This window comes from Pogoniulus pusillus, chromosome 6 (genome assembly GCF_015220805.1).
Source record: "Pogoniulus pusillus isolate bPogPus1 chromosome 6, bPogPus1.pri, whole genome shotgun sequence".
NCBI classification, from domain to species: Eukaryota; Metazoa; Chordata; class Aves; order Piciformes; family Lybiidae; genus Pogoniulus; species Pogoniulus pusillus.
The window spans coordinates 20,893,363-20,965,129 of record NC_087269.1 but is presented as its reverse complement, the minus strand read 5'-3'; the positions used below and the strand labels follow the sequence as shown (position 1 = coordinate 20,965,129).

The 71,767-nt window shown below is 43.0% G+C and overlaps 2 protein-coding genes across 4 annotated transcripts; both read right to left on the bottom strand.

Annotated features, from left to right (window-relative positions):
• Positions 1-7,132: 7,132 nt before the first annotated feature.
• On the bottom strand, positions 7,133-15,081 carry LOC135176501 (cytochrome P450 2H1-like). 2 transcript variants are annotated; one of them, XM_064145638.1, is made up of 9 exons: positions 14,905-15,081; positions 13,426-13,588; positions 12,461-12,610; positions 10,588-10,748; positions 10,071-10,247; positions 9,575-9,716; positions 9,104-9,291; positions 8,432-8,573; positions 7,133-7,951 (listed from the first exon to the last, which is right to left on the bottom strand). In XM_064145638.1, the coding sequence occupies exons 1-9, from the start codon at positions 15,079-15,081 to the stop codon at positions 7,770-7,772; spliced, it is 1,482 nt and encodes a 493-aa protein (XP_064001708.1). In that variant the 3' UTR covers positions 7,133-7,769. The 2 variants fall into 2 exon arrangements, with proteins under 2 accessions (XP_064001708.1, XP_064001709.1); XM_064145639.1 differs by lacking the exon at positions 10,071-10,247.
• A 21,399-nt stretch (positions 15,082-36,480) lies between these two features.
• ALOX5 (arachidonate 5-lipoxygenase) lies at positions 36,481-71,482 on the bottom strand. Of its 2 annotated transcripts, none has more exons than XM_064145636.1 (14): positions 71,295-71,482; positions 63,988-64,186; positions 62,099-62,180; positions 59,930-60,052; positions 56,497-56,603; positions 52,836-53,008; positions 51,987-52,133; positions 51,688-51,891; positions 50,799-50,885; positions 46,474-46,652; positions 43,798-43,919; positions 41,553-41,653; positions 39,358-39,528; positions 36,481-38,202 (listed from the first exon to the last, which is right to left on the bottom strand). In XM_064145636.1, exons 1-14 carry the CDS (start codon positions 71,442-71,444, stop codon positions 38,023-38,025), a joined length of 2,025 nt encoding a protein of 674 aa, XP_064001706.1. In that variant the 5' UTR covers positions 71,445-71,482; the 3' UTR covers positions 36,481-38,022. The 2 variants fall into 2 exon arrangements, with proteins under 2 accessions (XP_064001706.1, XP_064001707.1); XM_064145637.1 differs by lacking the exon at positions 36,481-38,202 and adding an exon at positions 38,418-38,462.
• Between the last annotated feature and the right edge of the window lie 285 nt (positions 71,483-71,767).

Here is a 71,767-nt window from a genome sequence, read left to right as displayed (position 1 = left end):
TGGGCAGTTAAGTCCCCCAGCTTTTCAGCCATTTGTATCTCTATTGCTTTTACCTATAGTTAGCTCACTGATCGCTTTTCTGCCTGTGAAAGCAAGTTAGACATTCTAATACTGTTACCAAAGCAAAATCCTCTACCCAACAGGAACAGTTACTAATAGATGAATTACAATTTCTGTGTTGGTGGAAATCATACAATGTACATTAACAGCCTGTTTAAAAACTGATGGATTGTCATCTTCTCAGAATTCTTGTTGTGTTTGCAGTTCTGCTGGTAAAGAGGATCTAGCCAGCCAAATCTAAATTCTTCATACCTGGAAATTGGCATTTGAATAACAGCCTAAATAGTGGCCTCCCTGGTGATCTCTGATGCTGGGAAATGGTATCCAAAGGTGACAGACAAGGTAAAAGTCCTGTTTCTCCAGTATTCTGTTCTATACAAGAGCCAGACATGATCAGGCATTGTGGAGGAGAATCACACATTTTTGGCTGTTGGAGGGTGCTGCTCAGAGGTCCTCTCTTCCCTGGAATAGTGAGGATTCATTATAGTGTATAGCACTTGCATGTGGTTTGGAGCTAAGACACTGATCCCTTGTAAGTCCCCTCTGTAGCCCCTACCTATCTCTAAGTACAGACAAGTTACTGGTTCCTATGAAGTTGGAAATCGTTTTGCATAAATGGACATCATCTAGACCAGACCAGCCACTGAAATGCTTACTGGGGCAATTTTTCTAGGTGATGTGGGTTAGGACTCTTCCCTCACACACTATTTGGAATTTACCAGACCAGCTCAGATGGCTTAGAAGTAAGATGAAGCTGTATTTACAGCATGGCTAAATTTGCAAGCATATATATACAATATTTGCAAGTATTTACAATTGCATACAAACTAAAACACCCACGGAAATCCAAGCTCAAAGGAAACTGCCCAGAAGTAGGCTCAAAGCTACCCCCTCTCTTTCTCCCTCTCTGTCTCAGATAGGCAAACAAAACCAAAAGCCAGCAAAGCTTATGTGCTAGTTGTTAGCCAAGATCAAAGAAGAGGTATTAAATCCAATCAAAGGAGAAACAAAGAGGGCAACATCCCAAGACAAGTGAGACAAGATTGTTTACATTTTAGCTTTTTATCCCTCTCAGCAAACCAATGAATGATACAGACCTAATTATCATTTTATTTTCACAACCAACGATCTAATTTCTCTTATTAAAATATTCCAATTAGCCTCAAACCAGCACACTAGGATTCAATCAAGACCACTGACCTTGCAGTCTAGTGATCCTGTTGATTCCCAGTTCTTTCTGGGAAGATGGTGCTAGAGGCACAGAGCAGATGTTCGCAGAGTGATTGTTCTTCCTTGCAGGCATATAGCTGGCTGTGCACTCTGGCTAGGTGTAGAGGCCAAGAAGAATGAGCAAAAGAGTTGTATCCCAAAGAATTATATTAGAGAGCTGGCTATCTGCTGCCTAGAGAATTGTGATCATCTCCACGTGATAAAAATAATATCAAGCCCCATGTGCCAGTGACTTGTCCTAGTGCATAGCAACAAGTCAAGTAAGTTCTGCTCATGGCAGATAACCTGCAGATCAAGTGCTGAACAGAGAAAGGAATGTGACCTGGGAATTGCCCATGCTGTCAATGCAATTGCAAGTTCATTGCCTTATTGGATGTGGACCACATGGTGGGAACCTCCAAGGAAAACAAGACTCCATGGATCCAAGATGAATATGAAAACAGATACATTACACTGAGGGTGGTAAGATGCTGGAACAGGTTGCCCAGGGAGGTTGTGGGTGCTCATTTCCTGGAGGTGTTCAAAGCCAGGTTGGATGAGGCCTTGAGTGACCTGTTCTAGTGGGAGGTGTTCCTGTCTATGGCGGTGGGTTGGAACTAGGTAATCTTTGAGGTCCCTTCCAAACTAAACCATTCTATGATTCTACATGGCAGCCCTACTCTGTCTTAAGATGACTACCAGGTACCCTCCCTTTTCTTTGAAAGGTACTGTTTGCATTCCATTTATGGTGCTAAAACTCATGTAAGATGGATTCGGTGTCACTGAGGTCCTAAGAATAGCCTTGTGTAAATTCCTGAAGTGGGTCAGAAGAACAGCACAGCTCTCCTCTCTATGTTTACATTCTCTAGCACTTCCAACTGTCTTCAACCCATTAAGGTACCTTTTCAACTTGAGACCATGGGGAGACACATAATAGTGAAGTTGTTTCAGGGCTGCTGGTTTTTCATAAAAGAGGAGACAATTAGGTGCCTCACACCTCTTAAGCACGGTATAATGTGCCAAGCTGATCCTGCAGCAGTAAGAGTTTTCCTTCCATAATGCATGCCTGGGGCGCAGTATCTTGCTAAAGGCAGCTGTGGATGTGACAGCAGATCCTGGCTGTAAATAACGCCACTCCGGGGAACACATACACTATTGTAATCTCTACTCTGCATTTACTAAGTCTCCAAAGCCATCTGAAGGTGGAGAATAGTCAGTGCCATGAAAAAAATTGCATGATGATGTCTAAAACACCATCCATGCAGCAGTAGCTGCATGGTATGCTCCTGCTTTGGCAGGGGGGGTTGGACTCGATGATCTCTTCGGGTCCCTTCCAACCCCTGATATCTTGTGAGCCTGTGAGTTGTCGAGAGTTACTGCTCCTCACTCCTGAAGGCCACGGCATTCAAAAGGACTGAATAGCAGTGGGTAGGTAAGTATGATGACACGAAAGTAAAGTCGTTGTATCTTGTTCCCTCTGTACTTGCCTCACATAGAGTATGCACAGGCTGCATACATCTACCTGGGCCGTGCCACTCTTCATAGTCAGAGGCCTCGTGTCTGGTTTGTATGTTTGTAGTGAGTCAAAGAGCAGGCTTAAGCATAGGTTTAAAGTATACTCCAGTGACACTGCTATCTGAGTCTGGTTTTGAGAGCTGCTTGCACAGGCATGTCTTGTTTTAATCGCAGGTGTATTTGATAGGTGTTTTGATGAAGAGATCCACTCACCTGTAAGCAGCCCTGTATGCTTTTGGAAGGTCTAAGGATCTGCGAGATTAGGACATAGACATTTTCAAAGGAAAATAACCCGGCATTTCTCTGCTCGCTCCTTCCTTGACAGGATTGCAGGGAGGCCACGAGGGGGAGATGTGTCAGCAGAGAAAACTTCCACAAGGCATAGCAGCGAAGGCAACGGGAAGCAAAAGTTGCTTCTCTAGGTATAGAAAACACAATGCTATTTTAAAATGACAACGATGAAAATCTTCAGGAGCCGTGTGGATGGAAATCCTTCTAGACATGCATTGCCATCAGGCTCTTAGTGTTTTCAGATGAGAGAGCTGAGAACAAATTCTTTCACAAATTCTTGAGTACCCCACCTCCAGGAAGGAGAAATGGGAAGAGGATCTTGTGTCACAAATGACTGTTGGAAGGAAAATTTTGAAACTGCCTACCTGGCTGGCTAGAGGATTGGATGACAGTGACACCCCAGTTACACCAAGAGCTGTGTTCCCAGTTCAGGGAAGAAGTGTTCAGTTCCAGAGAAAGACTTTTTTTTCTCCTGCCCCTTTGAGACAGTTCTGCCCAGCTGCTCTAACAGCTTCTTCTGAAGTCATTCGTTCAACTTTCAGAACAGTAGTTTGTGGAGTTGCCTGCAGTCTTCAGAACAGGTTTGTAAATCAATAGTGGAAACTGTGGTAGGTGCAACGGCTGAAAAGCAACTCTCAGAATGGAGCATACTTTTAAACCTGGAACTCTGTGGTCAATAGGAATGTTAAAAGATATCCAGTGAATGAAACACTAGAACAGGTTTTCCAGAGAAGTGGTAGAAGCCTCATCCCTGGAAACACTCAAAATCATGCTGGATGGGGCTATGAGCAACCTGATCTAGTTAAAGAAGCCCCTTGTTGCTGCAGGGGGCTTGGACTAGATGACCTTTAAAAGTCCCTTTCAGTCCAATGCATTCTACAGTTCTGTGATAATCACAAGTGTCTATAATGCTGTTTTTGCAGCATCCCACCAGAGCACAAGCATATAAAAAACAGTAATAGGCAGAAGAAAAGCATGCTATGAAAATATGACAGGGTTTATTAAAGCAAAATTTGTTAATAATTAATCCTTATTCCTGTTTTCTGATAATGCAGTAGAACAAGGCTGACTTTTAAAATGGTCACAAAAACTTCTTAAAACAGTTAACTCAAGTTTGTTAGCAGCAAGCAGTTTTTCTTCTAAGCATTATGTTAGAGTCAGGAGAAGCAAGAGTATCTACTGGCTGTTTGCACTATTGTTTTTACTGCAAGCTTCATAGAGCAAGACCTCCAGGATGCAGCTTCAGCCGTTCCTGGTCTCACATCCCTGTTCCACATTGCAATGGATCCCCTGGGAGACACAGTCATTTTCTTGCTGGCTTGCATTGTCTGCCTTCTTTTCTGTCTGCAACAGGGAAACTGCCTCCTTGACCATTTTAGTTGCTCCTCATAGGAAGCAGCTTCAGCTGCAGATGAAGAATAACTTGCTTGAGGCAAGTAAATGTAACTCTGGGTGCATTTGGTAAATCGTTTCAGCTCAGTAAGTATGATTCTATGTTCACAGTATGTTTGGGCTTAGTATGTACAGTGGTTTTGTGTGAACCAAATGTTGTGAAAGAAATTCTGATTGATTGGCAAAAGCATAGAGGTCAGTGGAAAAGTACTTATGCCACTCTACCCAAAGTTCTCCAAATGAACAGGGACTTCTCTGTCAGCTTTTGCTCAGCAGAGGTGTTCTCTGGGGAGAATGTAACTGAGAAGTTAGAAGTGGGTAGAAAAATGTTTCATTTAGTATGGGAGCAAAGACTGGCAGAATCTGTAGAGACCTTTGTCTTACTGTTACTAAATGATCTTAGCCTCCTGTTCTTGTAGATAACAGTTATTGCACCTTGTAAAGTCTTGCTTATGACCTGCTGAGCTGATGGGTGGGGTAGCATACTTGCACAGCTTTCCACTCGAGTAACTGGATCTGTCACCCAGCGTGACAAGTATGTCCTATGACACCCAGGACTACTTTTCATTGCCCACCACTGTTGTTACCCTCCCACTCTCTCCTTCATTTCCAGAGTTGAACTAGGAACAAGGGAAATTCAGGCAGGCTGCCAAAAAGAAACCAGGTCTGTCTCTGATTATAGCAAGTTAAAGAATTTTTCCTAAAGGTACTGTATAGGGAATAGTTAAAGAGAGCAATGCAATATAGTCAGAACTCCATATAAAGTAATAGAACTAAGTTAGTAGAAATTGTCCTCATTTTGGAATATAGTGAAAATGAGAATCAATGTGATAAAAGTGAATGGCTGTTCAGATTTAAAAGGGCTGCTTCATAACATACTTAAAAGCATTTAAGCTGGGAATTATGGCAGGGAAGCATCTCTGTCTTACCTGAATATAAAGGCTAAATTTAATCCAGAATTGCAAAAGCTGATGGAAGGAAATTCCTTACAACTAATGGTCCCTGGACTGTGCAACCTAAAGCCTTGCTGAAGCTCAGCTGCCCATCCTGGTTACTCATGCTTCTAAACTGCAGCATGTACACTCATTTTATTCTGTCTCTAGAGGTTATCATGTTCTGTTGCCTATGAAGAGAGTTCGGATTAACCTGTATGGCTCTCAGAGCTTGTTGTTTTGTTGCAGTGTATGAACACAAGACAGGAGGGTCTAAAGGTCATAGTTTTCAGGGAATTAATCCCCTTGTGCAGGGTTTTGTCATTTTTCCTTTATTTTTCAAGTAGTATTTCAGACAGCTGCAATGAAATACATCAGGAAGCTGGGGCAGGGAGACAGCTGGAACAGAAATCAGATGCAACAAGCTAGGCAGTAAAATACATCATCTGCCCTTTGCCACCAATTCTGTGATCGGCTTGATCTGACAACTGTTAATCGGTAACCCAACAGAGAGCTTTGTCTTCAGGATAATGCAGCACTGGTGAACCTTGTTTATTCTATATGATACAGAGCCACTTTCAACTCTTAGGTCTCTTGCCAGTCACAAATAGTTTAACATGCTACTGTATAAGTTATAAAGGGAGCAATGACATCCCAAGTGGTCAAAATATGTCTTTGAGATTGTAACTGTGAGAATGACTTAGAACATTGACAGCTGTGGATAAAGCCACTGTTTTAATATATTTGTTCTTTAAATACAACTTTTTGTACCACAGGTGTCACAGAGTGATCCTTCTAGGACACAGCTTTAGACCTCTTCTAAACTCAAAGCTCAGTGCATTTCGTAGTGAGGTCTTTGGAGCTAAAGGGCTTTTCTTGCTGATTTGCACTGATTGCCACCTTGACTTTTCAGCATGGAGGAATACATCTGGAACAGGAAAGTGATTCTAAAGCCATTTGATTTAGTCATGGCACAGCTGAAAAGGAAGTGTGGTGTGCTTTCTTTTTATCTGGTGAGAAAATGTGTAGTAGTGATCTGCTTTGGCACATAGTAATATGTACCATATGTCTTTCTTCATATTTCCATGGCTCTGTGGCATTTGTGGCTTTTGCCTTTGCAAAGCCATGCTACACTTCACAGCATATCTAGATTATTAATACTTGGAAAGGAAAGAAGTTGTGTCTGTTTCACATAAACAGTTACTGATGTGCTAATAGAGTTGTTGCCTTTTTCCATGTAGCACAGATTGAGCCTTCTGTCTTTGCTGTAATCACTACAAATTATCCATTCCAGAGAATGTGATCAAGTTGGGGAATGCCAGTCCTGCATCTGTATGTGTATGCTCGACAACTCATGTAAGCTTTTTTTTCTCTTTAATGAACTTTATGTGCATCATAAAATAATAGGAAAATGTGAGCTGCTGTTCATCTAGTGAATGGCACTGGGGAAATTCCAGTATTATTTAATTTGTCCTCTTCTGCCACAATGGACACATCTGGAACTACAGTTGGGGTTCTGTAGGTCTTGTAGGGTCAATACAGTCTTCTCCTGAGAGTGGTACTTTCGTAAGTCATTGGCTAGCTGAGTGTTCAGGCTGTAATACATTTCATATAGATGGCTGAAACAAATTGTCAGACATGTACAAGCCTTGGGAGACATCTGGGAGTATAAGCTTTCTGTAGGCAGGCTTTTCACTGAAAAATGTTCTTCTAGGATATTAGAAAAACAGCAATTCAGTGGACTACTACTTTATTTTACAATATAAATTTTAATTTCACAAACCTTCATTACAGTCACGCAGGACATCTGCCCATTCATCACTAAAATCCATTCCCACCATAGGACACAATAAGTATTGGGGCAAAAATACAGTAGATGATCACCTAACAACAAAAAAAACCTCCAACAAACCCACTGGTTTATGCTTACCTTTACAAACAGATCACAAACAAACTGAAAATACAGAGGAGAGAGGTGCCTCAAGCAGAGTCTGTGTAAACCCTGGGGTACAATTGCCTGTTCCTGATGAGATGGGGTGATAGGGTACGCCAGCAAGAGGGCTCTAAGAGCACTAGTCTGCAATCACTGACATATGAGTATGTCAAGAGCCAGATAGGAATTTGATCTAAGTGAGGTAGGTGCAGAGAGCCTGTATAATTTTGTACAGGGAACTGTCTCCTTCTCTGTGCAATTTGCCTATTCTGTCTCTGTTGAGAGCTGGCTGTGGAGATTATGAAGGTACCATCAATTGTCTTTCCATGAAGTATCTAGCAAATGATCTGAGTGTTTCAGTCTCAACAGATTGTGAAATGGCTGCCATTTGACCAGAACGTTCATGAGGTTGGCAGGTGGCAACTGTCTTCACTTGTCTAACGTGGAAGAAAAGAGACATCATAAGATCGGGGCATATTTGCAAGACTGGTGATTACAGGGGAAAGGTCAACGTCCTTGCAATCTACAGCAGATTTCAAAGTGAAGTTCTGCAGGATGGCTGTCAAAAATATGAATAACTCCATCCGGGCCAGACCTTCTCCTGCACAGACACGTTTTCCTGCAAGCAAAAATGAAAAGGTGAGGTGGCTGTAGTGTTTTACTGATTTTAACCTCTGTCCCACCAAAGTTCAGATGTCCCAGAATGGACAGGCAGCCCTGCCGCATTTCGGGGAAGGAAATGAGTGAAACTAGGGGCTAAGTGTCTGTAACAATGGGAGTGCTCAGTGGGCAAAGGCAGTTTGAAGGCTTCTACTTCTTATATTTTGCTTTTGTGGCTATTTGAGGGTAAATTTGGGCAGAGAGAAGTTGCACGACTGAGTCGCACTTCATGCATCTTTTCAAAAGCATTTGTGGAACTTCTGTGATTATTACAAGAGGAAGTCAAGTGAAACTCTACTGCAGGGGTTACAGGTGCCCAGAGGTAATTAGCACCTCACCAGACATGACTTGTACAGACTGTGGTGATGGAGCCACTAAAATCTTCAGAGAGGTCCTAGAACAAGATAGGCCTAGGATCTGAGAGAGAAAGAGGTCTTACCTGCAGAAAATGGCATGAAATAGTCACTCTTTTTAAAGGTACCATCTGCGTTCAAGAAATGTCCTGGATCAAATTTTTCTGGATTTGGAAATTCCTTGCTGTCATGTAGGACAGGATGCAGCATAGGGAATATCATAGTGTCCTGAATTAACAAAGAGAGGAGAAGAAAGTTAAAATGGAGGCTTGCTGCACCAAAAATGACATTAAGAAGTTCTCAGAGCTGAATAGGAGGGTAGTCAAAGTTTAATCAGTTTAAAATGAGCAGTTCATGAATAAAAATGTGTACCTTTGATATGGCAAAGATCCTTTAAAATGAATTTTCATTAGTCTGATTAGAGAATTTTTTCATATTGCTTCCAAATAAAGTAGAACTTTGCTTACATTTACATTAAAAAAAAAAAAAAAGCAAGCTCCCTTTCCCTCTTCCCATAGAGGATGAAGTATAGTTGCTTTTTGTGGGTTTTTGTTTTGTTTTGGTCAAATAAAAGGGGGATTGGACTCAATAACTTCTGGAATCCCCTTCTAAGCAGAATTATTCCAATTCTATATCACATTCCAGTGTTTTTGAAAATAAATAAAGTTTAAAACAAACTAACAAACAAAAATAAGGGGAATAGCACTCAGCATTGTTTTCAAGAGATTGTGATCTTTCTCAGACACAGTGGAACAGACCTTGGGGATGAAATAGCCTCTGAACTTGGTGTCTTTGGTCACAGCATGTGGGACATTAATTGGAAGGAAATCAATGAATCTTTGGATTTCATGGACCACAGCATCTGTGTAGGGCATCCGACTCCGGTCTGCCATAGAGGGACTTCGATCTCGGCCAATTACAGAGTCAATCTCTTTTTGAACTTTCTCTATTAGGAAACAAACAAATAAGTGTTGAATGGACAGATCCCCCATCTGTTCACCTGAACCTCTCCCCATTTGCTTTTAATGCATCAGGTATATATGAATGTACTTAGCACTAACATCTTCCTGTGAGTTGTATTGGTCCCTAAGACCAATACACATTTCCACACTGCAAATAGGTTTCCTTAGTTAGCAGACCAGTGCTACATGTGGTAGTAACAGGAATTGTCCAAACTGATCCTATGACCTATTAAAAAGTTTTCAGTTGTTTATTTCCTCTTGTATTACCTACTATCTCTGGGTATTTCTGGAGGATCACAATTCCAAATCTCAGGGTGATGCTGGTAGTCCCTGTTCCCGCAAAGAACAAGTCAATTGTGGTTCTGCTCAAGGTCTCAATGGTGAATTCTGAATGAGCTTTTCCTTTCTCCTGGAAGACAGGATGTTTTCAATGACAAAGTTAAGGAGATTCAGAATCCCAGCATTTATGTTACTTTTACTAAATAATACTGTGAAGCTTCTTTAACGTAGTAGGAGTGTTAAATTATGTCAACCAGACTGGTCTTCAGCTTTCCTAACTTGGGCTAGAGCTGTTAATTCTGTGTTTAAAAATCTTCAGTAAGAAAATGGGGAGATAAGAATGAAATTGATGTGCCAAGAAATGAAAGTTGCCCTCTGTATTTGCAAAAACACCCACAACTGTGCCCTGCCACAACTGAAAAGAAGCTGGGATTCAAGCAGTGATTTTTCTTATAGTCCAACAAATCTCTTGTTCTCACATTACCTGTTCCATTTTGTTAAGGAAAGCATCAATAAAATCTCGAGGACAAGTGGGATCCAGGGTTTTCTGGTGTTGTGCTACGATGTCTAAAACAAAGTCATTAATTGTTTCAATATTTTCTATCAGTCTCTGATGAGGCCCAGGTAAGTGGTCCATGAGAGTTGGGAAGAAATTGTATATCTGCAAAAATAAATTTGTGGAAAAGCACATTCAGATTGTTGTGGATGCTGATTTGTGTTATTATTCAACTAGATTTTAATGCCTTTACATTTTTACTGCATTCAGGGATAGACTTCCTTTGAACAACTTCTACAGTGATGTCTTTCCGCTATACATTGGCAGTTCCATAAGGTTAAGAAAAAACAATGGGAATTGTTTATCTATCTGCCTTTGGGGATTTCATAAAATGTCTCCAAAGTTCATAAAAATCCACTCGAGTTAAAAATCAATAACATTAATAAATGCTCATTAATAAAATAGTTTATTAACAAAATTATTAATTAAATAATATTCTACATACCTGTGGGTGTACAGAGAGCTGGAGCTTGTTGTTTTCATCTAGCAAATCAATTAAAGTTAGAAATTTCTTGTCCTCGTAGTCAAACCGATCCCCAAAGATGACAGAGCAGATGATATTGGAAACAGCATGGACTAGGTAGTTGCCAGGGTTGAAGGGTCGCTCTGCAACAACAAAAAGGATATTTTTCTTGCAATATTTCAGGCGTCATCCCCTCTTCTGACGATACAAGCTTTACAGCTCTTGAGATATGGAGTTTTGCACTCTGTTGAAAGGATGGTGAACAGCCTACCCAATTTATTCTTACCTATCTAAAGAGAGCTAATTTTCTGTGTATGAATGCTTTAAGTATCTCTTTTGTCCTGTTCTCAGCAGAACACTGCTCTGAGCACCTTTGTTCCTCTCCAGCTCACACATGCCTGTTTGCCTTATAGACTGTTAGAAATGGCCTAAAGATTCCCACTGAAACCCAGTTCAACCATAAAGACTTTGCCTGAGCCATGCCACTTGGTTATTACACCTGTTTATGAGCTGTATTAGCACAACCTCAGCTGGCTAACCCTCTCCTAAAGGTTTGAATGACTGTAAGCAAACCTCCTTTAGCATGAGGGGAAAAAAGCAAAAATTGACCTAGAAAGAAAGAAAAGGTATTATTCCAGACAGCGACAGGATGCATCTCAGGGTTTCAATATAAGAAATAACAACACAGAAAGGTATAAATTCCTAGAAGAAAAACAAGGAGTCACAAAGTGGTAACTTGTCAGCATTGAGGACTAGCTTGTTTTAAGGAGTAATGGCACAATCCCTTCTCTGTCCAACTGATGGCTCCCTGGCCATTGAAGACTCAGCAGATGTCTCCTCAGAGGCAGCGAGTATAGTAATGCTGAGCTTAGTAGACTACAACTCCTAACTATTTATTCTATGCATTAATTGTACTTTTTGATTATATGTAGATTGCTTACAAAGCCTTTTAATACACCATAAAAGATGCCATAAAAAGGTGAGCTGGAGAGGGAGACTTGCAGTAGGGCATAGGAACTACAACACTATCATGCTAGTGAACGGAGGAGAGCAACGCAGGTAAGAGAGAGAGTTTTCCTCTGATTGGTTGGAAGAATGGTTATCTAGGAAGCCAGACTGAATTTTCTAGTGACTCATGGAAAACAGTGATGCTTCAGCACTATTTTAGATCCATCTTCTATTTCCTCCTAGCAGAATAAGCCCACGCTTAAGGCTGGAACATGGAAAGGAAGTTATACTGTGCCACTTTTAAGGGAAGCGCTTAGAAGTAACATTCTCATATACTACTAGAAAGATGCTTTTATAGGTTGCAACTATGGGGGTTACCGTATGCCCTGACTTCCAAAGCTGTTTATAATCCTTGGTCCCATCGTATGGTCCCACCAGCACTGGGAGGCATTATTTGGTGTTCAGGTGGACTGGAGATAAACCCAAATATCTGTAAATTATTTCTCTGTTCACCCACTTTTCCAGGGCCCATTTATTTCAAGCTGCAGGAGATGAAGCACAGAAGTACGTGGCAGTGCTTAGCCCTGTCTCTATGGTTGAATTCCACCAAAGTCTTAGCTTTGGCATCAGGACATTCCCTTTGCCACTTACTGTCTTGTTCCTCAAGCAGAACTGGTTAAAGGATGATTTCCAACACCAGGCTCCTGTACTTATCACTCCTTGCAGCCACAGTGCCTTTAACCGACCACTCTCAGAAGTGATAACTTTGACTGTTGGGTTAGGGAGCAGAAATAGGAAGCACATTCTCACTTCTTGGGCTGTAGATTTGGTGAAACAGCCCTATAGCTCTCACTGTCTTGTTGCAAATACACAGCGTGTCCTAGCAGGCATGAGACCCATATCCTACCATTTGTGTTCCTGATCCTCTCCACCAAAAAATGGGCTTCCTCCTGGATTCGCTCCTCAATGCTCTTCTTCCCCATCCCAAAATCTCGCAGGGTTGTGAGTGTAAACCGTCGGAGCTGCCTCCAGGTCTCCCCATTGCTGGTCACAATACCTGACACAGGAAGGACAAACAGACTTCTGTGAGGAAAAGGATTTTTTATTTTACCCCGAATGGGAGCTACACATGAAGTAAGTACTCACTGTGAAAAGACACAGACACTCCTCTCTGTGGAGCTGTAAACTGCTAAATGCCCAAACCCATAACTTCTCTGTAGTTCTGAAGGTGACAAATCTGATCCACTTGCCACAGCACTTTAAGTAAAACTAAGTTTATTTGCAGAAAGGCTATGTTAGGATGAAAATAAGAGGCCAACACTGGTACTGGATTGATCTTGGCCACAGGCTCACACAGTGTATTGTTATTAAAAACACTGATAAAAATGTGTGATAGTATCCTGGAATTGGTAGTGTTTACCAGATAAATGCCATCCTGGGAACTGCCCTGGTGGCCTGCTCAGGGACTAATCTTGAATGTGGCTTGTAACGGGCCAGCCTGTCTGTTGTGCTGTAGACTTACCTTTTGCTAGTTCCATAGCTGTAAGTATATTGTCAATGTTTTCATAAAAGGAGGAATGAATTTAAGATCTTAGGGGCATATTTAATGAAGAAAATTTTAGCCAGAATTTGAAGCATGATGAAAATAGAAAGACACTCATTGAAGCCAGCCTAGGACCTTAAACAGTTCTCTAGGAGTCCAATTTACTCAAAAGTTCAAGTAATCAGTTGAGCTTTTAGTCTTTTATTGCTACTTTGTATGCATGAAAGTAGTAAATGAAATCCACCATTCCCTCCACCCTTGCCCTCTCAGCTATGCTCCTGGAGCACTGAAAGCATCAGCTTCATAAGTTAACATTAGAAGGCATGTACCTGTGCCACGGAAGAGTTTTTTAACCAGTGGTAGAATGCCTCTTCCACTGAAGGTGTCTGCCTGATCAATCAGAGCTTCTTTCACAACATCATAGCCGTACAGCACCACAATCTTTTGTGGGCCTAAATTAATTGTGAAGACAGGACCATACTTCTTGCTGAGCTGTAGGAGAGAGGACCATGAAGAATGACATGTCTGGATATTACTCGTGTGAAAAGCAATTTGTAGCAGAGATGTCTGAGAGGTGATGTGCCATTGTCCCACCGTTGCTGAGACACTGCATTGATTAGCCAGTGCAGAGATCTTTTAAACATGAATTACAGCTAGGGGATGAAGGAATTGTACAAGAAATAGGGGATGTGAACAGAAATGTTGAGGTTTCAAGTCCAAATCCCAGAAAACAAAATAGTTCTTTGTAGAGCTGGCAAGAGTACCAGGAACAGTGGAAAAGAAGTTACACTGGCTCAAAAAGCAATTATATACAGTATGGAAGCAATGGCCCAAAGTGTTTTTAAGTATAAACATATCACAACCTATCTAAAATCTCCTGGGCTACATATCTCTGGAAATGGATCAAATATATCAGAGGAGAGTCACTGAACCCTTGCACACTAATCATACACTCTTTCCTAGGCATCAGCTTTTAGCTACAGTTACAACAAGGTTCTTGAGCTACTTGCTCTGACCTGGAACACTTCTTCTCGTGTTCACTTTTAAAGATCAAACCATAGTCATTTATTTATTCATTCATACTGGGAAATGAAGTCACCTAGCGCTCTGGAACAAGGCAGAATAGCAGAATGCCTGAGTGTGCTCATCATCCTCAGTTCACAAGCATCAAGGCAAAAAGGGGCTCATGTGGGTATGTGTGTGTTTGCGCCTGAACAGGCAAACCAGACAAACTCATTCCACCTATTGCCTCCCAGGCCTTGTAACACATAGGATTCTTTTGGCAAGATGAGTGACAACAGTCAGGGAAAGGAATGGACAGCACAGTTCACCTCCAAACCGCTTTGCTTCTATCCCATTGCTTGTTACTTCTGTTTGCAGGATATTCTAAGGAGCAGAAGCAGCAAAATGAAGCAGGATCCTCCTCAGAAAGGGCCAAGTTGCGTTGCCAGCATAGACACAGCAGGAGGATAGTGAGTACTGCAATAACATTAGTGTCTTGATGGCAAATACACTGCAAATTGCAGTACTACCATGAGGTCAACACAGCATTCGTCATTGGTGTTATTATTGTAAATATCTAGACTTAACTTGCAATATATAGACTTAGGTATAGACCTAGATGTATAGATTATTGAAATGCATAGACTTCAGAAGCATGTATTTTTGAGAAACCTTTTTGTTTGTGATTGAATCTGACATTTGGTCAATGTAATTTCAGCTTGTGGATTAAGCTGAGAAAGTCTAGACTAGACTTAGTTTTATATGCAATGAAGACATCATAGGAAAGAAGAGAGACAGTCCTTTACCTCCGTCAAGCTTGCAGTCAAGTTCCATGGGTTCAGCTGGAGCATGTTTCCAATAATGGGGAGTGCAATGGGACCTGGGGGTTGCTTCCCTTTCTGTGACATGCTCCTCCATGTGGCAAGGAGAAGGCACGAGACACAGACTAGCAAGAAAACAGTGGTGGCTCCCAGGAGCTCCATGGTGGGCTCAGGAAGGGAAGTGCCGGAAGAGCCTGAGGCTGGACCTATAAGTCCCTGCTTATTTATATGCTGTTATACCAAGCACATGGATGAAATTAGCCAATAGCACCTTCCTATTCCTGGTGACCTATGAGATTACTTACTAATCTGCTCCAGATAAGAACAAGCAAACTAGAGATGTTTGCATGCTGATCTGTACTTTCATGGCTTGTGTTCTTTTGGATAATCATTCACGTAGGACAAAAGGAGTCATGTTGTAATGCTGCTAAACAAACTCACAACAGAACTAATTAGAGCCTAGCTGCTGTGTATATGCTTAAACGCTTCTTATTTGCCCTCTCCTGTAGACTGACATCTGCCAGCCCCTCTAGTATCTGAAGGGAGTTGGTATGGTTGCAAAAGGGCATCATACACCATTTTTTTCCCAGGCATTTTATCTCCATTCCTGGAATGACATTATGTAATTGTACCCGAGTCACACAGACAGATTTTCAAAGAATAGCCTCAGTTTACCCTGATCTGATATTTTAACCAGACAAACCATAGTGACTGCAGCATTTGCATGGTCACAAGCTCTCCCCAAATCACAAATACCTTCAGCAACCTGCAGTCTCCTTTCCAATGTTTCTTGCAACTGGTTGACTATTCATAGAAATCATGAAGATCTATGAAAGGTAAAGACAACCTGAACAGAGCTTGACAGAATACTTTGTTTAATTAATATTATTTAATGCAATGTAAAAATTTAAATATTACACTTCCCACTCCCCTTCCCCACAGATATCCAGAACCCTACTGGGTGAGAATTATGTGCATTCTCTGGCAGAGGAGTAAAACAGTGATTCAGTCACTTGAGACTGAAGAGCTGACCCAAGGACTCTCTTGCTAAGTCCTGTCTGTACATCATACATAGTGTCTGTAAAGTGCCAGTGATCCTACGGTCCCTTTGCTCTAATATGCCTCTCCTGCCATTCCTTCACTCCCCATTCAGTCTCAATTACAAGGCATGATACTAGGCTGTCTATTTCCTTTTTGTGTGTCTTTGTGTAAAGAGATAGTGGTCCTCTCTTGGACCATGTTTTGACACAGTAACTATGGCAAGATTTCTAGGGCAAATCAGGAAAGCCTGGAAGAGGTGTCCCTGTACAACGGGCCATGAAAGGGACTGCACATCCAGCAGGCACCCAAGTTTGCTGTTGGCCAGTGGATGAGGTCTCCTTAAAACTGACTAGGCATGAGTAAGAGCCTGAATAGCAGGTACACCTTTCCTAAACTAGACACATAATTACTAAATAGCATACCTCAGGTTTTGGGAAACCTGTAGTGCCGTAAACCAGTGAAGCAGGTACAAGATGAGAGGAAAAAAGTTGGTGGGTGCAAAATTATACTTACTGTCTGATGCTGCTCAACTGTCAGGAGCATGAAATACACTTTGGCCACTTAAATTTGGCTTTTGTGAGCTACATAGTGGTCCCAAAGCGATGTCCATTCAGACCTAGTGAAGCCCCAGAAGAGAAACAAATGAACAAAGGAAGAGATCATGTGTGTAGAGAATAGAAGGTGATAAACAACTACAGCTTAAGGAATTGAATGGGAATATTACCAGAATAGAAAACCAATTCATTGTATCACTGAGGGAAATATCTGTATAACAAGAAAGAAACATGAAATTACTCTTAAGTTCACTCTGACTGAGAATCCACATAAAAGGACATTATTTTTGTGTTTACCTCTGATTAGCAAAGGTCAGGTATCTCCTATCTACAAAACCAGTGCTCAAAGACAATGCAGTGGATAATGTTGGCAAAAAATTGGAGTGAGTTAAACAGAGTTGTTCTGTAGCAAAATCTCCTTGGATAGCTCTGGGTTTTATTTTTGTTTGGTTGGTTTGATTTTCTTTCTTTTTTGTATGTGTGGTTTTATTTCGGTTTGGGTTTATTTGTTTGTTTTGCCTTTTTTTCCATGACCCTCATTTGAGAAGCGGAGAAGAGGAGGAAGAGGAGAACGAGTGACATAGGGTATATATTGTTCTTTTTTCTTTCTTCTCACAAGGATTTAATTTCCCTCACTTGAATATTTCAATTAGTCTCAAACCAGCACATAGAGTTAAGATTGAAACTATGTAATTACTTTCCAGAGCATGGACTTTACATTCCAACAGGTAGCTGAAAGAGCTTGGTTAAATATTTGTGTTTGAACTCAATGGATCTAGAACATGAGAAGCTCAGCATGAGCCAGCAGTGTGCACTTGCAGCCAGGAGAGCCAACCAGATCCTGGGCTGCATCAGGAGAAGTGTGGCCAGCAGGTCGAGGGAGGTGATTCTACCTCTCTACTCTGCTCTGGTGAGAGCCCATCTGGAGTACTGCATCCACTTCTGGAGCCCCTGTTACAAGAATGATGTGGATGCGCCTGGAGTGTGTCCAGAGAAGGGCCACTGGGATGATCAGAGGGCTGGAGCACCTCTCCTGTGAGGACAGACTGAAAGAGCTGGGGCTGTTCAGCCTGGAGAAGAGAAGGGTCCGAGGTGACCTTGTGGCCTTTCAGTATCTGAAGGGAGCCTACAAAAAAGCTGGGGAGGGATTTTTTAGGCTATCAGGGAGTGACAGGACTAGGAGGAATGGAGCAAAGCTGGAGATGGGTAGGTTCAGACTGGACATGAGGAGGAAGTTCTTCAGCATGAGAGTCGAGAGAGGCTGGAGTAGGTTGCCCAGGGAGGTGATTGAGGCCCCGTCCCTGGAGGTGTTTAAGGCCAGGCTGGATGAGGCTCTGTCCAGCCTGATCTAGGGTAGGGTGTTCTTGCCCATGGCAAGGGGGTTGGAACTAGATGCTCCTTGTGGTCCCTTCCAACCCTGACTGATTCTATGATTCTGTGATAACTCAGATGAAAAATGATGAGGCTGCTGGAGTTCATCAGTTGTTAGCACTACATGGCAGATTGCTTGTATAGTCACACAAAGAGCAAGGAGATGAAGCTGATAACAGCCTTCATGCAACCTGTATTGTGACTCACAGAATCGCACAGAATGTCAGAGGCTGGAAGGGACCTTGAAAGATCATCTAGACCAACCCCCCCTGCCAGAGCAGGATCACCTATAGCAGATCACACAGGAATGAGTCCAGGCAGGTTTTGAATATCTCCAGAGAGGGAGACTCCACCAACAGTAAATCACTATGCTCACAGAATGAACCAGGTTGGAAAAGGCTTTCGAGAACATCGAGTCCAATCTATCACCTAACACCATCTCATTAACTAAACCATGGCACTAAGTGCCTCATCCAGCCTCCTTCCAAGCACCTCCAGGGATGGTGACTCCACCACCTACCTGGGCAGCCCATTCCAATGGGCAATCACTCTTTCTGTGAAGAACTTCTTCCTAATGTCCAGCCTAAACCTGCCCTGGCACATTTTAAGGCTCTGTCCTCTTGTTCTGTCACCGGTTGCCTGGTAGAAGAGACCAACTCCTGCCTGGCTACAACCTCCTTTCAGGTATTTGTAGAGAGCAATAAGGCTCTCCCCTGAGTCTCATCTTCTCCAGGCTGAACCGCAGCTCCCTCAGCTGCTCCTCATAGTGCTTGTGCTCCAGTCCCCTCACCAGCCTTGTTGCCCTTCTCTGGACACATTCAAACACCTCCAACACCTTTCTTAAATTAATGTTGCTTCTGTTTTCCAGACAATGGGAAAACTCATCCCCAGTGCCATCACCATAAAGAGAGGGACAAAAAGTGAAATCTGCCAGATTTCAAAGAAGATATCTGAGCTTAGCAGAGCTCCTGAGACTGCTGCTCCCACCTGCCTGCATGGGCAATGGAGCTCCTCCTGCAGAGTCACCAAGGTTTACACCAGGCCATCTGAAAGGTTGATGGCCTGAGAGATAAGGAAGCAAAGGGTTAAATTTATCAGCTGTCCCCAGATATAACACCTTCATCACTGAGCAGAATGCCCACTGTCCCTTTCCAGAGAATCTGCACCACAAGCAAGACCTGAACTCAGACTTGCTGAAACTTGGGCTAGGGCCTTAACTAAAAGTGTCCAACAACTGTTAAAAGTTCTTTTCATCATTGCAAAAGATCATAGAAACATGCAACTTGTTGACAGCTTGGGTGTTCTGAGAACAGTGCCTATCATAAAGAAAAATGATGGTGGAAAAATTCACCAACCATTTTAAATGAAAGAAAAAAAAGGGCAATTGGCAAGTAACAAAACTTTGGCTGATGTCAAGTAACTTGAGTGATAAGGAAAAGTGATGAGAAATCGTGCATTTAATATCTGGAGAAAAAAAAAGGGACTTCTGCTGATGCCAATGTCAAATGGTATCATATATGCTGTCACTTATGCCCTTCAGTCCTGCCAGAGACAAAATCACAGAGGTAGCAGAATGGTTTGGGAAATTAAGAGAAGAAATGAAAGAAACATATCAGCTCTGAGAACTGACTCTGCCACAGCGGCACAGCCAGTGCTAGAAGGTGGTGGAGGAGGATTCTTCACTGTGATGACACCACAGCAATTTCCTTAATGTCATGCAAGAAAACCCTAGCATGATACAACGCCAAGGTCTGTAGGAGAACTCACTGTTGGCTATTCTCACCAGTTTTCCAGACAAACTTTCACATGGGGTTTCTTTTACCATCCCAGTGGCTATTTTTTTTTTCAGAGAATTCCAGAAACCAGCAGCACAGACATCAAGTTTACAGGTATTACCTCTTAGACTTCTCTTCTAACCACACAAAAATAGAGCAAGTGCAGTGAAAGTGTAAGTTGTGTTTCCCTACTCCAGATGGTAACCGAGAAATGTAGAATAACTTCACAAGAAAGGTTGTGCCAGAAAATTAAGGTGAGGAAATTGTATTTAATATACTATAAGTCAAAGAGAAGTGCAGAGAGCCTAGGGCAGAGGACTCCCAGAGCACTGCCTGGGAGAGATATTTCTCTCTGGAAGTGGATGTCAGACTGGCGAACATGCAGTGAGTCTGTGGGTATGGGGATAGAGATGGGTGACACAGAAAGGACCAGTAATTGCCTTGGTCAAAGACTTCAAGCCATTCCCTGTGTGAGGTTCTTCACTAGTCACATGGGGACAGGGGGAAAAGGAAACTTTACACAGTTGAGGAGGTTTTTGTGGGAGGTCTTTTTTTACTCACACACAGAATCACAGAATCACTACTACACCATGCCCTTGAGCATGAGCACCTCCAGATGGCTTTTAAATACACCTGGGAATGGTGATTCAACCACTTCCCTGGGCAGCTTTTTCTAGTCTTTGATAACCCATTTGGTATAGCAGTTTTTCTTAATGTCTAAACTAAACCTGCCCCTGACATAACTTGATTCCATTTTCTCTTCTCCTATCTGTTGTGACTTGTAAGGAGAGTCCAACACCCACCTTTTTACAACCTCCTTTCAGGTTGTTGTAGAGAGCAATAAGGTCTCCCCTCACCCTACTTTTTCTCAAACTTAAAAACTCCCATTTCCCTCAGTGCTCCTCTAAGACTTGTTCTCTAGACCTTCCACCAGCTTCGCTCCCCTTTTCTGGACATGCTCTAGCACCTCAATGTCTCTCTTATATTTAACACAGAATTCAAGCTGCAGCCTCACCAGTGACGAGTACAGTGGGGTAATCACCCTTCTGGTCATGCTGGCCACGCTGTTTCTGATACAGGCCAGGATACTGTTGGCCTTCTTGGCCACCTGGACACACTGCTGGCTCACATTTTACCCTGGAGAAGAGGAGGCTCAGGGGTGATCTTACTACTATCTACAACTACCTAAAGGGACATTGTAGCCAGGTGGGGGGTGGCCTCTTCTCCCAGGCAACCAGCAATAGAACAAGGGGACACAGTCTCAAGTTGTGCCGGGGGAGGTATAGGCTGGATGTTAGGGGGAAGTTCTTCCCAGAGAGAGTGATTGGCATTGGAATGGGCTGCCCAGGGAGGTGGTGGAGTCACCGTCCCTGGAGGTGTTCAATAAAAGACTGGATGAGGCACTTAGTGCCATGGTCTAGTTGACTGGCTAGGGCTGGGTGCTAGGTTGGACTGGATGATCTTGGAGGTCTTTTCCAACCTGCTTGATTCTATGATTCTAAGTCTCTTTCTGCCAAGCAGCTCTTCAGTTGTTCTACCCCAAGCCTGTAGTGTTGAATGGAATTGTGGTGTCCCAAGTGCAGGACCCTGCCCTTTGCCTTGTTGGAGCCCATATGATTTGCCTCAGCCCATTGATCTCATCACAGTGGAAATCGGTCATGAAATGCTGAGGCAGTGATTGGCGCACTGACACAGCATTCATGACCTGCACGTCACAAGGAACCAGAACAGTACCTGGGTGGCAGATAACAGTGTTTTTCTAGCAGTAGCTTGGAAGGTAATGTAAACGGTAAACTTGTACAGGAACCAAAGCCAAAGTTCATTGATTAAGGCAGAATGCACGCTGAAGGGAGACTAAGGTAATCACTGCATTTGAGTTTCATGTAATGTATGATAATAATTGGTTCAGAGGCCACATTCTCTTCTGTGACAGCTGCCCAGATTTGGGTCTTCATTTTCTCACCCGATCCCACAGCCAAAGCATGTAACAAGCTCTTCCAGTTCTTCTCCAATACAGGTTTCATGTGTGGGATGACTGTGTGAACAGGAGCCACTAGTCTGCTGTGGGTCTTGCTCCTGAAGTGCAAGACACTGCTCATTCCCTCTTCCCAGCCATCATCTTCTCTTGTACATATCTCTTCCTCTGGATATTATGATACCTAATGCATTCTGTCTCACAAACATGAAACATATCTCCTATCCTTTGGCTTAAGCTCATTTGTAATAGTGGAAGACAAGAACATGAACTATGATTTATTTTCCCCACTTAAGAGGTGTGAAATATATGACACTGCAATGAAAAACTGTAAAAAAACAAGCCTCTGGGAGCAAAACAAAGTATAAACAAGAACTAATCAGACACATTGCACACCTTCTCTGATATTTTACAAGGACTTGGCAAGACAGTTGTTTGATTAATCAGTGCCAATGGGTTGGTTAAATATTTCTTGATGAACTCAGTTAAACCAGGCAGCAGCTGAAAGCGTCCCACACCCAACTTTCTAAACAGCTTTGGTTGAAAATGAAGAGTGAACTTTCATAATCTTTTTTATTGCACCTCTCAGTGTACCATGACCTCTTCATTGCACTTTTCAATGCAAGTTATATTGACTCTTCAGACTAAAATCTATTATTTCTTATTTGAGCCAGGTGTACTTGAGGGCTCTTTTAGACCAATTGAGGGTGAAGGCCTGCTTAAAAATATTTCAGCCTTAATAAAGGAAGACTTGGGGAAAGAAATTTAAAAAGGACTTCGCTACCTTCTTTTTACATCATAGACTTTATTTTCTAAGTCTGAAACGTTTCCCCAAGCCCTAACCTCAATACTGGATTCATCCTTATGACATTGTGATTTGTGCCACAAGTGGAGGCAGAATAGTTTGCTTTGCTTTCCATGTGTCTATCTTCTTATATTTTGCAGGCTGCAGTTTGCTGTCTTTGGTAAAAATGAGCCAAGACAGAAAATCATCAGCCCAAACACCAAGTGCAGGTCCTGATTTTTTAATAGCCACAAACTATGTACTTGGAGATTAAGAGGAGAGGTGGCTTTAGATAAAATAGGAGCCAAGAAAAGTAGTTCCAAGCAGCACAGATCCATCATCATTCCCTGCCTGAAGGAGATGTGTGAGATGCAGAAGTCTTGAAATGCTGCAGGAAACCTGTGCTAGTTTGAAGCTAGCTGGAATGTTTTGGTGAGAAGAACTAGACCATAGGCTGTGAAAGGAAAACAATGGTGATGTCTACTCCCCTCAGAGTCTTGCTGAAGAAGAAACGAAAACATTAGGTAACACTCTTGCCATTCTGTCACACACTCTGCCTTGAGCTTCTGACTGAGCTGCATCTCCCTAACCTCGCCTGCCACTCACCTTTGCTTCTTAACCTCTTGGCCGAACCTCTATTCTTCCTTAGGACTGGGGTAAGGTTGAGAGGGGCAGGGGGAAGGTGCAGGGGTGGTTGAGAGCCCCTCCTGGGGACTCAGGTTTCTGGGAGGGGAGTTGTGTTTCTGTATTACTTTTACCTTGTATATTTCTGTATATAACTGTATATATTGTAACTGTCTGCCTTTATATTGTGCTAGCTGTAAATAAATAGCTTCATTTACATTCCCAGAGCCGACTGAGACTAGTCTGGGTGATTTCTAAAGTGTGGGGGGGTGGGGCACACCCAAACCATCACAAAACCTCAGCACAAAAACATGATCAGTAAGCAAGAACTGCCTGGGAGTAGCAAGTAGGTAGGATGAAGGTGCAGCAGGTGAGCAGCAGGTCTCTCAGTGGAGGGCAGAGCCTTCTCTTCTGAGAGCCTGCAGTGTACTATGGGCTACAGAGAAGGAAGAATTAGGATATTGGTAGGTGTCCAGTCAGGTGGTCCAATTCCATTCCAAAACCACAGCCACACTGTGCTACAGAAAGACAAGAGATCTACAAAGGTCAAGGAGGCACTTCTGAGGTGTTTCTCCTTCTGCCACAAAGGAAAATAAACTTTGGCTGCTAGAAAGATGAAGCGAAAGTAACAAATACTCTCAGATGAGTTAAAGCATGTGTTTATAAAAGTAAGCACAGATATCTGGGTAGCATTATATAATTATTTGGGTTGGATGGGAACGTTAGTCTAACCTCCAAATTTTAATTGTACATATAATCCTACACACTATATAATATATCCCATACAATACAGAATTCTATATTATTGTGGTGATAACATTTATAACCATGGTAAACAATTTATTTTCTTTTATTGATACATATGGAAACTTTTTACCTACTGCTGTCATGGATATATAGCCTCATTCAGTGTGATAATGTGGTAAATAATATTCTGATAAATTACTTATGGCTGTGCAGGGTTAAGTATTTTTTTGAGGAAAGGAAATGCCAAGAAACAAACAATAAAAAAAAAAAACACAAGAGAAATTCCTCTCTTTACATGCTTCTCCTCTCACCTCTTTCCATTTTTTTCAATCCTTCATTGGTGAAAAAAATACAACCTATTTCTTGTATCTCAAAAATTAAAAGAAGAGGCTCCACAGCCAATGTATCTGCATCCTCGATGCTTGCCTATGTGTCCCCTAGAGTTAGTGAAGTCAGACAGGCATGTCCTTGGGGGATTGAAACAAAGGTGAGATTATGCCCATAAAGGCTTAGTTGTGACCACTCCACTGATGACTATAAAGCTAAAGCCACCAATATTAACATCGAGACATTTCTGGCTCTAAAAGTAGAGTTAAAAAGCTAACAGAAACCAAGTGACACATTCTGCATCAGACTACTTTTTCTTTCTTCATTTCAGTCTGGCAGCAGAGCTTCACTGCTGAGATTAAGCTCTAAAGAAAATCAGAACAAGTCTTATGCACACAGGAAATAGTCTACAGCAGAAAAGATCTTCAATAAGAAGCAGCCCCAGTGACAGGTGGCACTGCACAAAGACAGTGACATAGAATGGTTAGGGTTGGAAGTGACCTAAAAGATCATCCAGTTCCACCCCCCCACCTCCATGGACAGGAACACCTACCACTAGACCAGAGTACTCAAGGCTTCATCCAACCTAGCCTTGAGCACCTCTAGGGAGGGGCCATCCACAGTCTCCCTGGCAACCTGTTCCAGTGTCTCACCACTCTTACTGTAAAGAATTCCTTTCTAATATGTAGTCTAAACCTGCCCATCTCAAGCTTAAATCCATTCCCTCTTGTCGTATCACAACAAGTCCTTGTAAATGATGTGTGTCACAATTTTCCCCTCTTAAAAGAGAAGAAATACCCACAAAGACCAGCAGAGCCAGGCTCCTACAGATACATCAAAGTTATTTCCATCATAACAGGATATTTATGAGGCTATGCACAGCACTGCTTATGGACCTAGAGATTTGTTTTCAGCATCTGGAAAAATCCTGTGTCATTATGTAATTTCAGACTGACCCAATGCTCCCAGATTTAGCAAGAGACCTGGGTAGAGGAAGCACAGAGGAAGAGTAATTGGAGTGGAAGGACTGTTTGTTTCCCTCAATACCCAGAGTCATGCAACCATTACTTAATTCAAGAGATGGGTTCTAGACATGTGTAGCTTCTGTGATCAAGGTATTTGGTAGGAATGCCTAAGACAGAGAGAGATGAGCTAAGGGTTGTCTGGGAGATTCTGCTGTTTTTTTCCTACTGATGGCTTCTTTATCCCAGACCCAAAGACAGCTACCAAGTTTCAAACCATAATAATACACAAAGTGATCCCTCCAGATTATGCTCACCTGGAAAGGTTTTACACAGTACAGCAAATGTACTGCTTTCTCAGATGCTCTACAGAGTCTCTTTCTTCTAAGGCCTCTGACTGAACACATTATAAGCCCCAGTGATGCAAATGTGCTGTACAATATAAGTAGGCAAATTCAGTGTGGTTACATCAGCAAAGAAAGGTCACATACATAAACCTGTAGCTTTGGGATCCATGCCTCATGTGTACAGCAAGGCTACAGAAATTTGGGCAAAGGTGTGTGATGCTTTTGCTAACTATCATAAACTTCTTGACAGAGAAAATGTACCAAGAGATGAATCATTTTGTGCCAGCTGAAGCTGGATACACAGGTACTTCAACACCAAAGATCTGGAAGTTTTTCTCCTAAGTGGTAAGAGATACAAAGATCTTTGAGATCGTCAAGTCCAATATATCTGGTTAACTGAACCATGGCACTAAGTGCCTCATCCAGTCTCCTTTTAAACATGGCCAGGGATGGTGACTTCACCATCCAGTCTCCTTGAAAGAAGCTCAGTTCCTATCTATTCCTCTTTTTGCCTCAAACTCATAAACCATCTTCCTCCATTTGTCTTGCTTGGAAAAATAAAGATCAATAACTTCTAAAAGCTAAATCTAGGGATAATTGCCAACAAGTTGCCAGCAGTTTGGGAGATCAGAGTCTAACTCTAGAACCATGCCATAAATATACTTGAAGGGATCCTCTGGGGTTTTGCTTACAAAGTAAACAGTTATAGTTCTGCATTTCAACACAAGAAGGCATCGATGCAAGCCTGGCAGCCTCCAATTCCCTTCGGGGAGAGGAGAAAAAATGACATCCACATCCTGCTGCTGGCCTGTTGCCTCAGAGAGTTACCTCTCCACTGGCTCACATCACTATTCAGTAACACTTGGCATCAGAAACTATCACCTACCTGCTCTTACCATGGAGCACCACACGATTTTCCCTTAGTGTGGATAGCTGTGGGATGCTCTACCACTGCCGTGTGCCACATACTGCCTCAGTGCTGTTGCACAGGCAGCAAGCTGCTGGGCTGACAGTGTCACACACTACACACAGTAGGGAATGTGGAGCTGTGATAATTGCATTGCAGCAGCCATGCACACTGTCTTTTAGTTCAGGGCTTCTTTTTCAGTCCCAGTGTCTGTTTTCCACACCCTGCACTCATAGAGTTTAGGAGACCTTTTCCATGAAAAGTATGGGCAGCAAAAATCTTTGTAGCTGTCCATTAGGTTAAACACTTTCTCAAGCAGGCAACTCTGCAGGACTGCTTCATAACCATGCCTTAGAAAATACATGCTAAAATCTACCATACTGACACGTACACTTGCCACTATCAAAAGTCATGCGAAGAGAGCGGCAGAAGGTTGCAACTGCAAAATGTTAGAGATGCACGTAAAGGCAGAGCTTATGGACTAACTGTTGATGTGATGTGCCTGAAAGTACTCCTGTAGTCACAAGAGCTTGAGACTGACCTGGAGGTCCTGCACTGATTCCTATAGCTCATGGTCACATCACTGTTGCCATGGGTCTACTTTTATCATCACTTCTGGGGGTCTCCTCATGCTAACCTACTCCAGAAATTACTGCTTTGATGTTTCTGCTGCAGCTGAGAAAGGAAGACAGTCTTCTGTGTGGAGGGAGTGCTGGGGACAAGTTCAACAAATATCACCAACGTGTTATTCTATGATCTCAGATAGCGATGAGTCAGCAGGTTCCATCAAGGGAAAAAAAGAAGAAAGCTGTACCCACCCAAAGATTGGGAATGGTATCTACAGTCTACACAAAATGACTCAGTGTTGTTGTACTGATAATCACTGCCTGAGAGGTGATGTCAGCGGTAGTCAGTCATGCAAAGTGATACCTGCCTGATTGTAACTGGAAAGATCACTGTACGTGAGGAAAGCCAGATAGGCCTAGGCAAAACCACAGACTCTTGGAAACTCTGAATCTGAGCTCAAAGGTAATTCCAAGGGAAATCATGCCAGCAGGGATCACTAGGGACAACTCCATGACTTGCTGAGATGTGAAAAACGAAAGTCTCAGTGCTGTATTTTGAAACGCTATTGGCCTAACAAGATTTGGTGTGAAAATACAACTTGTTACTCATACAAAACTTGTCACTTATAGGAAACTCAGCTTTACATGTACCTTTTCTTCTCTTCTCTCCCCCCTCTCAGTTAATACACTTAAAATGAAAATAGTCATCTAGAAAGCCCCAAAGACAGATGAACTTTGGCAGGTCAAACTATACCGAAAGGAAAAAATAAGTATGATGGAAAAGCCACAAATATGTAGCTTTTCCCAACAGATTTCTTTTTCAGTTGTTCAGGGATTTTGCCTTATTCCCTTGAGTCCTCTTTAATTGGCTTCTCCTGTTTATAAATAACAAAGCCATAAACAACAAATGCAGTTCGACCTGACTGTCTCTGCAGCACAGACAAAGGCTGGTTTTTTCTTGTTAGACTGCCAGCAGTCTTTAAAGCATCATTGAGGCTGAGTTAAAAAATTGCCACTGATGATGAATCTACAGCCAGTCTAATTTCTTTACTGGTAGATAGTAGGCTGAAGATGAGCCAGCAGTGTGCCCAGGTGGCCAAGAGAGCCAATGGCATCCTGGCCTGTATCAGGAACAGTGTGGCCAGTAGGACGAGGGAGGTTATTCTTCCCCTGTACTCAGCACTGGTCAGGCCACACCTTGAGTCCTGTGTCCAGTTCTGGGCCCCTCAATGCAAGAGAGATGTTGAGATACTGGAACATGTCCAGAGAAGGGCAACAAAGCTGGTGAAAGGCCTGGAACACAAACCCTATGAGGAGAGGCTGAGGGAGCTGAGGTTGTTTAGCCTGGAGAAGAGGAGGCTCAGGGGTGACCTGAAAGGAGATTGTAGCCAGGTGGGAGTTGGTCTCTTCTCCCAGGTAACCAGCAACAGAACAAGGGGACACAGTCTCAAGTTGTGCCAGGGAAAGTATAGGCTGGATGTTAGGAGGAAGTTCTTCCCAGAGAGAGTGATTTCCCATTGGAATGGGCTGCCCAGGGAGGTGGTGGAGTCACCGTCCCTGGAGGTGTTCAAAAAAAGCCTGGCTGAGGCACTTAGTGCCATGGTCTAGTTGACTGGATGGGGCTGGGTGCTAGGTTGGACTGGATGATCTTGGAGGTCTCTTCCAACCTGGTTGATTCTATGATTCTTATCTGAAATTCTCTGTCTCTAGCTGCTGGCTTTTGATGTGATTTTGACTGCAAGTCTTAATTATTGACAAAGCAGATAAAGTTTTAGAAGCGAAAGTGTGATAATGAGGAAACCAAAATACTACCTTTTGCTCAACAGCATCTTCACACTTCTCTAGAAATATGTTGTGTGCTTCCCTCTTCTTTGAGCTGCCTGAAGAAATAACAAAGCAAAATACAATGGAGCTTATTTCTTTTCATAGTTATGCCAGTTGCCTGTTGTTATACTTGCATGCATGTCTGAACAGTTGCTTCTGATTTATTCCTGTCAAAGGAAGAACTGTATCAGTCCTCAGACTTTTAAATAAAGCATATTTAACTCTCCATCATGGCTGAGTCAGTAACTTCACCACAACACACTCTCACAAAAGAAACCAAACCAAAACCAAACCAACCAACCAAACCTCAAAACAAAGAAAACCCAAAAAACAAACCAAAACACCAAAACAATCCCACCTCACCAGGAAAGCAACTTGTTCAGAACAACAACAGCAGGGTTTACATTTCCAGCACTGCATGTTCTGCCAAGCAAAAATAAAGCAGCACTTAAATACTTCTCAGAAACACACAGGATTGGCAAGACTGCTTCTGACTTTTTGCTTCCACAGGACCAAAAAACAAATTGAATCAGCTTGGTTTAGGCCCAATCAAATACAGCTTGCTTACTATTTAAAGTTCATCAGTGACCAGGCAACTGCTGGACAAAGTCAGACTATGCAAAGCTGCACACAAACACTTTGTGATACCAAATCATCAGAGGATCAGACTGGATTTCTCAGCGTGCATATGTGGTTTCCAATGTTCTCTCCAGAGAGATCATCATGCCATTATTAGGATAACGATTAAAGGTGCTGATGATTACTGCTTCACACTGATTGCTACTAACCATTAGTGGATATAAGTGGCAGCAGCCAGTGCCACAGAACGCACAAAAAAGTTATTTACAACGTTGGCAGATCTGGAAAAGTGACTCTGTGGCTTTGACAATTTCCCTCACAGTATCTTCCTCGGGGATGGGAGAGAACTGGCTTGTTATCACTGTAGTTTTTCCTGAACTGACCCTAGAAAAAAGCAGAAATAGTAGAATTTGTATTTGATACCACCAACGCCCTCAGGGCAGAAACTGGTGTTTCCTCTGCTATTGTGGCTGCAGCATCTCTGAGGCAAGTGATATGGCTCATGTTACTGCTGAACTGAAACAAAAAGCTGGCTTAGACCTGCAACTGAAGGACACTGTGTTATAGGTAAAGCATCTAACAGACGTTTCAGGGAGATGTGAGTTATCCATATGCTTCACCTCCCCTAGGCCCTTCTATTGCTGTGCTTCCAACACAGACAAAAGGACTCAGAGAATCTGCTGCCAAGTCTTCAGCAAGACCAACGTGATGCTTCCCTACAAGAACATCTCCTGAAACACATCTTGAAGAGGCAGTAAGCAGAGAGGGAGAAAGGTGTGACAGGTGGTTCTTTGCACATGATGTAGTCACTTCTTGCATGTGAGTAAGATGCTCAGACCAGGTACTCTATAAATACAGTGCTCTACAAAAGAGCATCAAGTTGGGAAAGAAATAACTCTTCAGTGACCTACATAAAGGGTTATTCTCATTCTAGTTCCCATCACTCACACAGTAATGTGTGTAATGTGGTAATAACATTGAGTATGAAGTGTTCTGCTGCATCTGTACTGAACTGGCTGGCCAGACCTCCCAGAACTTTCTTCTGTATACTAGTATATGAAGGCAGCCAAATGCCTGAATTGACGGTAGAGTGAATCCTATTTAAGTCAATTACAGCTTAAATATTTCTAGCATCAGGGGCTAATGTCTGTTGATTAAAAGGTCTTACAACTACCGAATGAAGGGGCTGTAGCAGCAGAAACCACCATAGGCATGTTCCCGTGCTGAGTGAGCACTGTGAATAATGACAGGACATGGAAATAGGTAGCCCCCCCCAAAGACCAACAAGTTCCTCTTTGAAGAGGAGACTCAAAAACATTCCCAGTTATGTGAATGGATTTATTCATGAGGGTGCTCTGTAACCAGGGAATTGGACCATAAGCTGGGAAAGGACCTCATGCTTCTGTCTCTATAAGACTGCTCCTGGCTGTTCTGTTAAGTTGGTGACATCACGTTCTTGGAATCCATAGCCATAGCCTGAGGAGTCTCTTATCAAATAGCTTCTGTAATGAAAGAGAACTCAACCAGGGAGCTGAAAGCATGCAGGAGCAGTACCTCTGTGGGGAAGCACTCAGTGCTGGAGGAACGAGTTGCTGAAGGAAGAGGTGTGGTGATGTCTCCAGTATAGCCTGAAAGCAGCTGTCACACAAACATGGAGCACAGACACATTGGCTGGCCAGACCCACCTCTGATGTCCTGCAAACGCTATTGTTCACTACAGGGGAATACTGTTCATAATTGCTCTTCTGCCTCAAATATATCAGGGCCATAGCCGTATCTAAAATTGCCAAATAGATGACAGCAACCCACTTATGACATTCTTGCTCAGTATCACTGAGGATTGTCCTCTGTCAGTGCTGCTAGGAGAGACCCTGTGCCAGAAGGCAGCCAGCAGGAGCAATGAGAAAGCCTCAGACAAGCAGATCTCCTGTGCAGCAGCTTGAGCACAGAGGGAGCCCTTTCACGCTCTTCCACCTAAGCCCTTTCTAACCAACAGGTGGTCCAACGGCAAGGCAGAGGCACGGAGTGCTGGAGACAAAGCGCTGGCGGCAGAGTGCAATCCAGCACACCGCATCTGCGTGAGAGATTTGACATGTTTAAAGTCTGCCTTAGTACAGCAAAGGAAGAGTGAGGATTCATTCAAGAAAAATAAATTTCAAAAACCCAAACCAACCAACTAACCAAAGCAGTGATCCGCTGCTGGCCCTGGGGATGGAGACTGCGGCTGAACAAGGTCACCAGCTCTGTCGGAGAGACGAGACTGCTCTTGTTGGCGATGGTGTTTGTTCTGCTGCGATATTGCTGCCCTCTAGTGCTGTGGAAAACAGTCTGCGTGCAATTACTCACCATGGACCCTTTACTTGCCTAGGCAAGGGAACCGTGTGACTTCCAGGAACGAACAGGAAAGGATCAGTACAATCAGCAGTATCTGTAGAGGCAAAAATGAAAGGCAACCCTGAGCTAGTATAGATCTATATAGCCATCAGTTATTTCGAATTGGCCATATCTGTTCAGGGCACCCCTGAAATTTTATCCCTTTTTGTTTTCAGAATCAATGAGTTATCAACAAACAGATCTCCTACTCTCCCTTTACTGTGTCCTGAGGAAGATGCTTTCATGAAGAGACTGGCAGTTGCTGAAGATAAGGTGGCATTCAACAATGATCCCCAATACCTAAAGCTGCCTGACAGTAAAATTGACAGGGACTCTTCAGTATGTTACAGATGCCAAATTATCTTCTGACTTTGACGATAACTTGAGGGCAGCACTCAGAACACTCCTCATCATCTCACAACATCACCTCTGTTCTTGCTGTACCTTTTCTGTGGCTAAAGAAAGCTCATTAAACTATTTGCGAAAATAGAATCATAGAATCATAGAATCAACCAGGTTGGAAGAGACCTCCAAGATCATCCAGTCCAACCTAGCACCCAGCCCTATCCAGTCAACTAGACCATGGCACTAAGTGCCTCATCCAGGCTTTTCTTGAAGACCTCCAGGGACGGTGCCTCCACCACCTCCCTGAGCAGCCCATTCCAATGGCAAATCACTCTCTCTGTGAAGAACTTCCTCCTAATATCCAGCCTATACCTACCCTGGCACAACTTGAGACTGTGTCCCCTTGTTCTATTGCTGGTTACCTGGGAGAAGAGGCCACCCCCAACCTGGCTACAATGCCCCTTCAGGTAGCTGTAGACAGTAATAAGATCACCCCTGAGCCACCTCTTCTCCAGGCTAAACAGGCCCAGCTCCCTCAACCTCTCCTCATAGGATTTGTGCTCCAGGCACACATCTCCTTAAAATGCCCTTAACAAACAACCCCCACACACACCTCACAAACAAACAAATGAACCAACAGCTAAAACACTCTGTGGCTTCTGATTTTGAAAGTGATAGCAGTGGTCTATGGCAAGTAACTGCAGGTGATTACTTCAGCTACCCACTTCCCTGCTCATTCCAAAGGACTTTATTGTGCATCCATTAAATTAAAAAAAAAATAGTTGTGTTAGAATTACCTCACAAAACCAAAAGCTCTCCATTTCCACTCTCTGGGGAGATCTGTCAGAAGCAACATTTCCTCAGCATCCTCATCTCTGCACAGGGCAACTAGCCATTGCAGTGTTTGCAAGAACTAGGCATATTTGGATTGGAATTTAGTTCTTCAACAGGTAAAGCTCCTCTCCCCTGCCACTGCTGAAGACAATCAGCATCTTGACCACTGTTTTGTCCATTTACCTGGACAATTGCAACATCAGCTTTCACTTTGCCAAGAAACTCTAGCAGTAAGGAAAGGAAATTCAGGCCTTGTGGTCAGATGATTAAACTGACACCTTTGGTTTTGAGTTTTACCTCTAATTTTCTGAGTGGTTATGGACAGATCTCTATAGGATATGACTGTTCCCTCTATGTATAGTTGACATGCATTCTGTGATGTCCACTAGCAGAGTCATATCATCTGCCAGTGTTTTTACAGTGTGTTTATATCCCTGTCTGTGTGTGTGCAGGTATGTGAATGCAGGCAAGCTGGCGAGCAGCCAGCGCGTCCCTTGCGCTAGATGCTGGCTGCAGCAGTGGCGCAGCAGATGTGTGAGTGCACATGTCTCTGCTTCCGCAGGATCCTGGCGGACAGGCTTCCTTGACGCTCACACTCTCTTCCCCATGCCTTCTTCCCCTTCCTCCTTCTTTGCAATGTTCAGACTTGATTCCCTGCCACCTGTTTAGCAGAGATCACAGACTTGAGGAGGAAACAGCAGCTGAATCTGCATGTCAAAGCTGATGCAAAGAAGAAGTTGAAGATAAACCACAGAAAAACAATAGTAACTGGAACTAGTAAGACTGGACCAGTGAGATCTGTATCCATTCTAGATCTCTTGCATGGTGGGCTGCAAGCACACAACCTGTTGTTTTGATTTTATAAGTGAGGAGCCTAACTCCATAGATGAACTGCGGATACATCGTTGCAAGCAGGCAGAAATGCAGCTTGAAATAATGACTGAAATAGAGATTGAGTCATGGGTGTTGTCCACTGTCTACATGGTGGCCACACAGTGGTTATGGCTAAGATGTTTAAAGAAAGTCTTACAGCAGAAGACTTCAGAAAATTAATCTATTCAGTTTGCCAAAAGAAAAGGGAAGGATGTAACAGGGAACTGGTCAGAGGAGGATCTTTGGTCACACAAAGTCCCTGAGAGTAGCTGTTGTTTGCAAGAAACAAAAACTGAATGCACACACAGAATTAGAAACACAGCACGTGTCTCTCACAGCAAGAGATATTTACCAGTGAGGCAAGCAACTCACACATCAGAGTGAATCATGTGTTTTGGTGTATCATGAATGGATGCTTCCGCAGGACAGAGTTTCCATCAAGCACCTCTGTATTGAACTTGAAGAGGGAAATGTTTCAGGGAAATCCATGGCCTGTGTTACACTGGCATCAGTCTAAGCAGTCCAAGCCAATTCTTTTGGCCATAAAGGTCCATGACTCAGTTAACCTCTAAACTTGCCAGCCATGTCTGATTGTGCAATATTTATTCCTGTTTATAGTACAAACAAAGCAATCTAAGCACTCTGTCCTACTGTCTCAGTGTGTGCAGTTGCTTCCTAGTTACCATACCATGTAGCTAATACTGTAGCAGGACAGGCTAGCTCCTGATCAAAACTTGCAAGTTAGAAACAGGTCTTCTGGGGTCTACACACAACAAAGCAAACAGTTCTGAGTGGACAAGTTCTTCTCTAGAAGACTAAAATTAGCATGCTGGAGGTAAATGCCTTTCTCACAATCTCTCTATAAAGGAGGCAACTCAAATCAGAGCTCATCTGCTGCATTTCTTTGTCCTTGTTTTGGAGACAGTTGATCCTTCCATTTTCATCCAAGAGTGATCCTGTGAGTGGACACTATACCTTAGAACCATGACTTAGCAGATAACTCTGTGCAAGTTATGGATAAAGATGTAGAAAGGAACCCATGGCCCCCGCATAGGAAGATGATTTTCTGGATTTTCTGCCAGATGATGACTGGTTGAAAAAGGAGCAGTGGGTGGGATAGAAACATGTGTACCTAGACACGCTTGAAGAATAAGCATTTGGTTATTTCATAGAATCATTAATATTGGAAAAGACCTCCAAGATCATCAAGTCCCACTGACAACCCAACACCACAATGCCCACTCTACCATGTCCCAAAGCACTATGCCTACACGTTTTATTTAACACCTCCAGGGATGGTGGATCAGCTCCCTGGGCACCCTGTTCCATTGCCTGACCACTCTTACAGTAAAGAATATTTTTTCCTAATATCCAATCTAAATCTCCCCTGCTTCGACTTGAAGCCATTTCTTTTCATCCTATTGCTAGGCAGGTGCAAAAAGACACTGCCTCTCCCCCCCCACCCCAGGCTTCATGACAACCTCCTTTTAGGAAGTTGTAGAGAGCAGTAAGGTCTCCCCTCAGCTGCCTCTTCTGCAGATTGGACAACTCCAGTTTCTTTAGTTGCTCCTCATAAGACCTATTCTCTAGATCCTTCCCCAGCTTTATTGCCCTTCTCTGGACATGCTCTAAGAACTCAATGTCTGTTTTGTAGTGAGGGACTCAAAACTAAAACACAGTACTCAAGGCGTGGTGTCATCAGTGCTGAGCAGAGGAACATGATCACTTCCCTACTCCTGCTGGTCACACTGTATCTGATACAGGCCTTCTTGATCACCTGAACACATTTCTGGTGCATGTTCAGAGAGCTGTCAGCCACCACCTCCCAGGTCCTTTTCTGCCAGGCAGCTTTACAGACACTCTGATCTAAGCTTGTAGCTCTGCATGGGGTTGTTGTGACTAGAGTGCAGGACCAGGCATTTATTTGCTTCGTCTCCGGTGCCAGCATTACTTTTAACCTTCTTACCTTTTCCCATAGTCTCTACTGCAGTTGAATCAGACTGCTGACACCAGCCCTCAAAGCGGCACATTCATTCCCCAAAATTCCCATAAACCCTGCTTGTATCCCAGGTCCACAGGCTAGAGCAGAAGGAATAGATGCAAGAGAACAGCCACCAGCCTCTCTTCTCTTGCTTTGTTTAGGCAGACACTTGACTACACAGATCATTATATGAAAGCTGAAGCAAAAGAACATTCACTGTTGGATATATTGCACCAGATCATTGATGGTTTTTTGTATTTAAGTTGTGCCTTTTTCCCCCTCATTTTTGTGTTTGGTTTTGTGGTTTGTTTTTTTTTTTTATTTATTATTTGGTTTTTGGGGGGTTTTTTTTTGTGACTCATATGTTATGGCCTCTGATCTCTTGGCCCTATTCCAGCGTTGGTGCACAATTGCATGCCTCAGCTCTTACAGCCACCACTTCTCAGGGACTGCAGTAAAAGGCAGATGCACAAGTCTCAAATATCCTTCCCCCATAATAGAAGTGGTCTTACCTTTCACATTCTCGCTGAAACTCCTTAGCTGGGCAAGGGGAGGGGAGGGGGGGAGAAAAAGTGAATCAGCCTTCTGTAAAGGGGCTAAAATGAGTTTCTATGCTTGTTTCATATGAAACAGAAAGGTCATATATGTCAGTAGTACACTTTGCAAATCACACAGAAATAGGTCCAAGAGCTTTATGTCTTTACACAACATAATGTGTTTATTCCCACCACATTTTCAAGATGTGAGACATCAAGAAACAAAAAGGTAGATGTTCATTTTCAGTTTAGTTTTACTACCACGAGAAGCTTTATTATCTATTGAGAAAACACACTGCAGGCTGGCGAAGCTAGCACAAGGAACAAACTCCAGGAAAAACAAACCAAAATTGTTTTGTAAATAACTACAACTCTTAAACTCCCCAAACCTCATTTTAGTTTCATTATCTCAGTGATTCTGTGAACTTTGATCGAAGCCCAGGTGCTTGAACCTAATCATCTCTAAAGGAAACAGACAAAACTCAGTTGTTTTTAAACATGCCATTTACACTCAATCTAAATAGTCCTCTTAGAACCTGCCATTTAACCCTTCTCCACAACTTTTATCATTATACAAAGTAGCCTTTAATCCTCCACAAAACAGAAGAAACTATCTACAAAACCCAGCAGCTTTAACAATGAAACAGGAATCGAGAGTAAGCACTTCTGGGTCTGTACTTGTCACCATTGTGCTAAGCAAAACATTCATACATACATGTGAAAGACATCAAGTTCTGCTGGCAAAGGCTAAAAGAAACCATCCTAGTTTTATGTAGAAAAAATATATATGCTTATGTTGGTGTAGAATTTTCATCTCCTATGAATCAGGCAATTTCATTTCATGCTGAGGGAGCTGGGGTGTGCAGCCTGGAGAAGAGGAGGCTCAAGGGTCTACAACTGTCTACAACTACCTGAAGGGACATTGTAGCCAGGTGGGGGGTGGCCTCTTCTCCCAGGCAACCAGCAATAGAACAAGGGGATACAGTCTCAAGTTGCACCGGGGTAGGTATAGGCTGGATGTTACGGGGAAGTTCTTCCCAGAGAGAGTGATTTGCCATTGGAATGGGCTGCCCAGGGAGGTGGTGGAGGCACCGTCCCTGGAGGTCTTCAAGAAAAGCCTGGATGAGGCACTTAGTGCCATGGTCTAGTTGACTGGATAGGTCTGGGTGCTAGGTTGGACTGGATGATCTTGGAGGTCTCTTCCAACCTGGTTGATTCTATGATTCTATGTGAACAGGTAAGAAAGCAATAAACTCCCATCTGTTATGTTAAGAACACATCCTGTTCCTACCTGTATCCTGATTAGGGCACTTACAATTGTAGTGAAAATATTGAATGTTTGTTTCTATCGCATTCAAAATGATGCATAAAGATTACACTTTAATCTCACCAGTGTCACCCATTAAAAACAAGAAGGACTGCACAGATGTGACTTGCTTATTGCTTGTGATTTTTGTCAAATCAGATAAGCTAATATGTGATTACATTGTTTTGACCAGGAGAGGAAAAGCTAACAGAAACACAAAAATTGATTCTAAGCTTCATTTCAAAAGTGTGGAAAAATAACCTTGCAATAAATTTGACCCAGAAGGTTGGCAATTACACTTTGCCTGTGAGATTACCCATAATCAAATTTGTTTTGAAAGTCCAAGTAGAGTATGGGTCAGTTCTGATGGGCTTCTTATTTTATCCATTTCTGAAAGTTCATTCAAAAGAAGCACGTGCAACTGGAAAGCATCACCAACTTTACGTGCCTCCAAATTTCCCTAGGTAGCTGCTCAAACAGCAACACTGTTGGGAATGCGATCTGGGGAAAGGTAGTAGTAAGGCAGCTTTTTATTCTTGTTGCGCTCTGTGATGGCGTTGACGATCTCATCCAGAGTCTTGCGGAATTTTGCCATAGCCTCTTTCACCGGCTTCTCCACAAAGTGTTCATCTGGGTATATGCCCAGAAACAGCTAATTGAGAAACACCAAGAAGTCACGCTTTCAGAAAGCAAAGGCTATCCTGTTTTGACACTGTGTCATCCGTCACAACACCCAGAGCTTCACAAACACTACTGTTAAAATAGTGCTGTCAGTATCTCAGCTAGCGTGTGCTGGCACTGCCAATGAAAGGTGCTATGCCTCCCTCCCCCACTGCTGCTTCTTTCCATTCCTGCATCTTTTCATAGTGCTGGTTCAGGCGTCTATGTGGCACTTCCTCCACCTGCAGGGAGCTGTTCCATTGAAAAATAAGTACTATTATTAAGGCCAGTGATCAGCCAGATCAGCTTCTCAAGCCAAATCTCTGCATAGCCACTCAAACATTTGTTTGGCTAGAGAAAAGATGTCTGGAATGAACAACCAGAGAAGAAAAAGGAAGATAACAACTTCTTCTGGTGACAGTGAAAGTTTCTGTCTAACTTAAAACTGTACTTTGAAGTTCAGCTTCACAGTTGCTTTAGTCACCTTGGACTCGGAGGGTGCACTGAATACTGAATTGCCAATATGCACACTGGTGCATTACCTGCTTTATGTAGCAGTTTCCCACAATAGTAGCCATGCTACTAGATTCTCACCTAAAATCTGTTATCTTCTTCAAGTACTTTGAAGTACTGTCTGTCCATCATCTTCCATTCAAGGATCCAAAACAGATCCTCCAGACACAGCCTTTGGATGAGACAACCAGGTACCTACAATGTCATTTTACATGAGGGTAATGGCTATAAGCCATGCTTGCAAAGCCTCCTGTAGGCTTATTTTGCTTGCACTGCACACCAGCCAGGCATAGGCCACAGCTGTAGTGCACATGGCATTGGCACAAATTTTCCAAAGAGACAGGACATGGGAACACAGAAGTATTGTACCTTCTCCACCAGCACTACCGTGGAAAGGAGTAGAAAAAACCTTTTTGTCTCTGTAGCCCTCTCCCTTCCACAGCCTAGAAATAATTATACAACTTTTTGCTCAGAGCTGGTTTGTGTCTGGCAGAACAAGGGCAAAGCCACACCGCTGATACATCCCCACAGAGAGGAAGAACAGTGCTGCAATCTCATGAGCCCGTGCGGTCTTGCTACAGCCCCCGTAGTCCTGCCTACATCTCCACCACCTAGAAAAAGGAAGTTGACTTACTTCATTATCCTGGAATTGGCTCAAGGCCCAGACAGCTCCAAGATGCCAGCATGAACGTCCTCTGTCTGGTAGAGTTTCCACAATTTGCTCTATGGTGACTGTCCCCTTTTTTGTTGGAGGAGGGCAGCGCATTGTTGGTGGGGCATTGGGAATCCAGGAACACCAGTCATACTGCACAACAGAGCAAGTAAGCACAGAGAAAAACTGCAGTGGCTGGTATTTAAGAACATTGTAAAGAAAATCAGGAGTCTTGATACCAAAGAAGATATCAACTGAAGGACAGGCAGATGCTGTAAGAGAAGGGCTGAAGAAGCCAAGGAAATCCCTACTGTCTTTCTCAGTATCTTACAAGGGAAAGACTTGGATTGTCAAAATGGAAGCAGTTATTCTGCTAACCACAGGCATATGCCATACAGCCCAGATTCACCAACCAGGCTAAGCACTCAGCTATTTCATCTGAAGAGATTTAGTAATCTTCAGCAACCTCTGATTTAAAAAAAAAAAAAAAAAAAAAAAAACAAACACCCAATCCCCTTTTCACCAGTTTTTTGGGGTTTTTTTGGTTTTTTTTTGCAAGCTTCTCTAAGCACATGCCCACAGCACTCTGGTCAGGTAGTAAGGGAGACAAAGGGTGCTGGTGGATCATGGAATACAGCAAGTGAATGTAGTTGCAGTGAGTACTAGATCAGGAATTTAGAATCATATCATCCCTGCCTAAGTGTTGTGGGATGGTGATGTTTTGTTGTACCTCAGGTACACCAAGTTTTGCTGCCAACTGAGATGTTGCACTTGCTGTAACTCTTCCTTTCCTAAGCACCTTTCCATCCATCACCTTACCCTACCTGAGGGAAAGTCCCATTTCAGTTGTATGCCATGCTCACACTGTGCTCAATCTGTTCTCTTCAATACATAGCCACTCTTATGAAGAGTGGCTGAGGGAACTGGTGTTTAGTCTGGAGGAAAGGAGGCTGAGGTGAGACCTTATTATTCTCTACAACTACCTGAAAGGGGGTTGGACTGAAGTGGGTTCTCTGTAATAACAAGTGTTAGGATGAGAGGAAAAGGCCTCAAGTTGCACCAGAGGTGGTTTAGATTGGATATTAGAAGAAACTCCACTTTCACTGCAATACACTTCCCAGGGAGGTGTCTGAATCACCATCCCTGGAGGTATTTAGAAGACCTATAGACATGGTGCTAAGGGACGTGGTTTAGCACCAGATTTGTTAGAGTTAGATTGTGTGTGGACTTGATGATCTTTTTCCAACCGAAATGATTCTATGATTCTATGACCAAAGCCTAGATCCTCACAGATGTATTGCTACAGATTTCTGTGTATGTCAGTGGGAGTTAAGTATCTGGATATCACTGAAAATCTGGACTCCTGTCCCACTGATTTCAGTAAGAGTCTTGTAGGAGCTTGTCTGTGCTGCTGGAGAAACAAATGGAGGTCCTGCAGATGTGCAAAGCAGTTTTCAACTAATTATCTCAAGGCCCTTGGTAAATACTCCAATAGACCAGCTAGGTCGATGTTCTGCTGGGACAGAGCTGCTGGAAAGAGTCAGCTGCACCAGCCTAAAGACAAGATGGCTTATGCCACTACAGGAACTGCACCTGTTTCCTAAGCCACATTTGAAAATGGAATGTATACTTCTTTGGCACAGGCATTCTGCCAAATTAGTGCAGTTTACAGCAGCAGCCTGTGGTAGTCACTCATGCATTCACTCACTGCAGACGCAAAGTAAAGTCAAGCCACTTAGTGTTACACTGCAGAACATACCACAGGCAGCCAGCACATATCCAACCCAGGCAGCTCAGGTGATGTCTGGAAAGCACAGTAGCTAAACTGTGTACCTGAACCCTTCAATATTTCTGTAAAAGGTCTTGAAAACCTGTTTAAATGCTTTTAAAAATAGATTCTCATAATATATTCATTAAAAAATAAATATATAAGTTGCAACCCTTTAAAAGAATCATTTGAGCTTTGGTCCATATTTAGGACTCAAAATGCCTCTCTCAGCTTCCAAAATACTTCAGTTTCCACAGGGCTCATGGTGATTTGTGGACACCTCTGCAGTTATTTGGACCAGTAAGAAAAAAAGCAATGTTTGTACTTCTACTAAAGAGCATTTTTCAGATCTTGCCCTGCTAGGTGCACCTCCCCGCCCAGAAAGGACAGACCTCCCAGAAATTCCCACCTGACCAAAATTCACAGCTGCATGCTGGGCTGATGTGGTGAACATTATCACTGTGAGATACTCTGCTAGCTTCTCTCTTGTCCTAATCATCTTGGGAAATCCTGATTGAGGGAAAAGGAGAGCATGAGTAACCCAGCTATGACATAACCCAGTTACCCAGTAGTAATGAGCTACTCAAAAGGCAGGAGTTAGAGGACCATGTAGCAGCCAATGAAAAGCAGAGCATTCTTTTTCTGTGTTTTGCTGTGTGGTCTAACAGCAGCTACTACTCCACCTCTCTGTGTCCTGATCATTCATTAGAAAAAAACATAGTGATCCCGCTTTACCTCACATAGGTTTCTGAGGTATCACCATGGCAAAATACGTGATGCTCCTTAAGGGAAAGGCAAAATACAGTTACACCTTTAAAAAAATACTGTGTCACTCTCCTTTCACCCTACCTACCCTGCAGCAAGAAACTCAGAGAGTCCACAGAGCAGGGGCCTCAGATGCTCCCCTTTTCTTCAGTCTGCAGTGTAAGCAGGGAAGTTTCATGCCAAGCAGCAAATGACCATGTGTTTGTATTTACAGAGGTCCAAGTCTCAGCAATCAAGTGCGCTGTGAGAAAGAGTGCAGGGAGAGCTTATTTGCTGAAATGGGGAATGAGGAACAGAAATAGTTGCATCAGGCTGTCTTTGAAGGGCAATAATCAATGGAGCCATACTAAGAAAGGAGGGAATAACTAGAGACTAGGGAAGTATCAAACCACCCCAAGCATGTGTCTGTCATATCTCTGTGGTATCAGAGTTCTGTGCTGTGCTCTCTATCCCAGTACAGTAAGATCACTGGTCCCAGGGCACCTAGAGACCTGCCAGCATCCAGAGGTGAGCTGTCCCTGCTCAGGCTGCCTTTGCCAGCTGCTTCACTCTCTACAGTCAACCTGATGAAGATATAAACTCAGCCTCAGAGGGGGAAGAAGCACATGGTAGCTCTGTGCAGACATGAAGCCTAAAGAGGAGAAGATGCACCATCTCTTCCTGTATCCTGCTACTCCAAGCACGCTATGCTCATCTTTATAAGGACTTGGCATGCTCCCTATTAGAGCAGCCCTGCTAGGGCCGGAATGAAGAATGGAGAGGGAGCCCTAAGTGCGACACTCTCCACTGCTTCCATTATTTGTAGACCCAGCAAAGTGCCCCTGCTCTCTGCCCCAGCCCTTGGACTGGCAGCAGTGCAGACAGGGATGCTGCAGACCAGACAGTTTTCCCATCTGTAGTAGCAGTCCTGCCACCAGTGGTGCTTGCAACATCTCCTCCCAGCCGGAGCCCTGGAAAGGCTCAGAACTCATCTCATATCCAGATGCTTAGGTCAAGCATGAGGATTCTGCTAGCAGGCCATTTGTAAGCCTTTACTAGGAAACAACCAGACAAACAAAAATTATGGCAACTAGGTGTTCCCCAGTCATTTGCTCGTCCAAGCAGGTAGACACCAGGAGATTATTATGCACAAGTGTATACTGGTAATGGGTGGAAACATCACAGCTTTGCCTGGAGGTCTCACATCAATATATGTGTGCATGCAATGCCAAAGTCATGTGTCCCAGACCCCTGGCCAGTAGGTGTTTCCAGATGTAAATCAGCCAAGACAGTATGAAGAATCCCCAGCAACATGCATAAATCCTTGAAAATCTGCTTGAACACAATGTGAGCAGCAGAAGAATACATGCTTAGGGAACGGCAGGAGAGCAGTAACTCAAGTGGGAGAACAGAGCTGTGTTATGGGTGAAAGCTCCCATGGGCAAGTAATAGTTCACAGGCAACGGCAAACTATTACAGAAATGTGAAGTGCAGCGAGATGCTCCTGGGAAGATTCTTACTTGTTCTTATTTGATGCATGATTTGGAGGGGAGGATTCAAAGGGGTCTCAGTTGCCCTTGTGATTTTTACCAGTCTGCCTTGTGGTTCCAACAGCACATGCAGACAGTCCATCCCCTGATATTGAAAGCATGAGCAGAAAAAATCAAGGGACCAATCCACCGCATACAGAGAGATTACACAGGTTGCCCAAGCTCATGGTCAGAAATTGTGGCAAAGGAAGGAGATGCCTCCTGAGGGAGGACTTTATCCAGAGTCTCACCTGTGAAATTGAGTGTCTTTGGACCCAGAAAGAAGAGGGTCTCCCACAGTTCAAAGCATGCTGTTCATTCAGCGCTGCTGTCAGCAGGAACCTGACAAGCTACAGACCTGGCTGAGCAATCATACCTTACCTGAGGCCTTCACGCCCCTCATCCCATAGACATAAACGTCTTTGACAAAGGCCTGGAGCTCCACATCCTCACACACCACCTCATCAGTCTCATAGTAGATGTGAATCACATCCTCTGCAAAACTGCAAACACAGAAACAAATGAACAAGACAAGATGAAAAGGAGAAAGCAACATTGCCATTCCCTGCAGACCTCCTACAGACCTTGCGGATGACTCAGAGGATGCATGGGTAAAGAGAGAGGGGCAAAATCAGGTCTGAACACTTTCCTACCTCCTTTGCACAAGCAATGGGAATGCATAGAAGTAACTTTGATTAATTTATGACTGCAGCATCAGTTATTCCACCCTCCCAAAAGATACTGGACCACACTTCATCCCCTGAAAGATGAGTGCTTTATTCTCTTACTTGAGTCTTTGCTCTTGCCCAAACCTTTGTCATCACATCTACATATTTTTTTCCCACTTAACACAGACTCCCCCTGGCATATCCATGTGGTCTAGGAACAGGGATTCCCAAATTGCAATACCCTGTGTGTGGAATACTCCAAAGATGCTTCTTGACCTTTGAGGGTCCCTTCCAATCCACTGTGAATAGTTGATCCCCTCTTACCGAAGGTCTTTTTCACAAGACCCAGGTGACATACTCCCAAGTGGGGGAGGCACAGAAAACTGCTGGAGAGAAGAGATCTAGAGCTTTTTCCTACATCCACTGCATACAGCAGACATCTCCACCCTGTTCAGTTCCTCTTCTCAAAATCTCTTTCCATAAAACCTTCCTAGACTAACTCACCTCAGAAAGAATAACTGGTAAACCAGCAAGACAATAGAACTAGTCCTGAAAGCAGTAAAAATAGGTAAGCTTGATTTCCTGAAGATTCGAATTTCATGACTGAATGACTGTTTAACTGAGCTATACTGAGACAATCTACCAGATCTGCAGGTACCTATAATCTCCTGCTAAATATTTTGACAACAACCTTTCAGGTGAAACATTTGACTGCGGAAACTGACTGGCGGGATTAAGGATTGTTATCCAGTACAGATTCCTCCCTAACAAGACAGAAACATCTTGCAGTTTGGAGACCTTTACAGATCTGTCAATGTGGTTTCTATTAGCTGATCAAGTGTTGTTGTTGACGCAAACAACTGCATAAACAGCAAAAGATTAAGTAATTCTGGACTCCAGAGGAAGCCAAAGGAAAAACAATTCTTCAGCATGCAGATATAAAGCTGCCCTTCCTGAGCTCTGCTTCTACCACCTGGCACCTGTGCCAAATGCATGCAGAGGCTAATCCTACTCTTATGCAACATCAGTGTTTTGTACTCATTTCCAATCAGATACAAACTAGTATAAGAAGTATGGATGAGGTATTTTGGGTTAGAACATCCACTTGCATTTATATCAGAAATAAAAAGCTGAGTAGTGGAGAAAGAGTTTAAACCATTTGAGCTTCATTGTTTCTATAGAGACAACCTTGTCAGCTTTCCTAAGCCCAGGCCATCTACCACACGCACAGAAGTTATTTCATCAAAGGAGTGGAGACTGACACGCCTGCAGAGACATTCATGTTGACTAGACACAGGCATGACTATGGTCCAAGCATCAAGATATCACACACTCAAAAAGGTTCCCACGCCATCTTCCTCCAGCTGGGTTAACACTCATAAACAGTCAAACTAAACTGACTTGACTATGTACTATCTGATATTTGAAGAGGTATATTTCAATCAGCAAAGAAAACACAGGGAAAAGAAGGTGGACAAACCCTGGATGACATCAAGACATTAACCACAGAAGTTATAACTTCCTTTTCTCTCAAATGGACACTAACAATTGCAGGAAATATTGCAAGATGCCCCTTGCCAAAATACAGAGAAAACACAGGAGACAAATATCTACCCAACACTTTAAACATTATGCTTGTTTTATAAATCCTCTATTTGATGTACACAAAAGATCTGATTTTTAATGAACGTGCTTTTCAAAAGCCATGTGACCTGAAACAGCTGCATAGGTAGCAAGGAACTTATGCCATGCAAAAATACATCACTCATTAAATGGAATAAAACCCAGGAAACATTCTATTCTGAGGCAGTGCTTCATATGTGAAAAGAAATAACCTGGGAGGTTGAGCAGCCTTGTAATACCTCTCCTGACTCAGAAGTGCTGTCCTTCCTGACCAAACCCAGGTCTTGCAATTTTGAGGTATCTTAAGAAAGGTTTGGCTCAAACCAGTTGATGTCTAATTTATCAAAACTTCAAAACACCACTTTTGTACAAGCCAAGCTTTCATTTCTGCTTCACAAGAACCTTGATGAGGTTATGTGTCTGTCTCAGAGCTGACTTCTTTCATGGTTTGTAAACAAACTCCCTTCACAGGGCTAAATTCATTTAACTCTGTGAAATCCTGTGGAGGAGTATATACACATAAAAGGGCCTCTGAAATACAGAATGCAAGAAATTGGGCCTGAAAGAAACAGTAATTAACAGTCTTTAATGATGTGTGTTTGACTACTTGTTTTTCCTCAGATGAGATACGCTGGATGTAAAAGGCACCACAGGACTAATTAGGTCAGGTTCTGTTCACAGAGCTGTGAATAAGGGCAAATTGAGCAGAGTGAAAATGGAGCCATGGCTCTGTGCAGTACCTATATCTAGAACTAAGGTCTCTTACCTCTTTATAGCTTCCCAGACTTTAATGCCATCATCCCGGTAATAATAGTAAGGAATATCCTCTTTGCTGTCCATCCCTTTAGCTTTGATCTCCTCAGGGAAGCAGAGGGAGCTATAAGTCAGATCCTTCATTGCTTTCTGCACCATTTGTACATGTCCTCCTCCACCTGTAGCATTTGCCTACAGGAAGAACAGCAAGAGAGGAATAGTAGGACATTATGCCCACTTTGTCCTGAGACTGGCTTTCCAAATCTGCGGGAGATGGTACTCAAAAAATGTCAGTGAATCTTTCAAGGAGAAAACCATGTCTCCACACAAACACCTACTGAACAGAAAGTTCTACTGCAACTGTGCATTTTGCCTTCAGAGGTCTTGTACCTCTCCCATGATTCACTGTCAAAATCCACATTTTCTCCATAGGTACAGAACACACTTATGGAACAGTAATAAAGCACAGCAATATCCAAATATCAAACCCAAAGCACTTCATGACAGCTCTGTGTTCCCGAGCTGGCATGTGCATGAAGGCAGGCAGTCAGGAGCATGTTAGAACAGGGCTTTAACTAGACCACCACTCCTGCTACTGAGTCTTTTAAGAGAAAGCACTCAGGGATACATACTACTGTTGCCACCCATATATTTAAGCCAGGAGAACAAACCCACTGGGTGGCTACTGGTAAAGACCATCCAGAGCTTCAGTATATTATATATAATACATTCAGCTGCATTTGGAAAACGTAGCCTGTCAACAGCTCTGCAAAACTCTTTAGACAATCACTGCACAAAAGCTCCCATTTGTTGTTTTTCTAGCATATGATACTAGTGGTGTAGAAGTAGTCACATTACAACTGTTGTCCTCTGGCTAGCTGTTCATTGCTGCGGAGAGGTATTCTGCCGCCTACACCGATTTTGGTGGAGGGGAGAAATTAGTTGGTGCAAGATAATATTCTGTAAAAATATATATTTATTAAACTCAATATTCTGAACTCTCACCACCCCCAACCACTATATATTAATATTAAAAGGATTCTACATGGTCATGGAAACATTCTAGGATAAATACCACACTATAACTTACTAATAACAAGCAAACATTCAAACTATAAACAGAGAGAGGATCTTCCCCACAGCCTAATGCCACTTGGGGTGTATGTACTATTCGCCCAGCAGAGTGGGCTGGAAACTGTTTCTGCTCTATGGCAGAGGCAACAGATATCACAGAGGCATTAAAGCATTTATCATTCACCCTCCGGGGCTATGTCACAGCCTATTACTGGTGTCCAAGCTTCAGGGTAGTCTTTGCCTGTGGACTTTGAGGCTGGAATCCTCCTGGCTTGAGGGGAAAGGAGATTCTTCCTGGCTTCTGGGGAAATGACTGTCTCTGACCTTGTGCTGCTGGCTTCTTCTGGATGCTCTCTCCAGGGATACGTAGGCAGAATCTCAGGTGCAGAGTTGGATGTCGTGCGGTCTCAGCACGGTCTAAAGCCGGCTAGCAGGCTGATCACATGCAGACAAGTGGAGTCTGCTCCTGGTTGTCTTAGCGGCAATGGCGCTTACCAGGCAATGATAAGGCAGCAGGCATGCAAGGTATGCACGGCTGCTTGGGAGACTATGGGCTCCACATCTATATAGGCAGGCTTAAGTGAGCTCTGCAAGTGAGTACGCAGGCAGGGGGGTCCAAGCACGTTGTTTACCTGTGTACCCCTATTTATTTGGTGTGGTCCGAGATTAATGGCCCCTTGGCCACTAGAATGGCCAGTCAGGTTGGCAGTCAGCCAAACCTTACCATAACAGGCAAAAGCCACAGTGCCTGGATTGTCTGTGGGAATCACATGGGCTCGTGCCAGGGAAGCATGAGCTGGGTGTGTGGGGCTTACACAACCTGTTTACAAACACCTTATACAACATAGACCCTAGGCAGGCCAGACTCCATGGCACCAGGTCTATTGTACCCCTTTTATCCATTTAATGTGTTTACCTCTGGTTTAGGCAGAAAAACATGTCCAGGCAGGGCGAGGCATAAATAAGCCTATTTTTGGGCCTAGAGGCCCTCTATGACATTCATCCACATCAGAACCAACAAATTCTGGAACACCAGGATCCTCACTGGTGGGTCTCAGCCACACAATCATCCCACATGCACAGGGCATGGACACTATGCTTCTGTCAAAAGGGACATGAGTACTTGCCAGAACTGCACAGTCAGCAGTGAAATACAGGAGACAAGGAATATGCCTGGATTTAACCTCTCTTCTTACTTGGGTAAAAATCTCTGTAGCAGGGAAACTATTTTTGGCCTGGTAATAGGGGTGTAAGAGGGAGAGAGGTGTCCTGAAACACAGGCTCCCTCTTTGGAAGGACTTCCGAAACCTCCCCATACTTCCCATTTACTAGTGGCATGTTGTCAGAGACTGCTGCGTGCCAGCCTGTTGCAGGTCCCACAGGCAGCATGCCGTTTCTGGAAGAGCCAAGGGAGGAAGGGCTGGGTACATGTTAAATGTCAGTGCAATCAGATTTAGAGGCTCAAGGTTTGACCTAAGAGCTGCAGACCACAATACACAGTCATAGAATCATGCAATGTTTTATCATAGAATCAACCAGGTTGGAAGAGACCTCCAAGACAGGTTTAGGTTGAAAGTGACAACAAAGATTATCCAGTTCCAACCCCTGCCACAGGCAGGGACACCTCCCACCAGAAAAGGTCGCCCAAGGCCCCATGCAACCTAGCCTGAACAACTCCAGGGAGGGAGCATCCACAACCTCCCTGGGCAACCTGCTCCAGCATTCCACCACCCTCATTGCAAAGAACTTCCTCCCAACATCTAGTTTAAATCTTCCAGTTCAAACCCATGACTCCTCATCCTGTCATCGCAAGTCCCTGCAAAAAGTCCCTTCCCAGTCCTCCTGTAGGCCCCCTTCAGACACTGGAAGGCCACCACAAGGTCTCCTCAAAGCCTTCCCCTCTCCAGGTTGCAGAACCCAACTCTCGCAGTCCGCCCCCACAGCAGAGGTGCTCCAGCCCTCTGATCATCCCTGTGGCTTACTCTGGACTCGCTGCAACAACTCAATGAACCCTTTGTGCAGGGGGCTCCAGAACTGCACAGCGTACTCCAGGTGGGGTCTCAGGAGAGCAGAGGAAAGGGGCAGAATCCACTCCCTTGCCCTGCTGGCCATACTGCTCTTGCTGCAGCCCAGCACACGGTTGCTGTCTGGGCTGCACTCACACTGAAGGCTCATGTTGAGCTTTTCAGTCATGGTTCACTGATTCAGAAGAAGCTGAACTTTAATTCTTCAGATCTGCCATTTCAAGAAGAGAGGCTGGAACCTACACCCACTATTTGTGGGCTTAGAAATATATCTTACCTACACATCTTTCTCTGATGCAAATTTCCTCTTGCAGTCACAAATTCTCTTGCTTGCCACCTTGCCTCAAGATGAATAGTTGTAAGTACTTAAAAGAAATTGTTGACTTAACTGTACATACACATGCAGGGATGTATGTGCTTATTATATTGCTTTGCACTGCTATACTCACACACCATAATCGCATTAGCTATGTGTGTATGAGATACCGACTCACTACTGACATTGGCCAGCTCTGAACTGGCTAGTTAGAGGTAAAATATAACATCTTCAGCACAACAAAGCATCAGTTCTGTGAGCCAGGTTTCTCAGGTGCTATTAGTTATGTTTGTACTTTAGAAGAAATGTCAAACTCAAGGCAGTATGTGATGGCTGAAGGAAAAAAAAACAAAACACATAAGGAACCAAGAAGAATGTCACAGGCTACGATATCATAGTATCAGGAGTAATAAGAGATAGGGGAAAGCAAGCTTGATACAAGCAAGTTCCAATTAGGAATCCAATCCAAATCTGATCCAATCAGAATCCAAATTCCATCTGAATCCCTTTATTGCACCCCAAGCATAGGGTTATATACTACTTTTTTATCAGAAGGCTACACAAGAAGCTTACAAATCATCTCAGACTCTGATTGGTTACATGCACCTGCATTAGGTCTACATTAGGATTACAGACTACTTGGCAGACATTCTTCATACTCTCTCAACAACACATATATTGTGTCTGGTGAGTCTAAGTCAGCAGGGATTGGTGAAAACCACAGACTTCAGGCTTACACTTGTTTACATTTGCTACACCAGTCTCTAAGGTCATTCCAACCCTCTATCAGCACTTACTGAACTCTCTCCTGTCCATGGCTGGACAATAGCTGCACCACAGACACACAATTCTATAAAATCATTGCATTTAATATTACAATATCCAACAGCAGAATAATCAAGATTCACAAAGGGTTTCACTTACTTTATCGAAAAGGCCACACTCACAGATAAGCTGTTCTCGGGCTTTGGTATTGATGGCTATTGTGAACCGCATGTGTGGCACCAAGAGCTGTGAAATGGGACAAACAATGAAAGAAAACAAATTATCTGACTGAATTCCACAGCAACCAGGTGTAAAGTTTGACGTCCTAGAAGTTCTGGAAGTTTTGCTGCATGGCGCCTTTCAGGGAAGTCAGACAAACTATCTTAGCTGTGCTATAACCAGGTGTGATGGTTTGGGAGTTACCCGCCTTGCCACACAATGAAATCACCCAGACTAGACTCAGCTGACTGGAAGTTAAGGAGTGAAGCTATATTTACACCTTAACATGATTTACAAGCATATATATACACACATATTTACAGTTATATACAAGTTAAAAGTAATACAGAAACACAAAGTCCCTCCCAAAATAATCAGATTGCCAGGAGGCTCCTGACCCGAAGCTCCTACCCTCTCCTTCCTTCAGAAATAACCAGATCAATCCCTGTATATCTCACATGATAAATGCCAAGAGATCTGAGGTGAGATGTCAAAAAGATGACAAGAAGGTTAGGGGAAATAAAGGGTTAGGCCAGATTAGAGTTAAGGCAGAGGCAACCACACACACAGACTGCCAGAGAGAAGGAACAGGACTGAGAAGTGTGTGAGAAGTGAGTGTCTCATCTGTATTTTGACTAGTTGCTTTTCTCAGCAGAATGAGTGATATAGGTTACTGTTGTTTTTTTTCTTCTCACAGCTAAAGATGTAATTTCTCTCAGTAAAATATTCCAGTTAGCCTCAAATCAGCACTTCAGGACCTCCTTTTAGTCTGTCAGACCAATGTGATAATCTCCCTGACCCAGAGGCATCCCTTCATGCAAGAACCTACCTTGAAGAGGGGATGTACAGCAGGCAGCTGCCGGAACATAGCTATGCTGAACACCTCCGAGACTAAGTGTGTCCGTAAGAGATGGGTCACTGTTTGGTGAACATGGAAATCAGATGAGCGAACCCAGATTTTAGCTAGCAGCCAATCATATGTGTCATCTGAGGGAAGGAATATGGGGTTGTCTGGCCCAGGCTTTTGACCAAGCTGGAAGATATGAAAAGAATATGAAACACCAAGGCATTCATATTCAAGGTGAGACAAGTGATGTGTCCCTTTAAAGGTCCTGACAGCAAGCTCACCTGGATTGCAATGGGTACAATTTTATTCTCCAGATTTTTATACAGCAGACAGATGGGTGCAGCCAAGTACTGAATTGTGCACGGGTCTGTTTTGTTAGCATCCACACCATCCAGCAACTCATAGTCCACAATGAAAATGTTTCCTTGCTGAGGGAGAAAAAGCAACAACAAAAACACGATGTGTTTTAGCAGACTTCAAGCAGTAGAGCTCAGAATAAAAGCTGGCAAGTCTTAGTCGGAGGCTGGCTTGTGTCATGTAGTTCTGAGCTGCCACTGTCCTGCTGTTGCCCATGGTGGCTCAGGGATAATGCCACTGAGATAGAAAGCACCTTTACACAAACTACCTGGATCTGTGTCTGCTGAGCCTGACAGTGAGCCTATCAGAAAAGAGCAACTGTATATCTGCTACTCGTGCAGTGACAAGTTTCCTGCAGCCAGCTGAAGAGACCTCTGTGTTCATCACACAAGTGAAAGCAAGGCACCACCCTTGCCAGCCCTTCTTCGCTGGGTGACAGCAGGGTAAGACCCTATCAAGAAAGGCAGAGGCACTTTTTCGCTCAGATGCAGTTGGTCAATCCCTAAGCTTTTGAAGGAAAGCACTGGAAAAAGACCCTTCATCTCCTGCTGACATCTTAACTGCACCTGGAGAAAGGAACAGCCTGCAGCTCTATGACAGAAGAAATAAACAGTCAAGAGAAGTGTTGCCATCCTGCGGAGACAACGAGCTTTTCCATGACCAGCCATACAGCCTGAAGAGAGCAAATATGGCTGAAGGCAGTTAGAATGGGGCATGGAGGTTAGAAAACGTGAGAAAGAACAGATGGAGTCCAACCTTACTCAGAGGTGTACCTTCACTTCCTCCTCCAGGGTCAAATTCCTCTCCAGACTGCATTCTATCATATCCATAGTGATGGGCATCTTCTTGGGTATCTCGGTGCATCTCCGGATCAGCACAGGATTGCATCCATTCAGGAACTGATAGCCAAACATAAAGTCTTCTTTCCAGTGCTGCATCACATATTCTAAAGGAAAACCAAGCCTGTAGCATCAGTGTCTGCACTGCATTGCATTAATATCCTACTGCATTGTAGCATTTTCTCTTTCCTCCTCAACTTTTGTCATGCTGCAATGTAACTATGACTAAAGAAGATGGCAAGATAAAGGATTCAAAAGATGCCATAGAATTTTAAGACAAATAATTTAAATCCAGTGGACAATGTAATCTTTGCTTTTCACTTTGAGAATTAAATGTATTTCTCTGTATACAAAATCAATGAGGAGTGAAATATTCCCCTCCTGGGAATGATACTCTCTACAGACCACCTTCTCAGGTCTTCCACAGTATTTTTTAATCCCACTCTTTCAATTCTCAGGGCACGTTGTACAGAGGGATGAGTCCAAAAACAATGACACAAGGCAGCAGAAGGGAAATAGTAGATAATATAAGTAGGGAAAGAACAGCAGTGGCTGGAGAGGATCTCTTAGCTGGAGCAGTTCTCTTAGCTGACGCTGGGTGAGGGACATCTGAGGGTGGCTTCTGACTTGGACTTGGACTCAGTAAAACTGCTCATTTGCTGTTTTGCTTATTTTAACTGATTTTTTTCCTCTGTTTATTTTTCATATTAGTGAAATGCTAGCTTTGGGTACTACATCTCTTTACTATTACATATGTAGCACTAGTGGATGTTTTTCACAATTGTGGTGTACCATTTCATAATGCTATAATGTTCACTTCAGTCTCCAAATTCAGAGTAAGAAAAACCACGATAAATGTGAAAAATCCAATTTGCATCTTTAAGGGAATAATGAAGCAAATAACATTTTCCACTGTTGCCTATTTCCAAATAAGGCAGAAGTTCTGCTAGCAATTTGTTTTTCTACAAAGGGTGAGAAGATGAAAAAGACAAGCCTCAAGGAGTGCAGTGATAATTAAAAAGAGTCTCAAAACTCCTAATGCTTTCTAACAGAGTGGAAAAAAAAGTTAGGTTTCATTGAAGCTGACATTTTCATCCCTGTCAGTTGCTTAATGAGTCCCAAGCTGTATCTGAAGTCTACACCAAGCATAAAAAACAACTCATCACCCTGGACAGAAAATGTGTGAATAAAACATAATTTGATCCACCCACTCCATTAGTCCTGTTTTTGCCAAGGCTTGCAAATAAACAATTCAGAGTTGCAGTAACATAACTGAGATAAATGAGAGAGATAACTGGTGTTTAAAACTCATAGAACTGAAGCTTTCCTCATGGGTATGGAAATGTTATCAATGGAATTAATTACAGATCATACCGAATTTTTGTGTTAGAAGTACTTTAGGAAGGAAGAAGTCTTATTATGTGCAACAAATTGCTGTAATTAGTTTTAAATAGCTCTGGTCACCTTTTGCACTTTATTTTATAACTGAGAAAGCAGAAATCACTCTCATTTCTGTTAACTGGTCCTCAGGCAGGATGGAGAGGAGAAAAACTTCAGAGCAGGAGGGAAAAGAATTTTCCTCTGTGGAATCTGAGCAGGCTACACATACACACTTGGGAAGCCACACGCTAACCAATTGATAATACCTGCCTATCTGTTATATCCAATAATGCAGTAAAAAATAAAGTAAAATAATTGTGGGTGATAGTTGAAGGTTGGGTCTGGTTCAGAAAGCCTTTGGGCTTCCCAATGCTGCTTCACAGAAATGGCACCATGACCTTCAAACCCCACGTCTTTCTGCAATTTTATTTACTAGGGGTTCAAGCAACTACTACCATAGTGAAAGAGTCAAATAAAAGAAGTGTTTTGTCTTGAATTTGTTAATACTACATAAATGGAGTTTTTAACTGTACAAAGGTACTGTAGAAACTGAGTGGTCCTGAAAACAAAAATGAAACTCACACTCTTGGAACAGGCTTTTTGTCTCCTAGTAGGAAGATGGGTGTGTGAAACAGCAAGCACAGCAGGACAGTCCTTACAGCGTGTGCAGCTCCTTCTGGCATGCTTTTTACAAGAGATTACATTTTGCCTAAATGCCACAAACATTTTCAGGCCTTGTTCACACTAATTTCCAGTAAGAAGCACTGTTCCTAGGGCTGTGGTCTGACAGCCCACCCTAGCTGCGTCAGAAAAAGTTGAAGAAGCTACAGGTCTCAGCTCTTTGCAACCCATCACCAGATCTGTTGGCTTTTGTGCTAGTTTGAAGCAGGCTAGAATGTTTTGGTGAGAAGAACTGGATCATAGGCTGTGAAAGGAAAACAATGGTGATGTCTACTCCCCTCAGAGTCTTGCTGAAGAAGAAAGTAAACATTAGATAACACTCTCGCCATCTTTGTCACTCTCTGGCTGGGCTTTGACTGAGCTGCACCTCCCTAACCTCACCTTCCATTTGGACTAACCCACCTTTGCTTCATAACCTCTTGGCCAAACCTCTATTCTTCTCTAGGACTGGGGTAAGGTTGAGAGGGGCAAGGGGAAGGTGAGGGGTGGTTGAGAGCCCCTCCTGGGGACTCAGGTTTCTGGGAGGGGAGTTGTGTTTCTGTATTACTTTTACCTTGTATATTTCTGTATATAACTGTATATACTGGAAATATCTGCCTTTATATTGTGCTAAGCTGTAAATAAATAGCTTCATTTATATTCCCAGAGCCGGCTGAGTCTAGTTGGGTATTTCTAAAGTGTGTGGGGGTGGGGTACACCCAAACCATCACAGCTTAACAGCAAGGGATTTCATGCCTGAAACAAGTTCTGTCAAAATGACCTGCTGGGAAAAAAATGGCCACTGAAAAGCACTTGAGCTGCTCTTTGAAACTGGCACAAATATCCCCCAAGAACTGAGGGGAGTTGCAGGAGAGGTTGTAACAGCAGACCTGAGCCAATGGAACCCTCCTGATATTGGGACAGGGTTGAGAAGCCAGGACTATTAGCAGCATTGCAACCTGGGCTGAGCACATGGCTGGGATGTTAGGCAACACTCTTTGATCTGATCTGATCTGATCTGTGTAGGAGGAAGAGGAGGTCTTATCTGTAGTGGAGAACATTTCCAAATACTCCTCTTTGCAGGTTTTCCATGTATTTACACAACTGAAGTGAGACATACACAATCAAACTTTCAAAAATGCCTTTGACAGCTAATTTGCCCTGAAAAACAATCCCACTCATTTATATCAAGGTTTAGATGTACTACACTTATGAGGATTTGTCCTATGGGACTTGCACATATCTGAAACCACATTCCTAAAAGCCAAACAGCGCTATGAATCCTAAATGGCCTAACTTCCAACATAGCTCAGGACAAAGTACATTGCTCAGCTATATCCAGTAATTTTAGTTTGTCTGAGCTCCTAGCTTCTTGTGGTATGATCAGTAGCCTGAGATTAACATGTATTCATGAAAAAAAGTGGGAGAGCAGAAGTGTGTTTCGACCACTTCCAATCTGATCAGGCATGTGCTTGATATCTTATCAGTCTGATAAGTGCAGACAGCTTATCAGTCCTTCTACAATGTAAATGTGAGCAAATATCTGTGAACCTACCAGAGATTGTGTTACTGATTCTGACAAAGATCCTCTCAAAATCTGCAAAATCACTCCAGGAAGACTGGAACATGTGCATGAAACGGTTGATATACAGATTCTCCATACTACAAAGAAAGGAAAACAAAACATCACTGAAAAGAAAACGTACAGCTTCCTCAATACTCTTGTCCATTTTCCCCACCCCTTTATATAGCTACACATGACAAAATTCTTTGTGGTGGAATGCGAGCTTCATTGCCCTCTAGAGTTAAATTTCCTGGTTGTAGATTTACCCCCGAAACCTGAAAGGGTATCTTAAGGACTCAGTTACTGCTGTTACTGAACTCCGTTCTAGCGTTGTTCTTGGCAGTAATGCTTGAAGAGCTATGTCATTTAAAAACTCTAGTTAGAAAAACTAGTGCTTTTCATATCATCACAGTAGCTGTACTAGCTGGAGAGGCCTATGATCACTATTAGCATCAGTTCACAAAGGAGTATAGTGAGATGCAGAGGTTGAGTAATTTGCATACAGTCAGAACAAACACAACCCAGAACCAGTCCAGCTGGCATTCCTAATCAAAGAACAGCTCCTGTATCTATGTGACTCAAGCTCCCTACAGCACGAGGCCTAAGTTTTTGAGAGCTTTATACAAACTTGAGCTGCTGGTTAAACTTAACACTTATCTCTTATCTCAGGAACCAAAGTCATCTATTCTCAGACATCACATCAACATGAGGGAATGGAAACAGGAAACACCTGATTTGAAGTGCTACTTCAGCAAAGTATTCTACCTACAACACAGTCAAGCAAGTTCCCCTCATATGAGATGACAGGCCTTAAATTGTTACATAAATAAATGCTAAACTGTGATTTAAAAAGAAATACTTAGTTTTGACTAGAAAACAAATACTACATTGGAAAATTAATGTCAGCTCTCCACTAACACTTCAAACGCACCAAAAAAGCCACATACATGACATGAAGATAAGCAGGGCAGAAAACACAGGCAAAGCTAAGTCACAGGGTTACAAGAAATACTACCAAACAGATATTGAGGGTGGAAGAGTCCCCAGAGGGTGGGTATAAAAATAAATAAGTGAACTTAGACTGAAGAATACAATTTAAAAAAGAAAAAAATATTTGCCCATGTTACAAAGAATTATTTCACAAGATCACAGGATATTAGGAGTTGGAAGAGACCCAAGGAGATCATTGAGTCCAACCACCCTGCCAGAGGAGGACCACACAATCTAACACAGATCACAGAGGAACACATCCAGACGGGCCTTGAAAGTCTGCAGAGAAGGAGACTCCACAACCTCTCTGGGGAGCCTGTTCCAGTGCTCGGTGACCCTTACAGTAAAGAAGTTCCCCCTCGTGTTGAGGTGGAACCTCTTGTGCTGTAACTTATACTCATTGCTCCTTGTTGGCTCCTCCACTACCTGCATCAAGAAATTATCATTGATACACTGCAAGAGCCTCCTGGACTGGCTGTGCCTGGCTATGTGATCTTCCCAGCAAACAGCAGGGTGAAGTCACCCATGAGTACCAAGGAGTTAGCTCTAGAAGCTGCCTCCAGTTGTTTCTAGAAGGCCTCATCAACATCTTCCTCCTGGTTTGGTGGTCTATAGTAGATGCTCACAACAATTTAATCTCCTTTCCCACATCCCTTAATTCTTACCCACACCCTTGACCTGTTCTGCCCCCCCACACCCTTGAATAGAACTCAGCACATTTCAGTTGTTCTCGCACATAGATAGCAACTCCCCACCTCATCTTGCTGGTCTATCCTTCCTGAACAGTACATAGCCATCCATGACAACATCCCAGTTGTGGGAGCTGTCCCACCATGTCTCAGTGATGGCAATAATATCATAGTCATTCAGCCTAATGCAGATCTCCAGCTTCTCTTGCTTATTCCCCATGCTCCGTGAATTGGTATGTAAGCATTTCAGGGAGGGAGTTAATCTACTGGCTTTCACTCTTGCAGTTTGACCATTCCCAGCCTCTTCCATGGCCACCAATCTAGCAGTAAGCTCTCTGCGTGCCAATTCCTCATTACTTGATCCCTGTGGTCCATCTCTGTAAGACTTGAAGAGTTCTTGTGTGTCCCCAGCATGCTGCAAGGTAACAGCTGAAGGCTCTTGTTACCCTCCCACCCTGATGTGCCATCTCTTGTATCCTCTCCAGCACACAACTCACTGCTATCTACCTCCCCTGAGGTAGTAGCAGAGCTGACACATCTGCCCCACAATTGTCTCAGGCTTGCTTATAGTAAGCCTGGCTTTCACCCTCCAGTGATCCTTTCACTGTGACAAACAGATCCTAGCATGAGAGAGGAAAAAGGAAGGATGAGCTAATACAGCCAGAAAAAGCATATTCTTTGAAGTTTCTAATTTTCCAAATTAGAAAACAAGCAGATAGATTCCCTTGGAACAAGCCAAGCAATTTGGCTCTGTTTTGGTAGTGAGATTCGGCTGCATAAATGTAAAATCAAGAACACTGTGACATGTAAGGTTTCAGTCACCTTTGGTTCTCCAGATGGACTCAGATAAGCAAGTATTCACTCTTATAAGCTGCAGGTTTCTCATATGGCTATTGAACTTCCTAGTCCTTACCAACCTACGTTTGATGATGTAATCTTCATCTGATCACTTAAATAAGGAGAAGAACACATTCCCAAATATGAAGAGTCAAGAGTATTGACAGAATCACAAATGTAGACATTGCAGATCTTGGACCACCCTAGTCTCACCTGAGACTCTGCCACCATCTTATAGTGTGGGGGTGTGTCTGACATGGTAATGAGACTTGTTCATACAAGGCAGCTCAGAAGGGGACTCATGAGTCAGCGAGGTTCTATTTGACTCATTAATGCTGTACTATTTCAGAGATCTCTGTGGGTTCGATAATTCAGGCTCATTCAACCACCAGGACTTTGGCTTTTCCCATGACATGTGCCAGCAGATGAACAATAATTTTGTTGCTCAAAGCAGATTGCACTCAGCTGTGGTTAAGTGATGAGCTGCTCAGAACACCTTTTCTTCATCAGAATCTCAAGGGTGCATTGATACCACCTTCTTTTGATCTGCGACTGAAAAGCTCAACGAGGCAAACAGTGGAGAGAATGATAACAAGGGGGCAAATCTGAGAACTACATCAAAAGTCTAAGGCATCAGGTACCAATAGTAGTTCTTCCTATGCTTTTCACCAGTGCCTCTTCCATCTGTCTACAGTCAAAACAGTGTCAAATGAGAACGCAGAGGCTCAGACAGTTCCTGGTGTGAAAAGTTTAAAATATTGACATGTAAATAAAAAGTAAAAATCCCTTCAATTCTTTGCTTATTTTGATTGGTTGAAGACCAATCTGGGAAAGATAATCCAATTTTGAGATTTAAATGAAACCTAAAAGATATCTTGCAAAACTCTAGAGGTTCCACAGCCACTTACGCTTTAGAGTAGTTCAGAATGAAGTCAATTCCTTTCTCATTGTCAAACTGGATGTCACGAGGGAGATCACGGTGAGAAAGGGCATCAATGCTCAGGGGAAAGCCTGGATGCCACTCCTTCCAGCTGAGAAAATAAAACAGGCTGGGTTAACCACGTAATGTCACCAGCATAAGAGCTGTGTCATTCCTTTAACTATACTGCCGTGACTCAACTCTACAAAGCAAATTTGCAGCACATTCATTTGGGCCAAAAGCAGTGACTTACACAGCATCGACACCTACCACTGCCCTACAGAATCTTCAAGCACAATGGAAGACATCCACTTGGGCATCTATCTTCACAAAACTTCAAGTAACTTAATATCTGTGATGTTTGCAAACAGTTGTTGCATTTAGCTGAAATTGGCAGTAGCTCCTGTGCTAGTTTGAAGCAGGCTAGAATGTTTTGGTAAAAGAACTTGATAACAGGCAGTGAAATGAAAACAATTGATGTCAACTTCTCTCACAGTTACGCTGAGAACTCTGGGAAGAAGAAGTAAACTTTCTCCATTTTGTCTCTCACTCTTGCTTTTGCCTTAGACCGAGACACATCTTTCTAACATCACTGCTTTCTAACCCTGTTCCCTAACCTCTTGGCTGCACCTCTATTCTTCCTGAGAACTGGGGTAAGGTTAAGAGGGCCGGGGGGAGGTGTTGGGGTGGTTTGAGAGCCCCTCCTGGGGACTCAGGTTTCTGGGAGGGGAGTTGTGCTTCTGTATTGTTTATCCTTTGTATATTTCTGTATATAATTGTATATGACTGTATATATTGTAAATAGCTGCTTGTAAATTCTGCTAGCTGTAAATAAATTGCTTCATCTATATTCCCAGGGTCCGTCTGAGTTAGCTGGGGCAAATACAAAGTGTGGGGGGGCGGGGTAACCCCCAAACCATCACACTCCAAAGGTACGGAGAGGAGAGGGCACAGAGGGACAGACAGCTGCCCAGTACGCACGCATTCTTGGGGCTACAGGTTTTCAGAACGGAGATACAGCAGCTTAAAGTACTCAGGCATACTTAGATTCCTCCAAAACCCAACTCTCTAAGAGATACAGATAATATTGATTCACCTCCTCAGAACAGCCTTACTACCTACCAGTCACGGCACACATTTTCTGCATGCTCTCGCACTGTTCTCGTTCAAAACAAAAGAAGGTGATCTGCAAAGAATCCTGTTTTGGCAGTACTTGCAAACTGCCTGCCACACACAGAATGCATTGTGTATTATCAATGACATATATGAATTGTAAATAGCTATTTCCCTGGAATTAAAAATGGTTTTGCCTTCCTTTTTGCATACATAAATAAAATGTTGTGCCACGTCTGTTTCTGAACTATGTTTTCCTCTGTTCTATTTCCCATAATTTGTAAGATACTTTCTTAGTCAAATTATATCAACAACATGCACCAAGCCTCAATCCCTCAATTCTGAATGGAGCCTCTGTCCTCCTGATCCTTACTCCATTGATAAGGAGACGAAGGTGTAAGAAAGTGTTGCTATTTTAAGAAAGAGTATGTCTCTAGGAAAAGGCAATATCTAATGTCTTCTGGAGTTATCACTGATGAAAAGGGAAATGAAAGGCATTTTCCCATTATGATCTTGACTAGGAAAAAGTATCTATGACAGTGTAATGATGAGTGTCACAGCTGTGCTCTGACAACACGTGCCAGTCCACTCAGACAGCACAGGAAACAATCTGGTGAAAGAAACAACTAAAACTAGCTTGTGGAGCCAAAAAGCTGCAGTAAGAGCTAGCATCTACAGATCATGTTCCAAAACTGGAGTACTGCTTGTAAAAGACAAATTAAATCTGCCTTCAAATCTTCCCTGAAAGCACAAGTGTGTGCCAGAGGGCCCACACAGAGACTGTGCTACTGAATTCCCAGCTAAGCCCTCCAGGTAGGCTTATCTGGGGTTAAACATTTCCATAATGCCACACGCAGTAGGATGATCATCACATCACTTACAGTAAACTCTAAGTAAATATGTATGTGATTAACATAGCAACTTAAGCTTTCTTTTATCCAGCAGTCTAGGAAATAGAGTAATATGATAACCTGAACATACTCTGCCAAACTCTGACCTGGAGAGAAGAGGCCTTGGACCTTCTGGGGAGCTATGGGAAACTCACCGGTATGTTTTTTGACGAGTCTCAAGTTCTTTGCGTCTGTGCTGCTTGAGAATCTGAGTCTTGTCATCCCGGGGAAGCTTTGCTGTGAAGCAAAGGAAAAAGGGTTATGAGGTTCCTCTACTATCACCGCCCAGGTCTTGAGAAAGACAGTGAAGTTTCCAATCCCTCACATTGCTGATCTGTAGCTTTAAAGAGTTTCTGTAGAAATGCTTACACCATACAATTTAGTACCTTGAGTAGAAACACAGGGACCTAGAGAATCCGAGGAAGAAGATAAGCTCCTAACTTGGTGCCTCTGAGGGACAAGTGTCCCTCAAGCTAGGAACATTTGTCTCGACTGTATATAAAACCTGGATTCCTAGCATAGGTGTTCACTGTACATATCTAGTGTTAAATGGTCTGAATAGGGTCGTGAGAATAAAAGTTACATTTCAGCATCTAAGGGGATTTTTTCAGCCACAGAAAAAATCACAACACAGTTGCAGCTGATCTCTACTAAAAGACATCTTCAGAAAATGTCTCCTATCCTCTTCTCCTTGAGGTCTTCTCTCCCCTGTCAGCGTGGGGCAATAATTATATCTTCTTATCAGGAAAACAGAAACAAAAAACAGTGAAGCTTCGTTTCCAGCCAGCTTGCCTTTCTGAACATGTAATCTCTATGTCAATTAATACAACAGAGGTCTCTTTAGTGATCAGAGAGAGGGCAAGGTACATGACTGACTTTATATGCACCAGTGAGGAGGCAGATAAAGCCAGCAGGAGTTTCATGGAAATCTCCATCTGAGGTTTAGAGATGGAAATGTCAGCAGTAGTACAACTGATCATTTATGAGGTTAAATGTTTCCAGCTAATGGTGTTAAAGTTACCAATAGATTTTCACTCATTTTTGTCCTTTACCTGACCATACTCTGAAAGCCACACAAAGCTGCTTTCCATGAAAGTGTTATCGTTGTTATAAATCAGATTATGAAAAATGGAAAGTCCCTCCAGAGACCAAAAATAGACACACACATAGTTTCAATTATAGGCAAAAATGATTCAAACACAAAATTCCTCAATAAGGAGTAGCCAGAAAACCTTAATGGGAAGATAAATATTTGTTACCATCATATATATGTTTTCAGCTGTTTTCAAGCACTTATGCTGCAGACCACTACAGCAGCCAACCTGCCCCAGGAAGCACAGAGGATATTAGTGGCAAATGACTGCCTCAACCCTGATCACAGCAAGCAGGTAAACAGAGATAGTTAAAACTCAAGTTCCAGGTTCAACAGGACACCTAAAACAGAGCACAGAAGTGTAGTAACACTTTCCTCAGTTGATCACCATTACTTGCAGCAGTCATATTTACTTCACTCTGCCTGGCCTTGAAAGCATGCAAACAGAAGGGATGAAAAGTGAAGCTGTTGGTTTAAGTCAGTCCCTGGCACCTGCTAAGCAGCCTACTTTGGGATTTTATTTCACTCTCAAGAAAACAAGGCAATTTACAGGAAATTAATCATGGACTATTTCCAGGCTTGCTGTTAGACAAAGACAAGACACTAATTCTAACTAAATTAGAAAGGCTTCCAACAATGGAGATGTGGAACAGACAAAAAATTTACATTAAGTTCACCCTTGAAATTCAAGGCCAGTGTAACAAGCCAGCATAAAGATTCTTCTTTACATGTGTCTCCCAAAATATGCAACTAACTGATAGTTCCCATCCCAACAAACTGCTCAGAAAGCAGTCCTAGTGGGCAGGGAAAGCCCATTCTTAGGATGCAGGAGGGGACTAGCAGTGGGTCTCCATGTGAGAGAGAAGATTGGGACATACATGGGGAAAGGGGAAGGAGAGAGGGGAGAATTCTGGATGTTCTGCAGGAAATCGAGTTTCTTATGGTTCTCACCTCTTCCATCTCGAAGGACAATCTCTTTTTCATCTGTAATCCAACGATAACATGGGAATTCCAGATAGTCACCCATTGGTGTTTTTACGGTGATGTATTTAAGGTACCAGTCATCCTGGCACCAATATTTTCGTTTCTCGATTTTTATTAGCTGAATTTCTCCAAGATCTTCTTCCACAGTTACATCGTAGGAGTCAATCTACAGAGCAGAGTACAGCCAGTCATTCACTGTACATGCAGGAAGCACAACCATCACTACACATATTTACATGACCTTTCCTGGTACAGCATGGGTACAACAGAACCTTCCAGCTTCTCATGAGCAAGAAAAGGAAGACTATTTTTTGTCTGCAGTGCAACAGAAAGATGAATAAAAGAACAAACAAGGACATGCAAACCTCTCCAGAAATGAAGTAACATTTTCGTATGCAACCTAAAAATTACATTATTCCTTGAGGTGTTCGCCAGTCTGAAGCAAACATGCAGATCATGAAACCACCATTCATGGCTCTCTTAGCAATAGCTGAAGGAGGAATCACTAGAACAAACCTGTTTATGCAGCTTGACTGGAAAGATGATCATGCAAGTAACACATTGGTCTATGAATCTAAAGACCTGTGTATATTAGTCACACATGCTTCAGACAAAGAACAGTATTCAGATCACCTCAACACAGTCAACAATCTTAGAAATCAACCAGCTGCTGCTATCAAAAGGATGAGCAATGACATGCTCATGCATGCAAAGACATGCTGCAGTGCCTGCAGAGACTCACCTGCCGGTCTGGACTTTGTCATTTGGCTCCTGGCCTAGACACCACACTCTAATTGTTCTTTACAGGAGAACTTTCTTGCCTTCTCCAGGCATTTGGTATATGCCCACTGTTACTGTCTTACTTTCTAGGGAAAGGCTAATTCACATAATGACCTAAACCAAAAAGTTAAGGAAGAGATGAGAAAGGAAGAAAAACCAAAATGTAATGTTTAAATGCCTCCAGGTGGCACTTGGTTTTGAACTGTTGTGAAAGAAAGTTTCACAGCAACATGCACCCATGTGCCTGCAAGAGCATACATAAGAGGGATCCCTTGGCACCTCTTCCCCTCCCATTTTAACCCAAATTTCCCACATTGTTGATGCAAAGGACCCTTTTCTGTGAACTAGACACAAATTACCAGCTGTAGTGATCATTTGGGGATGAAGACATTTATCTGTCTGCCAAAGATTTGGATGACAGACCTCAATTCTGTCGTAACCCATTACATAAAAATTCCAGTTTTCATAAAGTTTGTCACATCTAATTGACTCATAGAAGTCAGAGAGGAAGAACAACACAAAACAAAACCCTTTAGTCTTTAAGTCCATCCTGAGAACAATAAAATATTATCCTTGCTTGCCTTTCCCCAAAGACATTCTTGAATCAACTTCGACGCTGACAAGCTATGATTGTTACCCTGCAACCTCACAGTTGTTTCACACTAGCAAGGATATTGGCATTTCTTCTAACATGCAGTCTAATTTAATTTTAGGTTTGGAGTGTTAAAATGGGCATGGATGGTGCTTGTTTTGATTTGCTGAAACTTAACAAATTAATCTCAATCTGAGCTATGTTCTCCCTTTGCCTATTAGAGCAAAACACATGGAACTGTTTCTTTTTAAAAAAGAAAGCCTATCATACCTTAAATTTAAAATGGTAATGTTTATGTCAATAGCATAATCATACACACTAGGTGCTAATAAAGTGCTTCATGAACAGCATGGAAGTACTTGGCAAGCTTGGGATGACAGCATTGGTGTGCTAGATGTGAGATGAGAGACAAAAATCACAGAGATGAGATTTCAACTAACATATTTAAAATGATGCTTGTCACTTTTCCTTGATTCTTCACAGCAGAAAAGAAATGAGTTCTTTTCATAGAGGGAGCAAGTATACTATTTCTAGTATATGCTTCTGACTCTTTAAATCCCTTCACTTCCTCCACTATCTCAGAAAAGCTAAAAGGATGATGTGTAAAGGTGATTTTCTTCCATTGATTTTGAAACAACTGTGGAGAGTGAAAAACGCTGACTAGCTTTTCTCAGAAATCACATTAATAGTAACTTGAGCTACAACTACAAGACTCAGGGACTGTAGGACATAACCCTGTGCTCCTGACCAAGTGAATGCAGATTCCTCCCTCCCACAATGCTAGCTTCAAACACCACCCTGATCTTTGCCCGTCACCTCACATCCAATACTCTCGGTTTCGCTCTTGTCAATCAGCACAAGAAATTCTGGATGATGGCTAGAAAATGTAGATAACATTCTGAGATTGTTTCCCACTCTTCAAATCTTCTTTCCAGACAGAGGCAGCATTTGAACCATTTCTAATTCATATTCACTTTCCTGCAAGTCCTGGCAGTAAAAGCAGAGTAAATAAACTCATTGCAATGCTTGGGTTTTGCACTGAGTCAGTACTTCTGCAATTTTGTGAGTCTTTCCAGGACCAGATGGCACTTTGCAGAAGAGTCTCTTTTCACAGGCTATCATACCACGTATTTAAAACTCACTCACTTCCTGCTTGTGCATTGTGTTATGCAATTACCACACAAAATTCATTCTGCTTTTCAATTTTTACCATGATCTTGCTGCATTTGGCAGTCAGAAGCTGGAAGTAGCCACATTGAGGAGGCAAAGTCCCAACAAATCCATAAATCTATATGAGTTATTACCTAGTTTTGCTCATTACTGTAAGGGGAATTTAAACATGCAAGGACTAATGCAGTAACCTACAGAAGCAAACCTACAGACAGGCTGTGTCTGGATAAGATTAATTTTGTATTCAGCTCCTTGGTACTTTTATGCTCCATCTTCTCACTCATTTCCAGTTCCAGGGCTAATCATGTAGAGAGGAGGAACAATGTGGCAAAGACACTGTCTGGATAGGGGAAACGTACTGTGTTATTTTTAGCTCAAGTCCTCCTGAAAACATTTCTGTCAAGTAATTAGTATGGCACAGAAAGACTGAAATTAATCTTGTTTTCTAGTCACCTCCTTGCTGCCCAAGCTACCTGACCATTCTTTCCTTAAATTCATCTCCTTTAAAGCTTTGGCTAGCAATTTGACTTATCAAAACTTCTCATTTACAGTTTGTTGTTTGGGAGGTTGTTTTGTTTGGGGGTTTTTGTTTGGTTGGTTGTTGTTTTTTGGGTTGGATTTTTTTCCCTATAGCCCTTTTAATGTCACATCTATATGTATATATAGATCTAAGTTTTACATTACAGAGCCATGTGAAACGTTATATTGGCAGCCAATATTTGGAATAAACTCATTCCTTTGGTAACAATCTTTCTAGTAATGTTACAAAAGCCCTAAAATAGTTGCACAAGTCACTCTTTATGTAATGCAAAAAGGACATTTAATTAGCCTGAAGGCTTTTCGTCTTTTTGTGACCATTTTAATGGCACTTCTGGAAGTGAGAGGTCCCTCCTATGTCTCATTCAGTTTTCACTGTCTCCAATCCAGTTATGTCATGGGCTCATCTGAGATGACAATTTTGCTAATGCAGTAAAGGCACCTCAAGTGACAAAGATGATACAAGATGCAGATAAGAACTGACAATTGGTTGCTCCATGTTTCTATGGTATTGTTTTTGGTATGAATTCTTCTGATAACTATGTGGTAAGCCAGAGACACTAGGAGTTTTCACACATTTTGAACCCAGAGTGAGAGAACAGAATTACAGACTACTGGGCTGTTCAAATTCACATATTTTATACTATTATATAATGTTCCTGTATAGTTTACACTATTCAAACAATTTAACCTCACACAAAACCTAAACTCACTTTTTCTAGGGAGAGCCTTCTATTGACTAGTCTTATACTGAAAAAAAAAAAAAAAAGACAATGCAGATAATTCCTTTTTCTAAAAGCATAAAGTTCTAATTTGAAAGATCTGTATTTCCTTTCTAGAAATACTTGTGAGTGACTTTCTTTCCACAAAAGCAAAAAGCAGACAAAGAGGTATTGTGATTTAACCCTGGCTAGCAGCTAAGAACCACATGGCTGCTCACTTCTCTGAAGTGGGGTGGGGGAAGATAATCAGAAAAGTGAAAAGCTTGAGTTGAGATAAAGGCAGTTTACTAAGTAGAGCAAAACCCACGTACACAAACAAAGCAAATTAAGGAATTCATTCACTGCTTCTGAGTGGCAGGCAGATGTACAGGCGCCTCTAGGAAAGCAAGGCTCCATCACTGTAATGGTTAATGGTTACTTGAAGGACAAAATGCCATCATGCTGAACATGACCCTGTTCTTCCCCTAGCTTTCTATGCTGAGCATGACATCATATGATATGCAATATCCCTTTGATCAGATGCGGTCAGCTCTGCTGGCTTTGTCCCCTCTCAGCCTCCTGTGCAACCCCAGCCTGCTGACTGGAGGGGTGGGATGAGAAGCAAAAAAGACCTTGACTCTGTAAGCACTGCTCTGCAGTAACTGAAACAACCCTATCTACAATCACTGTTTCCAGCACTAGTGTAGAGTACAGGCCCATACTACTTGCTGTGAAGAAAATTATGTCTATCTCAGCCAAAGCCAGCACAGGGACTAATGGGAAGAAAATAGAGAACTGAGTGATGCCAGAACACTTGCTTCGAAATCACTCAGCATCACCATGAACTTATACAAGAGACATTGAACAAAGAAAAGCAGACATGACTTTCTAACATCACCCGTGTCAAATACTTGGAGTAATTCACACAGAAACGGCAACTGAGCTACTACTGTGCAAATCCCTTCAGGCTTTATCACACCCCTTTCCCTCAACCAACATTTGTAATGAAAATCTCCTACTCAGAACTGGCTCAAGCCCTCATTCTTCTTATCTGGTAATGTACAATTTTTGCATTCATTCAAATGAAGATATTATGAGGATAAAGGAATTACTGAGCCTAGCCTGACATTTAGAAAAGGAGCTGAAAAGTAGACAAAGGAGTACAAGATAATAGCGCAAAATTCTGGTCATCCACTGAAGAAGTGGTTGGTTGGTTTTGTTTTGAGGTTTTGCTTGATTGATTTTGTTGGTTTTTTTTTTTTTTTCCTTCCACAATTCAATCACTTCGTAGAAAAAGAGGATTAGAAGATGTTATTGAAAGAAACACTAAAGGTAGGACTGTGAATCCAATTGCTACGTTTTACAAACTGACCCACCTGAAAGTCTTTCAGCCTGCTTCAGTTTTGGGTGTTATTCGTTCATTATTGGTATTTTCCCTTCCTTATTTCCTCCCTTCCTTCCTTTGCATTCTATTAGTAATCTTGTATTAGTAAGATTGAAACACGCTGCCCTCCCCAGAAAAAACATCCACAACAACAAAACTTAGCAGAGTATACTGAAAGTATCTTACAAGCCAGACACTTTATGGCACACAGAGTTATTCTCATTCTCCACAATAAACACATGATGAAAAAAAGACAATACCAAATTCAGATGCGTATTTGTAGTGTCAAACACATAACAGAAATAAGTGATTTGGATAGGAAAAAAAGTTCAAACTTGGATTTAGTCAAGAACCTTTGCACTTGGAAACAAGTCTGACAAAAAGACACAGAAAGCAGTTTATATAAAATGCTAGGACCCAGGTGAACACTTTGAAATGCACCTCAAAGCTACTTTCCCAAAATACAAGTACTGGTTTTAGGTGTGCACATCCTCCACTGTAATATCTACAAAGCTCCATTCATTGCTTCCTCAACTAGTTCTTGGAAGTACCTCTGCTCTTGCTAGATGTGGTCACACAGCAGTTCAAGAATTGTTGCTGAGCATATACTTAGTGCCCACATGATGGAATCTTCTCCCTGTGACAGGATCCAGTCCAACTGGATGTACAGAGAAGTATCAGGCTCGCCATCACAGTCATGTCTCAGACAGTGAAACTGTCTAGAGCCTGGTGCTTAGCTACCCGTCTGGAAGGGCTCAACCCTCCTGGGAGAGCACCCTAAGCCCAGGTTTGCAGGACAGTCTTGAAAAGGCTTAAAATATGTGACTGTTCACTGGGTGAGAAAGAAAAGAATGACTGGATGTTGCTCTGGGAGATTCAGATAACCAGGTTCTACGATAAGGCATATTTAATCATGAAAGTAATTTCAACAGCAGTGGATGATAAGTCCTCACACCTGAATTTGCTGAAGTATTTCCTCAAAATACGAGCTATAAACATAATATAAACCATATCTCCAGATGCCATCACCAGATTAAAAATTCTAACTGCTCTTAACTATATCTGTGATGCCTCATGCACATAGCTAATTGAAGGTCTAACCAAATATCTAACTTAGGCTGTGAACTCCATGGTTGAAAAAGCACACAAAAGGCAAAGCATCACCATCACAATGAACTCTCACTTGTAGATACAGTAGTAGGTCTCATTTCCAAGATTACTTGTGAACACCCTGTTACCTGTCATCAGACATTCTGGAAACTCTGAGGTTTCCAAATAAAACACATATTTTGAAAGGTGGGGGGGAAAAAACGTTGTGAACATTATTTCTACAGTGGACAATAAGCAAATTAATACGTGCCATTCTAAAGCAGTGTTCAGAGCAGAAGAGGTTATGGATGGATAGCCTGGACACTGTGATAGGACCAGAGACGACAGCGCACAACACACTATAGAAACTAGGGTTAGGAAGAACAGCATTGAGGATAGCCTGCTCTCAATTTCGTTCTCACACCTGCACGTTCATGCTGTCTTCCAACTTTAATTGCAGTTGCCCTACACATTTCCCTTGGCAGGCATTGTAATGCCCACTAGGAGCTCTTAGGTCTGTTTAGCTCCTTGAGGATTTCAGGGCTCTGACTGCTAGCAAATACTGATCCCGACAATAGCAAGCACGGAAGTTTTTCTTAGTATTCATAAAAGAAAGTATGATGAAAATCCAAAACCCCTTTTTAAGCCAGAAACAAATTGCTTCGTCTTTTCCCACAATTGACTGATCACAGCTAAGGCTAAGCCCTAGGACAGGGATGTGAACGATGAGTGGCCGGGGATGGCACCGCAGGCTCTTCTGTCCGGAGGTGCCGCTCCGGAGCAACGGCACACGGGGACGAGACCTTAAAAGAGCATAGCCCTGCTGCAGTCCCTCAGGGCTCCGGGCCAGGGAGCGGGCGAAGTGCCACAGAACGTTCTGTTGTTCCGGGCCTGAGAGTCCGGTCCGAGACACGGCGAAAAGAGATGAGAGACGGCGCGCAGGCAGCGGAGCCCTTCGGGCAACGCTGGGGCGAGGCTGGGCAGCCGCGGAAGGGGGCACCTCCCGCCCGCCTGGACTTACCGCGCCACGCTCGAAGTCATTGTAGAAAGGTTTGTCCAGGAGGTGCCTCTCGCTGCAGCCCTCTGTGCCCTCCAGGCTCAGGTATACGTAGTCGTCGGTGCCCGCGAACCACTGGCTGCCCGTGGCCACCGTGACGGTGTACGATGGCATGGTCCCACCGGAGCGGCGCGGCGCAGCTGGCCTCAGCACGATCCCACTGACCCGGCCTGACCGGCCCTTGCTGAGCCGCGCTCCTTCCTAAGCCTGGACCCTTCCCAGCACCGCCCTTCTCTGCCACCACTGCGCGGCGGGGCTCGGCCCTGCCCGCCCCTTTTCAGCGCCCAGAACACCCACTCTGGCACTCAGCACAGCGCTCCGGACAGTCTCTGTGATGTGCGCGCCCTGCACTTCCCCCCTGCCCCAGCACGACCACGTCGGCACTGCACCCCTGTCCCTGCACAGCTACCCTGGCACTTCACTTCTGTCTCTGCACA

Excerpts from the sequence above, each read along its gene's own strand:
- ALOX5 (XM_064145636.1), bottom strand. The coding sequence starts at position 71,444 with ATGCCATCGTACACCGTCACGGTGGCCACGGGCAGCCAGTGGTTCGCG. Across the intron at positions 56,604-59,929 it reads ATTCTGAACTACTCTAAAGC|TATGGAGAATCTGTATATCA; the intron begins GTAAGTGGCTGT and ends CTTTCTTTGTAG. Across the intron at positions 52,134-52,835 it reads CCCTGGAGGAGGAAGTGAAG|CAAGGAAACATTTTCATTGT; the intron begins GTACACCTCTGA and ends TTTCTCCCTCAG.
- LOC135176501 (XM_064145638.1), bottom strand. The coding sequence starts at position 15,081 with ATGGAGCTCCTGGGAGCCACCACTGTTTTCTTGCTAGTCTGTGTCTCG. Across the intron at positions 9,717-10,070 it reads TCCTTAACAAAATGGAACAG|GAGAAAGGAAAAGCTCATTC; the intron begins GTAATGTGAGAA and ends CCTGTCTTCCAG. Across the intron at positions 9,292-9,574 it reads GAAATACCCAGAGATAGTAG|AGAAAGTTCAAAAAGAGATT; the intron begins GTAATACAAGAG and ends GTTTCCTAATAG.